Source organism: Vanellus vanellus (assembly GCF_965231255.1).
Source record: "Vanellus vanellus genome assembly, chromosome: 2".
Classification (NCBI taxonomy): Eukaryota; Metazoa; Chordata; class Aves; order Charadriiformes; family Charadriidae; genus Vanellus; species Vanellus vanellus.
Genome location: NC_138906.1, coordinates 166,814,597 through 166,886,685, shown reverse-complemented (window position 1 = coordinate 166,886,685; position 72,089 = coordinate 166,814,597).

Below are 72,089 nucleotides of genomic sequence, written 5' to 3'. Positions count from 1 at the left end.
AGCCACACATACATTAATTTTTAATGTGCTTAGGTAGTGCATGTACCTGTGCAGCATACATATGCATCCACTTCTACATACACATAAGCATGTGTTACAAATTTTGTTTTCTAGCACCGAGTAAAGCATGTCCAAAAATAAATCCATTGGACTCCCTCTTGACATTGCAGACCACACCTGCACGTGTCAGTGGAGAACCTGAGAGATTACGCTGAGGAAACAATGCTGCTGTTGCTATTAGTTTCCCTTCTGATCATTGCCTCGGTGTCTTCCTCTGCTCCCAGATCCAGAGGACTCTGGGGAGCTATTGCAGTATTTCACTACATGTGCACAGCGGGTCCCGAGCCCAGAGCTGTCAGCCCCAGCATGCAAACTGAAAAAGAAATCCCAGTGGCCAACAACACTAGTAGACTGTTACCATCCTGCTGAATCAGATACCGGAGGATGCTGTGGCATGTAGTACCTTGTCACACGATAGCCAAAACACACAAAAAAATAAATAGAGGAGCGTAGTTTTGCATTTTGCCAACTCGAGCCACAATAGCTCAGAGCAGGGAGCTACTTATTGCTCTGCTACTTAGTAAAAATCTTCATTTTATGTATGATGCTGAGTAAATTATAAATAGTAATAATCTACTCCAAGTCCCTTCAGTCTTTTCCTTTCCAGGCGGCCTCCTCTCGCATCACTGTGCTGTAGCACAGTCAGTCAAGAGCTGAAAACTTAGCACGGCAATGGCCAATTAGAGAAACAAAACAAATAATTTTTGCCTACTTCTGGTCTCCACGGGGTAGGAGGCTCCAGCCTGGCTTTGTAAAATTGTGCTACCTAGACTGGGACAGGTTCTTTTCACCTTGTAAATGAGAGTGATAACCTTCACAGCATTCGAGATAATAAGCAGCACCTTACTCTGACTAAACACCTTAGAATCAATGGGGGAAAACATGAATTATTGTGAGTGGACTTCAATATTTATTTTTTAAAATTTGTGATTTGGTAAAGCAGGGAGCTAAATTTCCCTGTACAGTTTCACTACTGTTTTAGTCCTGGGACCTTCAGGCGTTTTGCAGCTCAGCTGCTTTACTTGTTATCTGGTCTGGTGTTATTCCGTCCCAAGTTTTACATCAGGGCTGTATCTTGGTACCTCGAGTCTATCTTGTGAGAATATCTTGACTCACCTAGCCCTAGACATTAGCCAGCTTTCAAATTACTCATGTCACGTTTTGTCAGGGCTCTGAGTGTTGGAGTCAGTCCATCTGCAGCTGTAGCAAGCCCTTGGGGATGCAGGGGATGCAGACTGAGGATGAGAGAGAGGTTACCAGGCTCTGCAATATTTCAGGGAGATCAGCAGTGAAATGCGGGACAAAAATCCTGGGGAAGAAATAAATGTACCAGAAGTAGAAGATGATTGCAGGAAAAAATGATTAAGCCCTGGAGAAGGGCTGGAAAAGCTTTGTTATTAGCTCTCTTCTGTTTTGCCATGCCAGAGATGAATTTTCATAGGTTATGGATGCTATCAGGAGGAAAAAAAAAAATCTTAACTTAGGCTAAAATAACCACAGAGAGCAGGTAACTAGGGGTTTAATTCTGTCAAGCAGCTAAAATTCAGCTTGATGCTTCCCACAGGCAACAGCTAGAACTGTTAAATTGAATTCAGGTTTACTAGATTGGTGCCGGGATCACAGGTCTTTTTTGCCTTCCACAAAGACTTATACCATATTACTTTTCCCTATTCATCCCTCCTCACAAATCACTGTCCAAAGGGGAAAGAAGTACAGTAACTTCTTCACTCAGAACATGACATGATATGGAATTTCCTCTTAAGAAATAAACTTACCATTGTGAAGAAAATGATGCACTTTAATAAGGCTCTTTCAGTAATCACATTTGTAGGCAAGAAAAGGTCAGAGGTGGAGAAGGAAAATAGGAAGGGTATGAAGAGATGAAGACACCTGGTTTGTTTATTTACACATCTAAAATTTTGAACATATGGACTGGAGACTTAATGAAAGAACATATTCTGATTTGTAAAAAAATGTTTGGTTTTTTTTTTTTTTTGCAAGAGGACTGCTAAATGAAGCTATGGATAGAAATCTTCTTCCCAGGTGGATTATATTCTGTATTTGTGCTCCCAGAAAGGGAACAGAACAAACCAATCTCAACAAGCACACTTCAAATAAATGGATTTCAACCTGGTTTTAAATACTTGCTCCTGAGGTAAATCTGTCTTAAATCAAAAAATGGGGACATTCCGAAAGAAATATAAGTTCTACTCTTTACTGTAGTAATGGGTTTGATACAATAATGTAAATGAAAGGCCAAGAAAGAGAAGTTTGAATATAGTCCCTGGGTTTGTATCTAGTGTAAGAGTCTGAAGTGTCCATTATGTAAACATGAAGGCTATTCCTTATAGCTTCAGTCTGCAATGCAAGGTCCATGTGGCTGAAATGGCTAAATTTTACTTTCAAAAGTGACTTAGGACTAACCCTTCAAGGGAACAGAATAGGTTTTGGAATTAAATCCAGGCAGTTTTGATGAAAACACTATTTCTTAGCCAGTGGGGCATGAAATTCTCATTGGAATATGTTGGACTATTGACGTGCACATAGTAAGGATTCAGTGACAAGACAGACGGGAATAGCAGAAACGACTGCTGATCTGAATTATTTTATTATTATTATTATTTTCCACAGGGGATGCTCAGGTTGTCTTGCTAATACACAGAGGAAGAGTGTTTCTTGTACCAACTGCTTTAGCAGAAAGTGGCAGCTTTTCACCCCTAAAGCTCTCCCTGGGGGTAACACTTCAAGGAGCAGGGTCTTGCTGCTTTGCTCTCTCTTCTATTTTTCCCACCTATTTCCTTTGCAATTAATTCTCAGTAGTCTCCAAAGAAAATGCATTTGGGTTCTGATCCCCGTCCCATCCCAGTTGCAAGCGAAGAAGAGGAGCTTAATATGTCTTACCTTTACCATCAAACTCCAGAAGTGCTCCAGAAAGCAGATGTCTCATAGTTTCTTCCTTCAAGATCTGCTCCACTCCTTCATCGTGCAAGCTTCGTGCAGCAACAATACAGCTCCAGAATAGCTGCTTTGCCCCTTACAAGACCAGAAAAGGATTTTGTTGGGCTTGTCTGGATTGAACTTCAGTTGCCCACAGAGGCATTATCATAGAATCATAGAATGGTTTGGGTTGGAAGGGACCTTAAAGATCATCTAGTTCCAACCCCCCTGCCGTGGGCAGGGACACCTCCCACTGGACCCCATCTGATCTGGCCTTGAACACCTCCAGGGATGGGGCATGCACAACATCCCTGGGCAACCTGAGTCAGTGCCTCACCACCCTCAGAGTGAAAAATTTCTTCCTAATATCTATTCTAAATCTCCCCTCTTCCAATTTGAAGCCATTACCCCTCACCCTATCACTATGTGCCCTTGTAAGAAGTCCCTCTCCAGCTTTCTTGTAGTCCCCTTCAGATACTGGAAGGTCGCTATAAGGTCTCCCTGGAGACCTGAAGTGACCTTTTGATTACTTCAAGTATCATTTAATCCAGCTGAAGATGCTGCTGCAAGGCACTTTGCAACCAAAACATCTGTCACCATCTACGCAGCAACTGACTACCCACTTTGAGAGCATAGATTTCCAAAGTGCACGTTATTTTATGCCAAGATCTCGCAGATTTAGGGTTTTTTTAACAAACAATTCATACATGTCCGTGCAACAAATCTCTGGATAGCAAAGCTCCCTGTACTAACACCATCAAAGTTTTGACCAATGGAATAATGATAGATAATAAAGGGTTAAAAATTTCCCTAAGTAAGAAGCACATACCAGTGATGGTGGAATTTCCCTGTTGGATAGTTCCGGAAGAGGCCTTCAATTTGAAATTAAATCTAATTGGAGTTTGTTTGGGATTCAGCTCTCCTACTGACTTAACAAGCTGCTGGAAAGCCTAATAAATATTGACATGATCCTTTTCCCTTTGACAGGGCCTTGTAAGAACTCCACTTCACAGCTCAACGATGCCTCCCTGTGTTGCCTGTGTCACAATGTACAGTAGAGGAAAAACCCATGGTCAGAACCCACTTCTACGTGGAAATTTAATGGGTGTGTTTCTAAATTTTCTCCAACCAGTTCAGCTGAAACAGTCATGCATTGCTTTCAGGCAAAGAGAGATTCAAGCCCTTTTTCACACTGGGCATCTGGTAACAGCTAGAGTTTCACCCTCCCAAAATGGGAGGACTTGGTGTAACCTACAGTTACGAATCGCAGTGGTTGCACTTCAGTATGTGCCTACTTGCTCAATATGCTTCCTATTTCGACAGAGACTGTCAGAATTAGAGGTTAAATTAACCCTGTTTATAGCATATGAGAATACTTATTGCCCCTGGGCGGGTAGCACAGGGTGGAAAGAGAGAGCTGAGCAAGGGGGGAGGCATGGGAGGGAGACAGCAGAGTTTGTTTTGAAGCTTAATTGAGTTTTATTTGCTGATGTTTTGGGAGGTATAAAATACAGCAACAAATAAATCCATGGATAAGAGTAACTTTATACTTTCAGATAAAGACTATTCAGTGTTGGTTTAAAGGGGTGATAAAAAATCACAGTATAATAAGAAAGAATAAGTTGAATGAATCTGGGGGGAGGGACAGCTTGGAAGAAAAGGGGATGCTCTATGATCTTAGGTTATGGTTTAGGGGGAGCAAAAAGAATAATCATATACCATTTTACAAGGTCTTGATAATTCTCCTCTGCTGCTTTCATATGTGTCCTGAGCTAAACTCTCATGCTGTTTATTTCTTCACTTCTGTATCTGCCAAGGTCTCACCCAGCCCCCTGCCACTGGGCCATGTAGTAGTGTCTTTGGGGTTGCAGCTGTGGGGCAAAAACATAACTGATTCCTTGGATATGGCTAGAGAAGGATGGGGATGCGATTTGCATTTTAAAAAAATAAGTTTCACCCTCATGTATTGCCTTTCAGCTGATTGCAAGTGGCTTTTGAAGGAATTAGCATCTTCATATTTAGTTCGTAGATGGGGGGTAACTGCATTAGTGGAATGGAGGATGCCTGGCCCACCACATCTAGGGTAGAAAAGGGGTTAGACCTCAAGACTTAAAGCCTGTACTCTGAGATGACTTTCCTGTTCTCTCATGTGCCAAAGAGCCCAGCTTTGCAATCAGTAGCACATGTCTAAATTTCCACCTACCAGAATAGGACCAAACGGCACTGAACAAAGTGATGCTGCTGCACTTTCACAGTTTTTAGGTGAAATGTGAGCCCATGACACGATTAAGCATTGCTGCTTCTCCACAGCATGTGCGAGGATGGTACAAACTCTGGTGGCCTGGAGAATGGACATAAAACTCTTCCCCATATCATGCCTTCCCCCTCTCCAAAAAGAGCTGCACAGTTCCCATGTGAGCGTTGCTCGCATTGTGCCCAGAGCAGCATGAAGCTCTTTGGGAGTAACAAACCAGCAATGGAGAACAATCATATCCATGTTTATCTCTAGGCTTACGCAGCTAAGCTGCTCACAGCACAGTACTGAGCCTCTCTGAGGAGGGCTGGAGTTGTCCAAGGAGCACCTGCAACTCAGGCACAACCTCAGCCAGACGGTGCTTTGCTGCTGACTCAGCCATGGTCGTGTTCTACAGTGACGTGATCTACAGAGAAATAACTGCTACAGTGTACAGCAGTGGCATTTCACCCCCTTAACGAGTTGATGGTTTCAGTGAGTGTGCTTTAGCTTGAGTAAGTGTGCCTGTAACAAACAACAGATACAAACCACAATAAATAAAATTATATCTATAAAATGTGTATATATAATAAAAGTTACACGTAGAAAAATCATATATACATTATATTAAAAAAATCACTATTAAAAAATTATGTTATGCTGCATATTTGTCTGTGTTTAAGAGGCATTTGGACAATGCCCTCAATAATGTGCTTTAACTTTTAGTCAGCCCTGACGTAGATCATTATAGGTCCCTCCTAACTGGAACTATTCTATTCTATTCTATTCTATTCTATTCTATTCTATTCTATTCTATTCTACTCTATTCCATTTCATTCCATTCCACTCCATTCTATCTTTCAGAAAACACATCCAGTGGAAATAGTAGGAGGCCAATTACTGGAGTCATTTAAGCTGGGACTCAAGAAAATAATTTTGAAAGTACTCAAGCACTAGCAGGAGAATAGTTTAGATGAAGCTAATATTTCTTTTTCATCTTTTTATCACTCTTACTTTTTTTTTTTTCCTGTCCCTCTGTGTTTATGATGCATCATCAAGACACTTAGCACGTTGCAGACGCAAGAATGCAAATTTGCTCTTCAACTGGGCACGTGCAAGCAAAACTCAACCCAAAAGAAATCCACACAGCTGCCTTAGAGGGGCCTGACTATTCAGGGATAAACCCAAGCTCTTCTGCCTGTATTTCTTACCAGCCAGCTGCACAACAGCTCTAATCTCACAGCAATAAATCCAACAGAGACGCTACGTTTCTAAGTTGATAGATTCAGCATTTACCTTGACTACATGGATTCAGCAGAATCACTGACTTGTGCCCAGTCAGACCGGGGTGTGAAGGAGAGAACAATACAAGTTCACCCTTTTAACAGAAGTTATCTTTTTGGAAGATGCTTGTAGGTTATTCCCAAACCAGTAGACGGAACGCTGGGTACGGCACTGAAAATCAGCTTGTTTTTAAGCTGTAAGAACAGTCACTGGCATGGTGTTGGTCTGGGCACCACACAGTGTGGCAAGGGGCATCAATGTGATTTTCAGCCCTCCTTACCCCCTTCTTGCCAAGCACACCAGCAACGGGAGTCATCACCTTAGCTCCCAACAGCTCCTGCAGTGTTTCTTGACAGCCCCACTCTTACCTAGCGAGCAGCATTAAAAACAAAACAAAACAAAAAAATGCCATTTAGGTCCTTCTGGGATGTCTGGCTTGGAAATTTTATTTTTAAAATAAAATGTTCCTGCATCCAGTTTTAGTGTTTATAGGTGTTTTTTGATAAAAGCAATGTAAATTCTTTTGACAGAAGGAACATTGAATTCACTGTCAAATCTCCTGGTTGATATTCAAATAGTACTTAGGTAACAGAGGTAGGTACCAGTCACAGAGGTTATCAAATCTCTCCAGTTCTTCTGTAGGTAAAATGAGGAGAAAAATTCAATCTAGAGACTTTTTATTGCATAAGGGTAGAAACCCATGTCTTCAAAGAGTTCAGAGACTGGAGGGACAATAAAGAGAAGCAATTCAACGCTCAAAAGCTCCTGCAAGCAGTACACCTTACCAAGTTACTTTGTAGTGTCATTGATTTGCAACCATTTGGCCCTTTTATAACGAACTGTCAAGTTTTTTTCTGGTTTGATCTCGTAAGTATTGACCCTTGGTCTTGAGTTTCCAGCTGACCGGGTGGTTGTGAGAATCCAACCACCCAGCCCAACGCTACTTGCACACACTCAGAAGCCGAATAGCCTCTGCTGCCCATCGATGGGGTAGGATACGGTGGATAGTTTCCCATCCTCCCTTGAAATACTTAGTCTTGATCACCCTTGAACATTTCCAGAATGTGCAGGTGGCCCAGCAGAAGGGGTTCTACGATCAGCTGACTGCTGAACCAGTAGTGCTAAATGAAACAAAAGCGGGCAAGCTCAGCACTTCACTCTCTTATCCCCACTTAAAGAGGGGACAAGTTGAAGTTGCCACTCCTGACCACACTCCCACTCTTCCCTGCCTCACCCCCTAGCCTAGCTACAGCCAGCAGGACTCACCACGCTTCTCCTCAGTATAATACTTCCCAGTCCAGCAGGTCTGGGTGTCTCTGTTCCCTGGTGACGAGTGCTCAGAAAACTGATGGTGAAAGCTGGAGTCAGAGGGTACTTTCCGCTCTGCCCCATATGCCAGAGAAAGCTGAGATCCTTGTGATGGCCCGCTTGGTTTAATGTGAGAGAGTGAGGCATTTTGTTTTGCAAGTCGATGAAGTTAAGAGCTATTAAAAGGCAGCTGCTTATTGACAAGCTATGAAATAAATTTGGAACGCATCCTGCTGCGTAGCCATCTGATGAAGCTGAATGGGAAAGCTAATGACCCTAGCGATATACTTGCTATAAAATACGGCCTTTATTTCAGCACTTGAGGTTTATTCCCTAGTGGGGTAAGGAAGGCAAATGTAACGCATCCCATTTTCTTCCAGTGCAGAATTGCACGTGTACATGTTGGTTACAAACCAACCAGACAACTTGCTCTTTATAGCCTGCCATGCACTCCTCCTGCAAGCTTGATAGCAAAACCGAGCTAGCAGTCTGTAGCAAGCAAAACGGCTTACGGTTTCCCTGAATTTCTCTTATTTGGGGTTATTCCTCAAATATGGAGTGGAACTTCAGTTGGGGTATATCAGTTAATTAGCTCTGCCAGTTTTCTCCCACTGAGAAGCTGACCCAGTTGTTATAAATAATTCAGAGCCTTTTCATGCTCCGTGTGCTGCAGTGGTGTAACTATCTGTAGAGCTTGGCTGATAGTGACATCTCTAATAGTCATGTGACCCACTGGGATAAAATCAGAGATTTATTTTGATTAGTGTCGCAGTTTACATGGCATTGCTTGTGTCCTCTAATTGGATGAAAATAACTGAGAACATGATTTCCAATAGAGAAAATGCATTTGGAAATAATCTTTCCGGCAGAGACTATTTTTTTTTCTCCTTCTTTGTCTGTATAGCACCCAACACAATAGCAGCCTAGTCCCTGACCATGCCTTTAGTGTTAGCAAAATTCGAATAATAATTTTGAACTGAAATGCACCCAAGTGCAGAGGGTAATCTGCTGTTTAAACTCTCAAAGTGAAGGATGTAACCCATTTGTTCTTGCAATGGGATACATTACACGTACTGCAAACCTTCTCCGCTATTTGCTGGGGTATCGACTGCTTTCTTTAACGCTGCTACACAAGGTAAGAAGCAAATACAATGAAGGCATTAGGCACATTTTACTCATAGACACCTAACTTAATCTGACAGCAAGAACAAGCACTCCTGTACGCGTGACCGTACATCTGTCTCCGATCCCATATACACAGTCAATAATACCGGCACTTAAGGCCATACGTTTCTCATTTCAGAAGCCAGCTCAATGCAAGACCAGCGAATCACACTGGCCGTGTAAATTGACTTATTTTTATTTTATATAAATAACTGAGCAGCTGATGAGAAGGCCCCAGTGGGAATGGAAGAGATGTCAGATGTGGAAGTGAGATTTTGGGGAAAGGTCATTTCTGGGGAGCAGAAAGAAAGATAGGGGAGAGAGAAAGTCCAAAATCTTTATCTGTCCAAAATCCCACCCATCCTTCTTAGCCACCAGCCCTCATAATGTCACTAAACCACCCCAGCTTCCCTCGTTCGCATGAACTTCTCCTTAAACCTACTCGTTGCTGTGCCAGCATTCAGTGTTTCTACCCCACGAATGAGGACACAACACGTTACTGTGCATCTTTGGGATGACAATGATTAGTTCACATCCATGCCTGGATGCAAAAGAGCAAGCATGGTGAAGGGCAAGCCCATTAGACTCTATTAAACACCATGGTCTGAAGGAAATCAGTATCTCAAAAAATCTCCATTTGCATGCAGGAGCTGGGCCACTTTATACCAGGGAAGGAATATTATACTCAAAACATGCCTTGCTTCCTACGCATTTTTCCCTAAGTATCTATTACCAGCCACAGTCAGGGACAGGCTAACGGAGTACTGCACCCATATGGCCACCCTGATGTCTTACATTCTCACATTATGCAAAGTCAAGTTGGTGCTGAATTAAGTGGTATTTCAGCCTCTGTAAAATTCATCTCAGCGAGCTACGGCCATCTAAGCAGACTTTTAGGACCCTGAATGTTTCTCACATGACTACAGGTGGTGTCTACGGCATAGGCATCGACAACCACAAGCCACCTTAGGATCCTGCTACAGCCAGCTGGAGACTACTCCCTATATCAGCAGAGACCAGGCAGAAATTCCCGATTTCCCTAAGCAGTTCTATATGTTTGAATGAAATGCAAAAGCATACTGACTGTGACATATTTCTTTGGTATACTACTGTCCTGGTTTGAGGGAAAACAGAACCAATTTTGTCCAGTAACTTCACTTCTTAGCTGGGCCTCTTCTAACTACTGAAATTAACTGCATATTGTGCAGACAGTGTTCACTCTCTCAGAGTGATAAGACTAATTGTTTACAGCTGATGTCCAGGCATGGTATGCAGAGAGGCTCCTGCTTATACTTATTGCTATAACCCCCAAGGCCAACCAACTTTGTTATTTGCCCCTTTGGAGGGTCGGAAGCGGAAAAGCATAGTGGGGTCCCACCTGCGGGGAGGAGCGGACAGGACAGGTGACCCAAAACTGACCAACAGGGTATTCCATCCCATCTGCCTCATGCTCAGTATAAAAGCTGAGGGATCAAAGGGTCACGGGTTCTTCCTTCAATGGCTGACGTCTGAGGAGGACTCTGTTCGTCTGCCTTTGATCCCGATCCTGAATCCAGATCTGGAATCCATTTCCTGTCTGTCACTGAGTCCAGTCTGGGACTGCCCCAGTGCCAGCCGGTGACGTGATTGTCATCTCGGGAGCTTGATATGGTATAATTTTCATTATTTATTTTTATTTTATTATTAATATTTCATTAAAGTAGTTGAGTTCCTTCTAAACTCTTAAGTCTCTTTTTCCTCCTCTGCCTCTCTCTTTGAAGCGGGGTAGATGGGAGCATCTGTCGGTCCCGTCTGGGGTCCCTCAGGTCCCCAGTAGTGGATTTTGGCCTAAACCACGACATCTAGACTGTTTTTTAATGATTATTAAATCTTTTTTAATGATCAGTTGTATTACCTTTGTTTAAAAGAAACAAGTTTATGAGTCTTCTGGTCAGATATAGCATTGTAGAAGTGGAAAACAAAGGGGGTAAGAACAAAAGGGCTATTTAAAACCTGGTCTTTTGGGTAATACAACGAACTGATGAGCTCCCTCCCTGCATATTGAACCTTCTGCACCACATCTAAAATGAAATGCATAAGCTTTTCTGTAAAAGTCCTGCTTTGGGCTAATTTAGGATTCTACTTCTTGGGAATAGAGCATCTATTTTGACTTCATTGTGGGCTGGTCAAACACGAGTCATCTGGTTTTTTTGGATTCCCTCCATGTTACCATTGCTGAGCCCAAGTTAACAAGCCTGACTGAGAGGATCATTTCTCTTGGGTAACACCTAATGGCTATGAGGGCAGGTGTAGGCTCCTACTGGTGTCTGCACCGAGCAACTGGCCAGATCATCCCTGGAGGCAACATGGGCTGAAAAAGGCTCTGTTGTTCCCTATTTAAAAGCTGAGTTCCAGGTTGCACTGCTTGGTGTCCCAGCAGTATACCTCCACGCTGTAAATACCTCCGACCACACACTTAGCTTTTACCTACCGGCAGACAGCTGCAGAACATCAGCCCCTGAAGGAAGAGCGCTTTCAAACATCCATTGCTGGAGGTTGACTTTTGCCGCAAAGCAGGCACTTTACAGCCCCTCCCGGTCACTGGGGGAGTGCTTTGTGTCTCTGCTTTGTGCCAGTTGCAGCTGTAACGACTTTGCTTAGCCTAATGCTAAGGGCTGTAGCTAAAACGGTGTCCTGCATCCATCTAAATTAGCAACCACATTTTTTCTGATGAGGCAAAATCTCCACAAGTAAATTAAGGCAGCCTGAGAGCATTTTCCAGCACTGAGGCCAGCAATGACCTGTGTTTATACAATTAAACTCTTATAGTCTGTAAAGCGAAGTTGCTGCGTCCAGGCTGGCGACTGGGAATTGTTTGGGGGCTGTGCCAGCTATCAGACGGTATCCAGGAATTGTAAGGACAGTGCCCAGGCTAAAACTAGACCAGACATCATTGTAAAAATGTTTATCAGCAAATTCCAGTGCCCAGCAACCTTTCCAGACAGTTTTATTTCCTAGTGTGGCAATAGTCCACTATTGTCCTCACTGTACGAGGACCTGGATTCTGGACACCCTGGTAGCAGGTGACCTGTAACACTCGAGATTTGTTTGAAAATAGATGTTATAGCAGCTACAACTACAAGCTGAGCTGGTGTGCACAAGGGCTGGTGCCTACCTGGGAATCTTGGCAAAACCCTGGGCTTCAGGAGCGCCCGGTGACTGTAAACTCTGCTGGGCAAAAGGAGATTTTCTGAGGAGCGAGGGAGATTATTTTCTTTCATAGATCATTCATATAATCGGTGTTGCCTTCATAAAACAGTCATTTTCCCATGTAGAATATTAAGTGATCAAAGAATCTCAAAGCAAATGGATTTACAAGTACACACGGTATGTTCCTATGCTATTAACATGCTGAAAGCCCTTTCTGTCATCAGTTTTGTTATAGCTGATTGGAATTAAAACTCTACAGAGTCAAACTTTGAAAGAAGGTGACTGTTTATTTCATTTCAATTTCTTCCATAAACTTTTGTTCTAGAAACTCTCACAGTGATAATTCTTAAATAATGAAAATATATAATAATTCTGCTCTCTCCTGTGTCTTAATATAGCACAATATTATGAATATTGTATGTGATTTTTTTTTTTTTTGAAGGTGATGGAAATGTGAGGTTATTTTAACAAAGCACAAAGAGTCACGCATTGTTATTTTTAACCTTTATGGGGAGACGGAGCAAATAGCCCACCCGCTCAGAAGGAAATAACAATAAGTCTTATTAAACATAATTGTTTCCATGGGATTGTAGGGCTGAAAGTATAGAGACAATAAAGTTCCTAGCCAAAACGTCACTTCATCTTCTTGCTTTATAATCACCCATTGTACAGCTGTTTCGCTCACAATGCGGGTGGCAAATCTCTATAATAGGGCTTTAGAATCTGTAAATTTGCTAATGAAAAGTATTTAATCCCTGCTCGCCAAGACAAATCTTTAATTGGTAAGTCTGGTGGTGCTGCCGTGCTGCAAGCATTATGCAAGAAGCCAGGCTCCCTTCGCACGCACTCGGACACCATGGTTACCAGCGATGCTATGCATGAGGGTGGGGAACACAAATCCTGAGCTTTCATCCCCCCCAGAGCTGGCGGGATAATCAATGATTTGTATCCTTGCTCCAGAAGTAGGCCTCCATCTCCTCGGTGAGGCAATTAATAAAGTACCGGCAGAGCCCTAAGAAATAGAGCTGGTTCACTCCTAATTTAGAGGTTCATCATTACACACGCTGAGGCCCAGCCCCTCTTCTGCTGCCTTAGTCACACCACTGAAAGGAGTTGGGATGTTTAGAACATGCTGGAAGTTAAAAATCCTGCCTGTGAAACAGCAGTTTCCATGTGTCAGATTAGAAGGATCATGGCTTTCCAGCAGCAGGATGAATTGGAAGGTGTAAGTTTTCCACTGAACATTTCATGGAGGAAAACTGAGGAAACAGAGGCTCTGTAGACATGAACCTAGTGTGGTTTCTTTCTGAGGCTGATATCAGAGACAGCAGGGAAAAGACTCTCTGGAAATAAAAAAAGTTATGTGGTCATCACTCAGGTTAAGGAGAAAATATAGATCAGAATTAAAAGAATTATCTTTATAAATGCACAAATGGAGCTTGTGGAGAGGTGGTGTGCATCTTACACCATCCATCCAGGGCTTGCTTTGGTTCATGTAATGACACAAGCTGTCCAGAGGAGAGGGAAGAAATCTTTAACTTATACCTCCGTGAGGTGTTGTTTCCTTCTGACCGCTCAAAGAGGTCAACTGACTGGTGGTAACTGGATGCTGCCAGGACTCACGGCTGAAAGTCAACAGACCCTTGTGAACTCTGCGTAGGAGACTGCTGCTAACCTGCCAACCCTGATGCTCCCAAAGACAACGTCTTGCTGCCAGGACTGGTAGCGCAGCCAAGCATACGCTGAACTCAGATCTCAATGGGCTTGTGCGTTACTTCTCACCAAATTTAGGATCTCACCTCAGAACACTGTAAGAAGCAGTCTCTTTGGGCTGCCTTCTCTACCGAGTTCAGTAACAGCGCAGCACCAAAGCCCAGAGACACATCTCCAGCCTTAATTTTTCTTCATTTTAATCACCACATATAACGTAAATATCTCTTGGCATTGTGTTTCAGGATTAAAAGCATCAGTGAGGCGTAGAAGCTCAAAATGAGTCGTGGAGAATGGCAGAGGTGTGTCTCTGTTCTAAATGCAAGTCTACTTTAGCATGAGATGACTTGCAGCCCCTCAAGTCTGTGGAATGGATTTCTGTTGATTATAATGGGACAAATTAATCCAGATGGAGACATTTACTTTACAGACACCTAAAAACAGGGGAGATGAATCCCACCCCTCGTGTCTTCACTGCCAAAGAAATTTATTCATTCTTTACAAGTCACTCCCTCTCTCTTTTTCTTTTAGACTCAGTACCTATTTGAATATCCTAAACAATGCGAAGCAGCTCTGCCAGGAAGGACTATGAGAGCAGCAGCATAGACTATTCAACAGCTTTGTGATGAGAGGTCTCTCCTCAGAGCTAGATATGAATTCAAGTCTCCACGGGTAGAAAACAGTCTGAACCAGCACCTACTGCACCCTCCATGAACTGCCATTAGTAAATTAGCAGACACAGGAATCGCCAGATTTTACAGTTATCAAATAAAATCTGCCACTGTTGCAATAATTGATTCATTTAACTTATTTATTTAACTCTTATTTATTTATACCTTTTATTTAACATTTACAGGTATTTACCCAAATACAGATGATGAGACAGTTAAACCCAGCTTTACATAATCTTGAAGAAATATAAAAACAGAGTGATAAAAATACAATGGATGCAGAAAAACTATACTGGACTGACTACCTATGAATAATCAGTGTGCTCTGTATAGAGATGCATAGATATAGATGCAGCTACGTTCATTCCCTGACCAAAAATGATCAAGAGGAAGATAAGGCACACTTACTCTTCTATCACACATAGTATTTTCTTTTTTCTCCTAAAGAGCTCAAGAGGGTATTTCTGTGAATAAACTGGGAATGATAAAAAGTCCCTTTCACTCTCTGATTACTCTTTACTGACACTGCATCTAACATAAAAATAGCCCATAGCCTTTATAAAATTCAACAAAGTGAGGATTTTTGACAGCAATCGTTTCTGAATTTAGTAATATTTTCTTTTATTTACAGTAAGGAGTGAAACAAAGCAGAACCACCACCCCCCAGTCCCTTTTATAAAACCCACAACTTTCACTGCAGCAAAATGAAATTATACAGATTTGACAGAGTAGCAAAAGACATGATAACAATATATGTGCATTTTGGGGGATGGGGGGATATGAAAGAATGAGCTAATTGCATTTTTATCTTAAAAAGAAGTTAATAAATTACCATTTCAAAGTGGGATTTACATATTCCATCACTTTGCAAAGATTAGCTTTTTCTTTGATAGTTTTTATTTCTCATTTTATTATTCTGCCTTTTGGATGAGATACTCAAACAAAATAAAACAAAAAAAAAAAAAACCCACCCCCAAAATTCTGAAGCCCATTCCTTTACAGTCATTTAAAGATCCTGTAGCACTTTTCACAAGAGCTGAAAGTGCTTTAAACGTCAGTGTCCTGGCAAAAGTCCAACTTGGGTAATTACATTCCATCCTGCCTCAAAGAAATCCTTTCCTCAAGCTATAATTTCATTTGGAGACATTGTTCCACACTTCTCTGCCTGGAAACGATTGCTCCGTGATCTCAGCTGCCACATTGCCGAGAGGAAATAGCTGCATTTTAGTGCGAGTAAGTGTTTTCTATAGACTCACTGTCATTCAGACTTCCACACTGTGCACCTGAGTCCAATACACACTGCACAAGATGCCTGCTCACAGTATGCACCTGGGTGAAGCCCTCAATATGCTAGATACAGTTGACTTCTATAGGAAGTATACAGAATATTGCGCTATAGTCCATAAAACAGCAACTGGAGTCATTTGTCATTTGCTGTATATGGGCGCCTTATGTTTGCCACCGTTCGTAGCAAAAAAGTTAGAAGTAGATGGAGTTGACGGATTATATCACTAATCTCCTTTCTGATAAACATCATAATGAACAACTCAGAAATTCAAAATGGCCATAGCAGACTTCAGAGGAAAATGTTTACCTGTAAACACAAGGTGCATCATAATACTATTATTGATTCCTATGACAAGGTCTGAGTTCTCTTCACATTGAGCATGATGAGAGGAGATATCCCAGCGTCTTTTCAGATTGTTTCCATGGAATTGAAGGTGGAGGTTATGTTCCTCATCTGCGTAATTTATCCTTTCATGGAGTAATCTAATTTTAAACAATTGAAAGATCTATATGTAATCTAAAGTAGGTTTCAAGATCCACTGTTGCCGTCAATGACCAGCGACTCCCATAGGTAAACCGTCCCTTCTTAAGATAGGTGTCTAAGAATACAAACATACTGTCCAGTCCTTGAAGTTACTATAGATCATTTATGCAAGATGCTGGACTCCTCATTGCTGACGTTGGGTGAGTTGAGTTGTACCCGGAATGCAGAAAATGTGAATGTGAATCAAAACACAGGGTGTTAAAATGAAAAAAAAAAAAAAAAAAAAGGCCCTGCTGTGGCACAGCATGAGCAAATGGTGAAAGCTGTCTCCCACCCTGAAGACAGAAAACTACACAGGAGCCCAGTCCTGCCCTCTCCAGGTGGCTGAATCCCAGAGCATCGTCATGAATCCACTTCAGGGAAAGGGTCTACTGATTCAGCAACAAAGGTTGTGCCCTCTGATGCTGAGGTCCTACAGACAACTCAGCAGAACACGTCTGGCTATGTCAGTCCTCAGCTTCCAGAGGTTTCAATAGGGCACTTATGTGCTCACAGGCGAAGGGATTCAGCATCCAAAGCAACAAATATAACTAGAAAGAAAGGTTTTCGCAGTCTTCAACAGGTGCTACATCAAAACCTAACTCTTAGCTTCCTATCTTAGGAGGGAATATTCCTTTTTCTGGACGGGACTATGCCAGGAGGATTAAACTCCAATTTTGCCAGCTTGGAAAAAGATTATGTCCTTGACTTGATGTCACTATTTTCTTTCCCCCTAATTAAACAGAAAACTCAGCACAGAGGTAAGAATGAGAGAGAGCAAGAGGGAGAGAGAAAAGAATTAAGGAGAAGCTGACCAGAAAAGCCAAGCAGTTCAAGTCTTTTAATTTAGTATTTAAAAGCTTTTCTCTGAGTCTGCTTCTCAGAGATATGACTGTTAAAGAAAATGGATTTTCCTACTTCCAGCCAACCACAATATACGTACGTATTTATACACACCCACAAGCGCGCACACACAAATGTACAGAGAGGAGGAGGAGAAAAGTTTATACTGAAAAAGATGTTGAAGTTGTATCAAAAGAACAAGACGCAGAAAGAATATTTTTCTGAGAAAATCCATTTTGTGAATCCATGACTAATCCCTGCAGAACACACACACACACACACACACACACAGAAAAGTAAAGAATGAAACAACATAGCTATACTTAAAACCATATTCAGCTCTTGGCATATATACTCAGGGTTGCAGCTAACCCCTCCAGTTTGTAAGCTGCCCATCCTTTTTTAAGCATGTTTTTAAATAATCTATTTTACCACTCTGTTAGGAAAATAATGAATATCCAAACCCCACCAAAATCCAACATAGGCATCTTGTGGAGGGGAGGGTGATCTAGAAGACGAGACCAAGCTAGAGCAGGGAAAGAGGGGCCACTGTAGAAGGTGATCAGACATTCATGGTGCCATTTGCAGCTTGGATCTAAACACAGCCTTAGGACGTTCGTCTCTCTCTCTTTAGAGGACATCCTTGAAGGGTGGAGAGATGTGCTCAAGGGGCAAAGAGTGGGGAGGTGTCAGAAGAAAACAAATTTGTGGGTAATTAGTTGGTGGAGATTGAGATCACAGAATCACAGAATCACAGAATCATCAGAGTTGGAAGGGACCTCTAGAGATCATCTAGTCCAACTCCCCTGCTAAAGCAGGATTGCCTAGAGCACATTACTCAGGACTGCATCCAGGCGGGTCAGGCCATAAATGTGGCTGTTGTCCAAGGGACCCCAGGGTTATTTGGCAGTCCCTCCAGCCCACGCAGTCTCATGAAGGTCCCCCTTGTCATTAATACAAATTTAATTGATGAAAAACCAGCCAGAGAATCAAATAGCTTGGCTCGTGAGGGATTTCTGGAGGCCCACCCTGTCACATGAAGTAGGGCCAGCCTCAAAGTTGTAGGCAGCTCACATCCTTCCTTGGTGCAGCTTGGTTCCATGAGGACCTAAATACATGCAGGAGGGAACAATCTCTCCCTTTGCCCTAAAGCGCTGGGCTATTTAATGCAGCTGGTTGGCCGTGACTTCTCCAGCAGAGTTTTTAAACAAACACATACTTTCACACATCAATGTACATACACACAGACATAACTTCTTACGTCTTCTGAGGACAGACGGACACGTGCGCACAAATGAATGAATAAATAACGGTGATGCGTGTTCACTTGTCCTTATACACATCAACAGAATAATGAACTTTTCCACAGCTTGGTTTTCTGTACAAAAGCACAGATCAAAGAGACACTGTGGGACCGGCTGCGGTCCAGAGTCACCAACAGACCCAAACCTCATGGGCTGATCAGTTGGGGAAGGCAGCGCCGAGCGTGATGGGACCATACGGGACAGTCACGACAATTTCTCACACATGTGGCAAAAGGTCTCTGCCTAGTTTTTCCATCATTTGCAAAAGCCCGGAGGTGTTCAAGACCAGGTTGGATGGGGTTTGGGGCAACCTGGTGTAGTGGAAGGTGTCCCTGCCCATGGCAGGGGGGTTGGAATTAGATTATTTTCTAGGTCCTTTCCAACTTTAACTATTCTATGATTCTATGATTCTGTTAAAATTCACTCAGCTGTGGACGTGTTTCTTCTCGTCTGGTAGGAGTCATCCCTAAATCTATATTTTGTCACCTTATCTAAAGCAGCACAATTTCCCAAAGAACTGAAAAGCAGAGAATGAAAAAAAAAAAAAAAAAAAAAAGAAAAAGAAAAGAAATACAGCTCCTTCAGGGAAGAGGGACACCAAGATCTGGAAAATCTGTTTTTTTCAAACAGGTCTGAAAATGTAGGTCACCTATTGCTGGGCTTGGATGGCTTCCATCCCCAGCCCCTTTTCTGCTAACATTTTAGCTAGCCCCTTTCTTTCTCCTTTTAGATCTTGCTTTTTCAAGCTCCAGCCCGCCTCTTCCCAGCCAGCTGTGTATATGAAATGACTTTGGGACACGCTGGCAGGGAGTAGGTTTAAAAATAAACGTGGTGATATTCACCAGGAAGGCACTGCGGGCTGCAGACTCCTTTGTGAGTGATAAAGATTTAATTATTGCATGCTGGCCCTCCTCACCGTCTTCCCAGCTGTAACAGGTGCCTGAGTTTCATCTTTCTTCCAGCTTTTTCTCAAGGTAATTAAATCTTTATCCTGGAGATAGGTACATGCAGGTATGTGAGTCTCTTCCTGCTTTAAAGGGAGACATTTTTATTTTTTATTAACTCTACTAATCAGCAGAGGAATTATACATAAACTAAGCTAGGGAGGCCATAGGGAATTCAAGTTTTTATCTGGTACTGTGCTTGCCTGTAAAATAATCCCATTCTCGGGAAACCTGCTATGGTTTTGATTTTAAGCATGGGTTGTGTTCATTTTGTGATCCCGATAGCTTTATTCCACCCAACCCTGGGATTTATTTCTAATCCTCAGCGAAAGGATTTTTCATGGGAGAGAAAGGGGCTGCAGCATCGAGGACAAAGCGCCGGCCTGCAGCAGGATTTTTCCTCAGGCTTATTAAGTGACGTGGGGCATGACCCTCCGTGGTACATTTTATAATGGGTCTCAAGTCACTTTGATCACAGTGTGATCATACGCTCCTCAACTCTCTCTGTACTTCCTATCACCAGACGGTGCGCTGCATGGTTTGTGAAGAAATACGGGATGGAAAACAGTGCCATTAAGACATCTGGACTCCAGAAATGTGGGTTTCACACTTAACATTTCAAAGATAATAAATGTGAATCTTTATAGACTCTCTAATGGTGAATGGCTGGAAAAAAACGTTTGTTTGGGTACAGTGTTACCTTAACCACCCACTGCCCTATTTACGTATGTGCGTTGTTCATCCAAGGAATGGCTTGATATAGGATGTCATCGCAAAAAATATACGAGCTTAAGGGGAGACAGGGTATATGTATGAAACAAAAAATCAATTTTGTAGTAGTAAATACATAACAGAAATCACACTCAATCCAGAAAGTCCATGAGACACTAATGACTGTTCCCTCAGAGGAAAGAGCATATGAGCTTGTGCTCTTCTGATGCTGCCAGAGACGAAAGAACGAGCTGAACTGAGCTTTGATCCTTCTCAATATGCCCATTATCGTGTACCTATGCAAACTCCACTGTTAATGGAAATAAGGCAACCACCCTTACGTCATTTCCCCTGTGTAAGAACACAGAGGTGGGCTGATTTTGGACAGGTCTTGAGGTGTACCTTCAACCCTAGTATTTTATATCTACGCTTTAAAAATATGCGTTCAAATCTTTAAGGCAGGTGACGCTTACTTCTCCCTTACTGTCCCATGCTTGGGAAAAGAAGTCATTGGTAAAAAAAAAAAAAAAGCATTGGCTTCAGAGGCAACCAGCCTGGGTAAGTAAATTACAGGATTCAAATGTTTCATACATAGAGCTTAGAAAGTTAATTTTTTTTCTGTACCAAGCCACCTTTAGCTTCTTTCGTGCCTGTCAGTGAAGTGCCATTCATACTGGCTACTGAATTAAGACAAGGCTGCAGATCAATAAAGCTTCAAGGAAATATGTTCCATATTTTTCTTCTTCAATGTAGTTGTTACTGGGTCTGTAAACTCTAAGTTATAGAATCGGATCCCCAGCTGTTGTAAACTGGCTTATGTGGATTGTTACCTCTTACAGCTTCACAGAAATTTAGTTCAGTGGATGCACATTCAATATCAAGGCACCGTATTGTACCACCTTGATTTGCTTCAAGAGATGTTTCTGGGTGAAGTTTCTGGCAATTTTCTGAGACCCTCCGGGTAACAGAATCCAGTTCTGTTATTGCAAGCCTATATCACCTCACTCTTTGCAGACATTTATCAAGCTCCTTGAAGCCCCATTTTGGCTTCTTTTTGCCCCTTTGTTCCTACTGATAATCTGTTCCAGGAACACGAGTGTGTTAATGATTAGGAACGTTCTTCTAATTGGCAGCCTAAATTTATTCATGGGCAGTTTATTCCTCCTTCGCTCTTCTACAAACATTCTCTGTATTTTTTTTTTCTTACTATTACCCCTTCTTGACTTTGTATGTAGTTCAGACCTTGTAATGAACGCTCCCTCTGTTACATGCATCAATTATGGAAACCTTCTCTGAGCAGGAGCTCCACTTCGAGTGTGCAACTGGGACTTCAGTTGGTGCTTAGGCACTTTCCGAATTGGAGCTTTAAATGGTGGAATTGTACCAATAAAAGTAAGAAATGTTCTCGACTAACCGTTTCACCCCGAAAAGGGGGAAGAACGTGAACTAAAGCAATTGGAACCTGGGGAAAGGAAGGAGATAGTGAGATTCTTGCTACTCTTTCTTTCCACTTTCTCTTAGTTTATCTGTGGTGCAAGTCACTGATTGTTAGAAAGGTGAATAACTTGAGATCATCTGTCCTTATCCTGTCTTCTGAAGCAGCTACTACTGGCCCATGTCAGGGAAAAGATACAGACTAGATGAACCTTTGATCTGACCTAAGCACGGCCATTTTTGTGTTATGCATTTGTATCGGCTCACACAGTTAAGATAAACACAGGGAAATTATAATTCAATTCACAGCAGAGAAGGGATTTTTTTTAAAAAAGCAATACTAATAAAAATCAGTTGGAAGTAAGTTGTCCACTTTTAAGGAAAAAAAGAGACCTTTTTTTTGTTGGATGTTATTTATGCTTCCCAAAAGTACCATAGTTTGTAGGCTTGGTCATAAATAGCACCCAGTTGAGACAATGTTTTATTACAGTGCAGGGAAAGTTGTCATTTTCACACGAGTTTTCCTCCAGAGGTGGCTGGGAAATAGAATTTCTGTCCTCTGGGAAATTTCAGCCTCTCAGAAAACAGTTTTCATTTGTCAAGGAAAATTTCAGAATTTACCGCACAGTGTAAATTGCCCATCAAAACTGATTCAACCATCAAACCTTTTTAGTTTGTGAAGTAGAATATTAGAGCTAATCCAGAAAAAGAAATGATGTTAAACATAATTTTGAGACAAAATTAGAATGATTAAAATCATTTAGAAATATGAGACAGCCATTATGAAAATAAATAGAAATGGGTTTTGAACTGTTTTTACAGTTTGAAATTGCAGTATTTAAACAGAAGTGCCTTTTTCTGTAAGAAAAACTGCTTGATCACAAACTTTTTCAGCAAGCTCTGGCTAAGCGCATGGTGACCAAGAGACAAATATACATATGCCAAAATGGGATAGCACTAGGGGAAGCCATTTATAGAGATCTGCAGAATATTGTTGGCTTCAACTGGGTCCTTACCTACAGTGTAACTTCAGCCACACCAGGGCTGGTTGGTGACCTGGTTGAGTATGGCAGCATCCCGCAGGGCCAGCTTTTTGCAGGGCACACTGGCTACTCCACAGTACATGATGCTTGACTTCAGGTCTCCTCTGAGTCCTTTGTTGGACCTCTTTGGTCTTAGGATCTATTAGCACCTTTGGTGTGTTTTTACTTTCAGTCCAGAGAGTGTAAAATAATTTAAGGGCTGTGTCATAGCACACCACAGTCACGTATGATTAAGGGACTGGAGGATCTCCCTTATGAGGAAAGGCTGAGAGAGCTGGGACTCTTTAGCCTGGAGAAGAGAAGGCTGAGGGGAGACCTTATTATGGCGTACAAGTATCTAAAGGGTGGGCTGAAGGAGGATGGAGCCAGGCTCTTTTCAATGGTTCCCAGTGACAGGACGACGGTTAATGGGCACAAGTTAGAACACAGGAAGTTCCATTCAAATACACGGAAAAACTTCTTTACGGTTCAGGTGACAGAGCACTGGCACAGGCTGCCCAGGGAGGTTGTGGAGTCCACTTCTCTGGAGGTTTTCAAGACGCGCCTGGATGCAGTCCTGAGTAATGTGCTCTGGGCAATCCTGCTTTAGCAGGGGAGTTGGACTAGATGATCTCTAGAGGTCCCTTCCAACTCTGAAAATTCTGTGACTCCATGATTTCTAGGGTGAAATATGCCAGTCAGTGTGGCATGAACTGGTCACAGGACAGTGCTGGGTGCATCTGACTGTCTCCTACACGTCCTCTCCCTGGCATAACCTCCAGACGTTGCCTGCATCCCTGCAAGCTTTTACTTGGCAAATGTGTTTCATCTTCCAGTGGTACCATTGTGTAATAGAACATTCTATGAGGAGTCCTTCCCAGAAAAACCTTGGTAACATTTTTTTCTGCTTTTTTTTTTCTTTTTTCTTTCACAAAGCCTACACTGTAATTCTTTGCTCTTGAATCCAGCAAATTCCTGTGAGACAATATTTAGCCCTGAATGCTTTTACACTTTTTTTTTTTTTTTAACGTTTGGGGAGTTCACCTTTCTCCATGGTCTGCTGCTTAAACAGAGGATGGGCTGCTCAAGGCAAAAATGATTACTGGCCTGAGGAGTAATTTTGCTGAATGGCAGAATAACAGAAGGATAGCAGTAGCCCTCCAGCACTGGCAGATGCTGATGGAAGAACGGAGGCTTGCACACAGCTTCCTCCCAAATTAACACCTCCCTGACACATACCTGTAATGTCCCGTTGTAAATAATAAAATCTACCATAATAAAACCTGGCAGACATTTAAGAAAGACATCAGCATTGTGATATTAAATCCCATCTCTAAATCAAACCCTGAGCAGGCATTTTACATCCAGCAAATGTCACGTGAAAATCTTTAGGGAAGGTGACTTCTAGGTAACATTTGTCTAATTTTTATCCTCATTTCTGAAAGATCTTAAAGCTATGGACAAAAGCACGAGTTTCTGAGCTCACAGAAACCTGAAGTTTTGAGAGAGAAAGAAGAAAAGATCTCTCATTTCCTATTGCTCAGTTCACTGTGCAACACAACTGACAGTTCTGACATAGGGAACAGCAGGAATACCACCATTTTTGCCAATGTCTGCAGAAAACATGCGGTCAAGCAGGTGACAAGACTTCCTCAAGGTCTTTGAACATGACCGTGTCTTGCTTTTCCAGGTTGCCGCTCATCTCCTTTGAGCCCATCCATCACCCATTTTTCCTTTTGCGTCTCCACTCAACTCTTCTCTTAAAGCCATAGCTCCAGACCTCAGTGCGCATCTTGTCTTCTCCTGGTTTGATTTCAGATATTCCTGATCGTACTGGTGGCATTTCACTGACTCTGAGACAGTCCAACACTTAATTTTTCTAAAATATCTACTTTCTTCTTTCATCCAGGAGATAACCTGGGGTTTCGTCACATCCCCTGTGGCTGCTGCTTTAACTGGTAGGCAGTTTTGATGACAACTTGGAAAAGGGCATTTTTTTTCACCCTCTTTTTCATCCTGGGCTTCTAAATATTATGCTTAGTTACCTTTACCATCACTTGGATCTGTATTATTCACCCTCACACCAATCTGTGTTCCGTAGTGCCTCCTGCCATAAACTGCCAGCACAGAAAATGAGCTGTGGCATTTAATTTGGCCAGAATCCTGTTTGAAACTCACAAAATCTGCTGAAACCCTGCTCTGAGCACCACCCACTAGGGAAAAAGCCTATTGTCCGGTGCTTGTCAGGACCTAACCTAGATATTTTGCCCAGAGCTTTACTTCATAATTACTTTAATAACCCTTATGTCTGGGAAAGCAACTAAAAGCTAAAAAGCAAACTTTAAATCACGGAAGAAAAAAAAAAAAAAACAAAAACACCAAAACCACAACAGTCCTATTAAGTCTCAGTCAAGGCAGACTGTGGTGGAGTGACAGTGATGCTGCAAGGTAACGATCCCTGCCTCCAAAACTAGAGCAGACAGCAGTGGCATTTCCTCAGGTGGAGTCAAGCATGGAGATTTCATTAGACGGCTTTTGCCACACTCCTCCTTCGAGGAGAAGGTCTTCAGCTGTCAGTTTGATGCCTCTGTCACAGAGTTTTTTCTTTTACAAGGCCTTTTCTTCTCTTGCACAGAAACATCTTGTTCGTACAGGTGGTTCAGGCTTCCTCAGCAGAAAGAGGAGGGGATGCAGCTCATTACCCTGTGGTGCAAACGCTGGAAGCATCTGGATGTTGTTAGGTGAAAGGAAGTGCAGGATTGCTGCTCATCACCTCCAAATGTATCTTTGGGTAGCAGCTCCTGAGGATGAGGACTTCTTACAGCACAGTCTGCAGAAGGCTTGCTGGTAGTTCATGGCATTTCTGCCTATTTTCCACCTATTGCATTGCACTGTTTCAGTCTGGTGGAACAATTTCCAGCCATAGCGTGGATGTGGGTCCCAAAAGTCAGTGTGAAACTGCTGTTGCATGGGGGTTGCTCAGTGATTCTCAGTGCCTGAGAAGGAGGATTCTTTCTGTTAAGTACTGTCAAAGTACCTGGTAAGAAAAAGTAACCCTGTTTGGGACATAGCAATTTAAGACCTTTTAAAAAGAACAAGAAGAAAGAAAATAGCCTTGTTGGTACTCATTCAAAGTGAGGTATAACTCAAGGTATGAATTGACTTGGGCGAGGTTACACAAGCTTCTACAGCAGAACAAATCACACTCAAATATCCTTGGTTTCCAGCAGAACCGTTCAGTCACCAGACCATCACTTCCCACCTCCATGACCTGCCTTGCCAGGTGACCTACCAAGTCTTTGAAAAGTTCTAATCGTTTGATAAGGATGAAAATGGATCCATCTTCTATGCCATCTGGATCCACCTATGTCCAACAATTGAGAGGCTGGTCTAAGATATACTAGCATTGTTTTGAGAAGTTTTGGGGATAATATAGTCATTAGCTCAGCTGTACCTTCACTGCAGGCTAGAATGGCATCTTCTACACTGTGCCTTGCAACAGCAAGACTTGTGAGTATCGGGGGGTGAGTCCAGGGGAAGAGACAACCATGTCCAGCACTGGGGAAATGAGGATGAGATGCCACAGATGGCCTGAGCCACCAGTCCTGGGAGGACTTATGGAGGAGTGGAGGTAGCCCAGCTCCCTCTTACTCTCCTGGCTGATTTGCACATGCAGTGTCAGCATCATACTTTCAACCAAGCTGGTTAGAGTTGAAGCTACAGTTTAAAAGTGCAATTCAGCAAGTGGAAGAGGCAGATGAAGTAACTTGAACCTTAGCCGTGCTGCACTGCAAGGACTAATTCTGCAGACTGCTGCTTTCGCGGGGAACTTGAGATGCTACATGTCATTTCATGCACATTTTAATATTGAAAGGGAAGCTTTCCTTTAAAAATATGTGTATCAGAGGCTTTTGCCTATGTGGAGAGTGTTGAAAGTACTTGTTGGACTCCTCAGTCAAAACCATTTCGGGTGAGCTTTCTGGGGAAAAAGATTTTTTCTGGCTCTAATTAACTTTCTGTCAACCACTAGCAACGCAAAAGGATAAGTACATTTTTTTTTTTCCACCAGAGATAAGGCTGAGAAACTGAGAACATAGCTTATGCTGACAGGCATTAGGCACTATTAGGCTGATATATCAGCCTGAGTGATGATGGCCCCATGGAAGCAGTGAACATATCACCACTTAAAGCATTTAAAACTGATTCGGACACAACACCAGGGAATATTCTGGCAGAAACAATCCTACGCTCGACTGAGGAATAAATTAGATGGTTTAGTGATGTTGTTGTGGGAGTGTTTTGCTTCACGGTGGTTTTGTTTCATTTTTGGGGGTGTTCTTTTGTATCACGGAATCACGGAGTTTTCAGAGTTGGAAGGGACCTCTAGAGATCATCTAGTCCAACTCCCCTGCTAAGGCAGGATTGCCCAGAGCACATTACTCAGGACTGCATCCAGGCGGGTCTTGAAAACCTCCAGGGAAGGGGACTCCACAACCTCCCTGGGCAGCCTGTGCCAGTGCTCTGTCACCTGAACCGTAAAAAAGTGTTTCCGTGTATTTGAACGGAACTTCCTGTGTTCTAACTTGTCTCTACACACCAGGAGCCACACCAAGAGAAGTACTGAGCTCCTGCACCTTTCACGGAAAGACAATGAGCACCATGAATTTGTAAGAGGTCCATGAGCCAAGGCAGCCTTCCAACACAGGGTTAACTTCAAGCATGTCAGACATCCCAGTGGAGGATATTTTGTTACAGGATTTAATTGAGGGTGTCACAGAGCATTTTCTGAAGAAACGGAGAAGAGCAGACAGATTAATCACTCGGATGATATTTAGGGCCAGTTTTTAAAACATACTTTAACACATAAAACGCCGAATGCACACTTTCTGAGCATTAACATCTGCACATCACGTCATTCCCAGGCACTAAACCCATCACCTGCAACACAACTGGGATGCAAATTTCGGATTTAGCCTATGTAAAAAAGATACAGATACAAAGCAGTAATTGACATTTGTACCTGGAAATACTGTGGACAAGAAGAGCTACCAGGATCACCCTGTTTCTCCAGAGTATTATGATTATTTTAAAAGGAGTCCTAGAAAAGCAATTACCCCAAATTTAGCTGTAACAGGATCAACATCCCAATCTCATTTTGTTGAGCCTGAAAGAAAGGGGAAATGAAGCAGGCAAAAGGGTTTATCTGGCGAGGAGTTTAGCTTATGAAGGCAGGCTGAGTTAGCCTGAGGGCACCTCAATAAAACCCCGTATAACATGATAGATGCTATTAAGGCAAGAGGATTTCCCCCCCTAATATTCATAGCTTTCTTTTGCTTATCAGGGCAGTGATAAGACTGGATAAATACTTCATACATTGTATATCCTCTGACTTTATGATGGTAGCATTGGAAGGGGCTTCCTAAACAGAAAACAATGATCCCTTTATTAAAGCCAGGACTGTCTTTCAGTCAGGTGAGAAGAAAAATCAAGTCATACACTGACGTTTAATTCAGTGCTCTTCAGGGCCGGAGGAGATACAACCTCTCTTTGTATTATTTATATAGAAATACCCGGAGAACCTAAGGGGAGTGTGTATCTTTCACCATCGGGGAAAGAACACTGAGAAAGTGGCATTGCTCTGCTGGGAGAGGCGGCAAAGTTTAATTACACCACTCAGTCAGGAAAATAATCTGACCAATCTATGATCTGCAGGAGAAACCCACGTTGAATAAAGCTTCTGACAGCAGAGAAGATAGTTTACATAACTGTTTCATGCTGATCATGCTTTTCCAATTTTTAGATTAATTTAATAGGCCCTAATTCAGGTCTGCCCTTCAGTAGCTGCACACCTTTAGGCATTTTAGCGTGGTTGTTGTCCCACGAGTATATAAATGCTTTCCTAAATCAGGATTATAATTTAATTTAGTATTGATGTATTGTACTCCTGTACTTTTTTTTTCCTTTTTGTTTTTTTAAAGCCTGTGGTCACTGCTAGTCATGAATCACAACCACAGCCTTAGGTTCTTCCTCTGCACAGGGCTGTAGGGCTGAACAAGAAAATTTTATCATTCCTAAGGCTGAAAACTTTTGTGCTATTTCCAGTAAAGACAGCACATAGGGTCCATCAGCCACATGATGGTACAGGTTTTGGATGCCAACAGCAAGCTTCAGGTCAAGTGCTTGAGACCTTTTAGCTATTTTAAAGCTGGTGGAAAGAACAAAATTCTAGTACCCTCATTTTGAAATGAATCCCACATATACAACATGGCACAAAATTACTTCTGTGCTAATTTTAGTCCCTTCTGGATATGATTCATATACCTGGACATAGCTGTGTGAAGCCATTGGAACTGCTCAAGGTTATCTTTCCCGACCCTCCTCCCCTTGGTGCTCCAGAAAGATTTTTCTCCTTTACATCCTCTGTTCTACCTGCCATCCCTGTAGAGATGTCTCAAACACCCTAAAGTGTCTCAAAATAATGCTGTTTTTCAGAAAGATGATTAAAGCTCCCCGGGGAAGGGTTTGTAGGTCCTGACCTGATGAGGGTCTTGTGAGTAGGAGGCACTGAGATTCTATACGGGAACCATAAAAACATCCAGCAGAGAGAAATTCCCACTTCCTTCTCAGGGCCACAAGCCAATAGCAACAGCTGGAAGGATCACAACTCGGATGTGATGCACAGCAGTAAGGGTAAATGCTTGCCTACATCTATTACCCAGCTCACTAAGTGACACTGTGCTTTTTGCATGCTCAGCAATTAAAGGAATTTGAGGTTTCCACCTCCTGTGTTAGCAGTGAGATATTGAACGCAAAGGGTAAATTCCTTTTACACGACACTGGGGGAAACTCCGTTCACTCCAGCGGTGCTTCTGGCACTGGTGCCGAGACCCGAGCTCACAGACTGAGGCTGCCCCGTCTGTCAGAGAGAGGAGGCCATGTATCCGTAGCTTTCATTTATCCACTTTCTGTCCATGCTTTTGCCAGCACTAAAGCAAGGAAGGATGACTAAGCAGGGTGTCAGCAAAAAACAGATTTGATGACAAAGAAGAGATGCTTTTGGAAATGCCACAGACAAAAAAAAAAAAAAGAAAAAATAAAAAACAACTAACAAAACAAACACACACACCCCCAAAAAATAAAGCCAAACCCAAAGTCATAACCTCCTGCTGTAGTTGGAGGGTGCAGGGCACATTTACTTGTTAATTGAACCTTGTAACTGCAGTGGCCTCTCCTCCAAACTGGAAGGCAGAAGCCTTCCCCTAAGCCTTTCCGCAGTGGTGTTCCTAGGAAGTGATCTTTGCCAATATCCCCTTTTGCCCCTGCTCCTCCATATATTGACTTGAAAGCCCACATAACGTTTAGCAAGCTGAGTATCCATAACTACTCACAAGGTCCTTAGAGTACCGGAATGTCTCCTTTTTACAAAAAAGTCCGAGGCTTTTTCATACCCTCCAAGGGGGTCTAACTTTTCATCCTGTCCTTTGCGATCTCCTGAGAGCAACATATCACATCAGCTTGAAGGAAATTAAGGTGGTGGAAAGCAACATCTGAAATAGCCTTTCCTTTTACTTGCTCTGACACGTTGTGTGAGATTGTCTGGTTCTGGCCAGTTAGCATATGATTTACCTTTATCACTGAAAGAAGCTGAGAGTGTAGATCCACACCTGACTAACTCTCATATTAAAAGACCTGTGTCAGCTCCAGTCAAAGTCATGCAGCATCTGTAGTTAAAGACAGGGAATAACAAGATTATAAATCTACAGAAAAGAAATACCATCAATTTAATGTGAGTTTATAATGCAAAAAAAAAACCTAATAGCGCTTAATCTACATTATGTCTGTAAATAGCATCTGCCTCTTAAAGTTAAAGACAGACTCCTGGGCTAAATGGAGCAGTTATCACCCCATAGGATTTTTTTCACATCTCATACCTAACTCCTACAAGGCATTTCATTGTAACATCTGAATAAGAAAGTGGAAAATTCAGAAAGCAACATGGCACAGATCAGATGGTGCAATTGTTGGCCAGCAGGTAGTTCATATATTGCAGTTGTAATGCAGAACTATTTTTAGCATTGTGTGCTTCTAGTGGAGTCTTAAAGACTGTCTTCCGTGCTCATTGTGCAGTGACCTGCAAGAAATCCTTACTGGTAAGACTGTCAGAGGACCCATGAAGAGGAAGGAATGAATAATGTGGACTCTCCCCAGGGAAGGTGCGTCCCTGAAAAAAGATTTTTCCCTACCTCAGTCAGGCTGAGGAAATAGTAACAGGGTCTAACCCTTGCCTGGGTTTTCCTTCAAAGAGGGAACAGGCCACAGTTTATTCCACCAAACAGCTAGGACATGTTTAGAGTTTCTACCCCTCTGCAAATGCAAGCACGGTGGCTAAAAGGGCAAAGGGTTCCTTGAGTGCTCAAAGGGGTTTTTCTTAGGGTTAGAAAAGGTCTATAACCTATGATTTTTTACCTACTGTGGCTGCAACTGGAAAACATTTTCCGTTTACTAATATTTATGCTTCAAGGATGTTGCTCAGTTGAAGTAACTTCAATTAGTCTATGATTCTGCATTTGAAACAAAAAAAATATTCAATGAGGATCTTGATCTTTGTATTTCATGAAGACAAGGTCAAGGAATGGCATAACAGGACCATGCAAAAATTCAAATGGGGGCAAAAGTTATAATTGTAATACTGTCTTCTACAGAAAGGATAATACAGCAGAATCCAGTGCCTGAAAATGTAGACAAGGCCAGTTTGACCTTAAAATAATTGGCCACTGGAACAATGTACCAAATGCTGTCATTGTTAGATATTTGGCTCTCTAAATCTGTTTATTGCTGTGTTGTAGGGTGGGTTTTTTGGGGGGGTTCAGTTCAGTTTTTGTTTTTTGTTTTTTGTTGTTTTTTTTTTTTCCCTAAAGAATGTATTCCTCTACAGAAAAATTAATATATTTGAATCAAGATTAAGTCCAGGGAAGTCATGCATCATAGAGGTGGCCAGAAAAGATAGCCACAGAAATTCCTCCTGGCTTCTAAATAAACTTCTCTTCTAATTCTCTTCTCAGCAGCTGCACATCAAAGCACTCTGTGAAGGAGGCTGGTTGCGTTAGAAATGGGGACATGCAGAGGACGGGAATTTGTTTCTCAACAGTCAGTCCAGCAACAAAACCCATCTCGTGCATCTCACGCAGAGCTTTACTCCATTCTGTCTCCAGACTCTGGGCTGCTCATCGGAAGACCTAGTTATGAGATCTCAAGTCTTGTCCATTATTAACAAAGGAAAAAGTGTCTGCTCCAGATGCTGAGAGCTGAACTGTAAGGGGTTGGGAGGGAAATTACACCCGAAATATCAACCTGCTTTGACAGATCCTTGTACCTGTAGGGAAAGCACATCTTCATATGCGTTTCTGGATTGCAACAGCTTTGCGTTTATTTTCTTGAAAGCCAAAATTACCATCAAACAGGTTCAGGAGTTCAGTTTGGATGCTCAGAAAGCTGAATCACATCCCAGAGGAAAAATGAGAGGTTGGTTGTGTAGCCCCGCAAGAGATTTATTTGCACAGCACTAACACAACTTCATAGCACTAAAAGCTAAAATTTTGCAGAACAGAGTCAAGTATAGAAATAACAAAACTCAGATTCTTAAGAATTGGACAAATCAGGAGATGCAGATATTTTTTTTTTTCTTCCTAGGACTGGAAATAGCCCTTACTGTTATGCAGTGCTCAGACCAAAAATAAGATGTGACATTTTGAAGTGCATACAATCGGGTAAAATATAAAATATTTAATAAATATGTAAATTGGTCAAGCTGCTTCCCCAAGGAGAAAAGCTTCAGTCGTGCTTTACAGCCCTCATTCACTTACGCAAATACTTTAAGAGGATCAAGGATGGATTTTAAATGAAGTTAAAGTTTAACGAGAAATATATAATCCTTCAAGGAAGAGATTTTGTCATCTTCATTTGTAATTTCTTGCAAGTTGCAAAAGTAAGAAGTTGAAGTAGCTTTCTGAAGCTTTGTGTGTGCAAACTACGGGAACTGAAGCAGTCCACCTGAATCTTTCAGTCAGGGATGCAGCAAAACATAGAAATTAATGATCTTTTCTATTGCTTAGGGAGTTCTTGATTTTCCTGAGGATATATGTAAGTTCACTGCTCAGATCATGGCCATAGGATCCAGACACAGTCTTCTGACATTTCCTCTTTAGACACACCAGCAAATAGAAGGGAGATCCTAAGCCACCAACACCTAATTCACATGTCATATATCTTCTTTTGAAATCACTTCAAGTTCCATCTTCAAGTATTTAAGCGTTTTGCTTTGCAAAGAAGCAGAATCTCGTTCCTGTAAAACCTCATTTCTTTAGCAGTTAGGAACAGTCTTTTAATTTCCAGGTCAAAGTGATTCATATCTAAAATACTCCCATACATACATATATCTTCTTTAAAAATCAACAGTTCTATGATAGACAGAACATAGGAGAGTTTTGAGAAGGTTTTCCACACTCTTAAACCAGCCCTGAGATCAGTCCTCCTTTTACGTTGCATTTAGTTTCTGGAAACTGCTGATGAGTTAAAGATTGTTTCATATGACACGTACAGTGGCATGTTCTCATGATGCAGGTTTTTTAAAAGCCAGTTACAGTCCTGAAAAAGCTATGAATACTTAGGAAGCTATTGAAGGAAAATAATACGGAGAATAAGAAAGAAAATAAACCAGAAAATGCCTTTTTCACTGGGGCAGATCCCAGCAAAGGGACAGGCTGCGTTCCTATTTGGTAACCTAGTTCTGGGTTAAAAGGCAGGATGAAAAAAAATAAATACAGTTTGAGATTTGTTGAAGCTGGAGAGTGTTTACAACTAATGAAAGGGTTGTTTGGGGGCCAGTATCAGAAGGCAGATATTTCCCCTGACACATGCCCAGTCTCTCCCCACTTGTGCATTGCTCTGTTAATTGTCACCCTGTTTCTCTGAGTAATTTCACACTGGAAGTAATTGTTCATCTTTCTTCATGCGCTCACACTTTGGATACTGGTAAGTTTGAAGGAAGTTGACAAAGCACTAAAGAGACTGTGGGGTTCAATTTTTACTTTGCTCCCTCCCAGGAAAACCATTATCTCATACTCCAGTTATGTCTTCTCTGAGACCAGCATTCTGCTACAGGCACCCATCAACTTGATAAAGACCCAAAGAGATGCTGTGGTGATGAGGGAAGTGGAATGGAGTGAGAATAGTTTCTTTTATTCGAAAACCAAAGTAAATCAGCATTGACACCACATCATTCACGCAGCACAGTAGCCAGATTTTCTTATCTTCTCTGACTTCACCTTTGCTGTCCATGTGAAGAGAAGGATGAAGAGAAAGACTGTGAGAGAGGAAGGTCTGAGAGATCACAAGCCCACGAGGGTCTTTATTTTCCACCTCAAAAGCAATATTTTCATAGAATCCGTTTCACTCTTGTATTTGTCAGTTTACTGTCATATTGTGTAAGGTTTTCTGGAGTGTGGCATATGTCCCATTGGCTATTCACTGAATACCAGTTTCTTGACATATCTACCTCAGTCAGAATCACTGCTTCATCACCATGTAGATGTGTTGCTCATCTCTCACTCTGAAGTCGGTGGGCAGACACAATTTCTAAAGCCCAGTGGTAAAGATGAAGCTTGGCGCTCCTACAGGTGTAGACGAGGCTATTACTGCCAAATTCACTCTCCCTACAAAGGTGTGATATAGATACTTATGGAAAGTTTCATGTCTTTTCACTTTAGCAGTTCAAAAATAATTTATACAATGTGTTTGGGAAGCTGAACCCCCACAAGTGTCAGTGGAGAGAGACAGTCACTTCTGGAGCAGGGTCAGCAGTAGGTAAATCATTTGCCTTGTGGGCAACCTTCTCAACCTTCAGGGAGCTGTTGATGAGGACTAAATTAACGTCTAGGTTAGACCAGATGCCTGTCTTCTACCCGGCCAAAGTTCAATGCAATGCACCTAAATTCAAGAGGTTTGCGTGAAATTCAAAGCACTTGCTGTTTAGAACTGACATTGCCCTTCCCCCAGCTCTCTCGGTCAATGGGGATGTGTGAGCAATTAAGACAAAGTACTACAGATTCTTGTTTTGCTTGGTTCTTTTTATAATTATTATTTTATTCAAATTCCCATCTTTTCACACTTTTTTTTTTTTTTCTTTTCTGATGGGGAGTGCAGAAACCTTCATCTCTGTACTCACTTACCATCTTCCTGCATCTCATCTGTGCCTGTGCAGAGCAGTACACAAGACTGTTCCTTTGGTGTACTTCTATCCCGATAGCAACGGGAAACTAGAGAGCGCTGTGTATGTAAGTAAATGCCTACTGAAAATTAGTTACACAGGCTGGCAGTCAAGCAGTTAAACCAGGCATGGAAATGGTTTGCAATCTGTTCCACCAGTCTCTCAAGTTCCCATTGTCAAAGTGGGATTATTTTTCAGCAAAACGGCCGCCCTCCAGTACCAGCCTCGGGAATCAGTGTAATTAAAAACAACAAAAAAAAAAGTTTTATTGTTTTTAAATATATGTCTAAGCTACTGAGGAAAGGGAAGGAGAAATCTATTACAAATTAGAATATTTCTCCTTACTGTTCACACTTTTCAGCCTGTTATCCAGTCATGAGCTGAAGAAGCTGGGTTTGATCTCTTGTACTTGAGATGGTCTTTGCTGTTTAAAAAAGGAATACGTCCTCAGTGTTTATTCATGTTGACAACAAAATGCTCCTCATCACTGGGAGCTGCTGGGCCACTGGGAAGAACAGAAAGGGTGCAGCTTTCCTCGGCTGCAGGAGCAGCCTGCACTTGGTGCTACTTGAGCACGAATGTCACTGCTTTTAACGAGTGTCTCCCATGACCTTCCTCAAGGACTCCTCCTTGCAGAAGGGAGCAGGGATGCTGTTTTCCCAGTTTGCCGTGTGTTGGGTGCCTCTTAATGGGATTTCATGTCAGACCTTAAAGTCTGGGGGAAGTTTAATAAGCATAAAAGGCTAACCTTCTCCCCACTTTACCCTGAAATCCACTTTCTCGGGAGAAGGGCAAACCGCCGCTGCTCTAGGTTGGCCTGAACACTCAGAGCAGTCAGGATTATATCTTTGTGACAGTTAAGCCCTGTCTTTGAAAGGGAATTGACTGTTCCCTAAACAAGCAAATGACTTGTAGCAAGGATAGAGAAAAACTCAGAAAAAAAAAAGTTTCAAATATTACTTCTGTCACCTTCCATCATGACCATGAGACAACAATGTGCCCTTGTGGCCAAGAGGGCCAATGGTCTCCTGGGGTGCATTAAAAAAAATGTGGTCAGTAGGTCGAGGGAGGTCATCCTCCCCCTCTATTCTGCCCTGGTGAAGCCACATCTGGAGTACTGTGTCCAGTTCTGAGTTCCACAGTTCAAGAAAGATGAGGAGCTACTGGAGACAGTCCAGCGGAGAGCTACGAAGATAATTGAGGGACTGGAGCATCTCTCTGATGAGGAAAGGCTGTGAGACCTGGGTCTGTTTAGCCTGGAGAAGAGAAGACTGAGAGGGGATCTCATCAACGCTTATCAATATCTAAAGGGCGGGTGGTAAGAGGATGGGGCCAGACTCTTTTCAGTGGTGCCCAGAGACAGGGCAAGGGGCAAGGGGCAAACTGGAACATGGGAAATTCTGTCTGAACACGAGGAAAAGCTTCTTTCCTTTCAGGGTGGCAGAGCACTGGCCCAGGCTGCCCAGAGAGGTGGTAGAGACTCCTTCTCTGGAGATATTCAAAACACACCTGGATATGCTCCTCTCCAACCTGCTGTAGGTGAACCTGCTTTGGCAGGGAGTTGGACTAGATAATCTCCAGAGGTACCTTCCAACACTGACCGTTCTGTGAATTTGTGATTCTGTGATTTGAAAGCTTCTGCTGTGTACACAGTTGAATGTACATCCTACCCTCTTTAATGTCCAGCCTCAGAAAACAGGACAAATTAAGGAAAAGAGAAATCCATCAAAACCCACAGGAGGCCTCTGCTCAGACAGTCTAAGAGCCAGAAGTCACTAGAGACTGGGAGGCTGTTATGGGGCAACAGCACTTGACTGACCTTTCCTTATATTCCTGCCTAACCATCTGCAACTGGTCAACATCAGGGACACGATGCGGAAGGACAAGATCCAATGGTGTCACTCAGTCTTTCTTGTGCTATTTTTCAACACCAACAGCTTCAGTGTGATGTTGATTTCCCTATTACTTTCTGTAGAAATACAGCTACTTCCAGGGGGGATGTTTTAGGGCAGTCAGTAATTCCACTGCACAGCTTGAATAGGAACTGAGGAATACTTTTATGCTGTTGCAACAAGAGATGGAAAATCAGATAGAGATAATAATCAAATCAAGCAAAGTGGATTTAGTGAGGATATGAAGGCTGCAGCTCCTGATTCCAACAAGAACAGACCATGACTTCTGAATTCGAATGGCCAAGGTTATTGGGGTAAATCTTCCTGCTGCTGGGACTAAACTGTGACTTTGGTCCAAAGGGAAAAGCAAAGAGCAGAAAGAAGATGTGAACAATGTCTGAAAAACACCCACCTGTGTCCCTACACAAGAGAGCAGGGCAATATAATTCAGCTGGTGGGGCCAGAAACGTTCTGTAATGGGAGCTGGCAGTTATTAGGCATGCTTTAAAGGTCATTGTCATCAGTTCGTGCCCAGTTAGCCATCCTTGCCTGTCTGCCAACCAATGCCTGCACGTGTATGTACGGGGAGGTAAGGCTCCCAACCACTATTCATGGGCAAGCAGATGTTTCCAGTACCACGTGCCTGCAGGGCTGAGAGCACTGTCCGCATGAGCACGTTTGGCAGCACAATCAGTGTCAAAAACTCTCATCTCCCTTCAGACAGCACGCAGCAGTTTAATTCCCATCTCTTCATGGAACCACGTTGCAAACTGAATTAACTAAACATCTGCAAGGGAGGAAAAATAAACAAAAAAACACCCCCAAATACCCTAAAATGCATCAATGCCTTATTTTTAGAGCCAGCTTATTTCATTGGCCTGTTTTATAGCTACATTGACATAGATAAGGAGTTAAAGTGTGGTCCTGGAAAGGAACAAATGATTAGGAGTGGGAAAAGATGGAAACCACTTAAATCCACTTTGCCACAGAGAACTTACAGGCGTGGAAGAAAACCTGAGGAAATGTGCATGCCTTGATAATTAAGTCCTCAAATTTATACGCTATTACCTATAGCAAAGTGCTATTCTGGCTTTATTCCTGACAAAATAAATTTTCCAGACAAGTATTTTCTAAGAAACAAAGGGGGCAATAGCCACCAACACCACCATTGCCAACTTCTTCATGTAGGCATGTTTTGGTTATGTGCGTACAACCCTGCTTTTGTGTAATTAGAAAGATATATGGCTTACTACAGTGTCCTCCAGCCTCCTAGCCTGCATCATCCTGCCCAATTTAGCCAAAAAAACAGTGTGTAGATCCTTCTGGATAATTCCCCCCCAACAGATTCCAGCCCCCATTTGGATACCGGCTCCAGTTTTGCCAATAGCTGTGGATCTGTTACCTTTAGTCCAAGAGCAGGAATTGTTAACTGAGACTATTCCTGAAGTAGCCTCTGGTGTTGGTGTTATAGAATGGTTGGGAGACAGATGATGTTATTCTTGTGTAAGACCTGAGCAGCCCAGGCAATAAATATTGAGATAGATATAGATAGATATATATACACACACCACAAGATAATAGAGATATATATGCTACATATATAATTATATATAATATTACATCATATATAACTTATATAGTGTCCCTGTGTATGTGTATATATTTATGTATTGTAGATCAATACATAAAACTTCAAGAAAATAGGGAATTGTCTGGGACAATCACCAGTATTTTCCCATCACAGCAGCTTTTGATCAATAGTATTTTATAGTCTCTACTTTTGATCTGTTTTAATGTTTCTTTCTTGGAGAAACTGAAGAACACTCCCGCTCTGAAAGCTGACTAATGCATTAGTGACAACCTACATATCAGGAATTTACATATGGTTGCCCTAGGGTTTAATTCTGAAAAAAATTGGATGTATTACTTAAAATTCTCAGCATTTCTGGTTTCTGCTATCTGACCTGGGTCTTTAGCTCAATACAAAGGTAGAGGGTGGCATGCTGCCAGTCTGGCTCATGTCAGAGGACCACAGCCCAGGTTCAGTTGTCTAAAAAGAAGTGACATAGCTGCAAGTATTATTTTAGCAAGACAATGCCTACTGCCAGTCATCCAGAAGGTGTAAATCACCAGCTGGGAATTTGGCCCTGCATGTGCAAGTCAATATGTAGTGCCAAAACATAAAAGTATTTCATGGCTGCATCCACTAATTGCTAAATGAAATTCAAGTGAAAAATCGAAAACAAAAGAAATACCACTATAAAGCTTTTTTTTTCTTTTTTTTTTTTTCTTTTTTTTTTCTGAGTTGCTGTGCAGGTGCTCCACTCTCCAGAGGAGAAAAATGTTTGACAGCAAAGGATATTTGTGTTGGCAGTATCACTTGATCCATGTTTCAGGAGCCAAATTGAAAACATATTTTCACAAGGTACAGCCGTAGATCATTAGAAGGAGCCAACTTCTGTGGGCTGCACAAGTATGTCTGAGAGAGAGCAGATGTGTAAATTAAAATATACCCCAAAATCTGACAGAAATATATGTGGGGATGGAAAAACTCAGTAAGGACAGCAGATTTTTGTGTTGCCATGTCTGCTAACAGTCCAGGATTGGCTCTGTGAGCTGCAGTAGATTATTTTATGACTGAGCTTCGCTATTCCTTCTGCAATGAAAGCTCTACCCCACCTTTCTTCCCACTGCTTGGTTTCCTGCTGTTAGTAAAGGATAATCTTATTTCTCAGCACTTGTTCTCAAGAGTACATCATATGGTCCTCCCTGGGGACCCACATCAGCGTAGACACAAAATGACCTTAAGAGAAGGACTTGGGGATACTGGTAAATGAAAAAGTGGGCATGAGCCAGCAACATGTGCTTTCAAGCCAGCAATGTGTGCTTGCAACCCAGAAAGCCAACTGCATCCTGGGCTGTATCCCCAGCAGTGTGGCCGGCAGGGCCAGGGAGGTGATTCTGCCCCTCTACTGCACTCGCAAGAGACCCCACCTGGACCTGGAGTACTTTGTCCAGCTTTGGAGCCCCGAACACAAGAATGACATGGACTGGTTTAAGCAGATCCAGAAGAAGCCATGAAAATGGTCATAGGGCTGGAGCACCTCTCTTATGAAGACAGGCTGAGAGAGCTGGGGTTATTCAGCCTGGAGAAGAGAAGACTCAGGGAGACCTTATTGCAGCCTTTCAACGTATAAAGTGGGCTTATAAGAAAGACGTAAAGAGACTTTTTGTCAAGGCCTGTAGTGAGAGGACAAGGGGGCAATGGTTTTATACTGAAAGAGGGTAGATCTAGATTGGACGGAGGGAAGAAATTTTTCACTGTGAGGGTACTGAGACACTGGCACAGGTTTGCCCACAGAAGCTGTGGGTGTCCCATCGTGGGAAGTGTCCAAGGTCAGGCTGGATGGGGCTTTGAGCAACCTGATCTTGTGGAAGATGTCTCTGCTCATGTCAAGGTGGTTGGATTAGATGACCTTTACAGGTCTGTCCCAAAAATCACTAAGTAGCTGAAGAAATGAATAGGCTCCTAACCTTGTCCCCTGGGACTGAACTAGAGGAAACAGCCTCAAGTTGCACCAGGGAGCTTTAGATTGGATATTAGGAAAAATTTCTTCACTGAAATGGTTATCAAACATTGGAAAAGGTTGAGTCACCATCTCTGGAGGTTGTTAAAACGTGTAGATGTGGTGCTGAGGGACATTGTTTAGTGATGGACTTGGCAGTGCAAGGTTAGCAGTTGGAGTCAATGATCTTAAAGGCCTTTTCTAACCTGAAAGATTCTATGATTTGATGATTCTATGGTTCTATTCCTGGGCAGTGTGAAAAAGAGGTGCTATCTCCTCTATGTGGATGTGATCAGTGGTTCTTCCTCTTAAGGTCTTCCTCCTTGCAATAAGATCAACATAAGGACATGGGCCAGTTGGAGCGTGTCCGGAGGAGTGGCGCGAGGATGATCTGAGGGCTGGAGCACCTCTGCTATGAGGAGAGGCTGAGTGAGTTGGGGTTGTTCAGCCTGGAGAAGAGAATGCTCCGGGGAGATCTTATTGCGGCCTTCCAGTACTTAAAGGGGGCCTACAGGAGAGCTGGGGAAGGACTTTTTACTCAGGCATGTAGTGATAGGATGAGCCTCTCCAGGCTTTAAACTGGAAGAGGGCAGGTTTAGATTAAACATTAGGAAGAAGTTTTTCACTTTGAGGGTGGTAAGGCACAGGCCCAGGCTGCCCAGAGAGGTTCTTGAGGCCCCATCCCTGGAGGTGTTTAAGGCCAGGCTGGAGGTGGCCTTGGGCAACCTGGTGTAGTGGGAGGTGTCCCTGTCTATGGCAAGGGTGTTGGAACTCAATGATCTTCAAGGTCCCTTCCAACCTAAACCATTCCATGATTCTATGATTGAGCAAACAAGATACTAATCAGTGCAAGGTGAAGACTTTGCCAAAACTTCCGTAAAAAGCATGATTCATTCTCAGTCTCAGAAGGCAAAGGCACAACATCCCACTCTTATAGATGTGAGAAATTGTAGGGGTCACTACCCCAGGCTGTCCCCTTTACAGAGAGAACTACTCCTTTTTCTTCTTTCTCGAGATATATGAAAAGAGGTACCACTACCAATCTTATCTATAGGCAGAGGAAACACGCCTTATGTATAAAGATAAGAATTTTTTGTTAGTATAATTGAAATCTTAACAGTCTAATCCAAGAATCATTACTTGTCTAGATCTAAAGATTGCAGAAACAAAGAAAAAAAAAGAAAGAATACTTCAGGAAAAGCCTCAATACTAATAATAATGCAGTTGAAACTGCAATACATCTTCTTAGTTTCTATAACTCTTTTCTGATGTTGTGCTCATCCTTCCACTGCTCCTCTGGGTCTTAAAATTGTTAGCTTCAGACTGCTGAGGGGGGTCGTTGTTATGTTGAGTCTGTAGGGCTTCTGGGGTCTTTCTCTGGGAGGAGAAGGATATTGATGGTTTCTTCTCTCTCACTCTAGGATTCACCCTGGGGTCATTTTACACATTTGCTATTCTCTTTCTTCATTGCCTTATAGCTCCATGTTACAGCCAAATTTGCTATATATTGTGTCTCTGACGTAGGTTAGATACTACTCTCTGTACTCTTTGTTACCCCTAAACACAATTCCCTATCACTCCAGGTCCTCTTTTCTTTAAGTTTAGGTGACAACAGGAAAGCCTTCTCTAGGTATATCAGTGCCAAAGGAAGACTAGGGACAATGCGAGCCTACTCAGGAAGAAAACAGGACACCTGGTCACCTGGGACATGGAGAAGGCTGAGGTACTCAACAACTTCTTTGCCTCAGTCTTCACCAGGAAGGGCTCTAACCACACCACCAAAGTTGCAGAAAGCAAAGGAAGGGACTAGGAGAATGAGGTACCACCCACTGTAGGACAATACCAGGTTCAAGACCAGCTGAGGAACCTGAAGGTGCCCAAGTCATAGAATCACAGAATCACAGAATTTTCAGAATTGGAAGGGACCTCTAGAGATCATCTAGTCCAACTCCCCTGCTAAAGCAGGATTGCCTAGAGCACATTACTCAGGACTGCATCCAGGCGGGTCTTGAAAATCTCCAGAGAAGAGGACTCCACAACCTCCCTGGGCAGCCTGTTCCAGTGCTCTGTCATGTCCATGAGACCTGAAGAGTATCATCTTTGTGTCCTAAGGGAACTGGCAGATTAAGTTGCCAAGCCACTATCCATCATATTTGAGAAGTTGTGGCAGTGTGGTGAAGTTCCCACTGACTGGAAAAGGGGAAACATAACCCCCATTTTTAAAAAGGGTAAAAAAGAAGACCCAGAGAACTACAGGCTGGTCAGTCTCACCTCTGTGCCTGGCAAGATCATGGAGCAGATCCTCCTGGAAACTCTGCTAAGACACATGGAAAATAAGGAGGTGGTTGGTGACAGCCAACAAGGCTTCACTAAGGGCAAACCATGCCTGACAAATTGGGTGGCCTTCTACAACAGCATTACAGCGTTAGTGGATAAGGGGAGAGCAACACAAATCCAGGCTGGGTGGAGAATGGATCAAGAGCAGCCCTGCCAAGAAGTACTTGGAGGTATTGTTTGATGTGAAGCTCAACATGAGCCACCAATGTGCACTTGTGGCCCAGAAAGCCAACCACATCCTGGGCTGCATGCCCAGCACCGTGGCCAGCAGGGCGAGGCAGGGGATTCTGCTCCTTTGCTCTGCTCTGGTGAGACCCCACTGGGAATACTGCGTCCAGCTCTGGAGCCCCCACCATAAAAAGGGCATGGACCTGCTGGAGCTGGTCCAGAGGAGGGCCACGAAGATAATCAGAGGGTTACAGCACCTCTGCTGAGAGGACAGGCTGAGAGAGTTGGGGTTGTTCAGCCTGGAGAAGAGAATGCTCCGGGGAGATCTTATTGCGGCCTTCCAGTACCTAAAGGGGCCTACAGGAGAGCTGGGGAAGGACTTTTTACTCGGGCATGTAGCAATAGGATGAGGGGGAATGGCTTTAAACTGGAAGAGGGCAGGTTCAGATTGAATATTAGGAAAAAGTTTTTCACTTTGAGGGTGATAAGGCACTGGAACAGGTTGCCCAGAGAGGGAGAGGTTGTTGAGGCCCCATCCCTGGAGGTGTTGAAGGCCAGGCTGGACGTGGCCTTGGGCAACCTGGTCTAGTGGGAGGTGCCCCTGCCTATGGCAGGGGGTTTGGAACTTGATGATGTTCAAAGTCCTTTCCAACCTAAACCATTCTATGATTCTATGATTCTATGTATTCACTTCTCAAGGCCTCTACTGCCATGGTAAGCCTGTATTTCTCTATACTACATTACTGTGTTAGAGTCATAGATATCTCATTCTACATGGAATAATTCCTTGTTACTGCTGTTTATGCAAAACTGTGGTTGCACCACACAAAGACAAACACAAGCAGAACAGATTAGCCATAGACACTTGGTCAGTTAGAAAAATTGCTGTTATAGCTAAACCATGTAAAAAAAAAGCTGTAGGCAGGTCAGGAAAATTTCAGACAGAGCAAACCTGACAAGGTCTTGCAATCTCAGTACAAAGCTTATGGCCCATGACTACCAATACCTTATTGCAGGGCTACTTACTAGCACACATGCTTGCTTCTGTCCCACATGGCCTATCGTGAGCATCATGCTGACACATGGTAGTCCAGAAGGTGCTTCAGGTACCACCATGTCAGAGCCACACCTGGCAGCAGGCACCGATTTTGTTACACAAAAAGAACATTCTCATTGGGGGAATTCAGACTTATTCATTTTCTAGCACTCTGTAGAGAGACACCTTGTTTCACTTTTTAACCCTATTATACTTTAAGTAATTCTCAAGGATTTCATTATATATGTCAGGAATAAATCTCTGAAGACAAAGATATTAAAATACAGCAAATGAAGGATTCTTGTCATATCAAGAAAATAGAAAAGTAACTCAAGCATTACTAACATTGTAGAGTTCAAGCCACTCTTGACATGAGAAAATGAAATTACTTAAATTTGGTTTGGAGGCTGGACATTTACATTTGCTTTGAAAAAATATTGTGGTCTTTTTTTCCTACAAAACAACGAGTAGTCTGTACTTCTTTAATAAGTTTCCCTACCTCTCTTTTTCTTACAGTAGTATTTTCTTGATTATATTTCTTAATATATCTATGTGTTCACCTGTCACGCACCTAATACAATATTTAGAATCCAATCCATCTTGCCACAACTTTTAAAGTGCTTATAATAAGCCTTTAATACTGTCAAGTGTTTTAAAGAGTCTGATCAGAACAAAAATCCAAAATACTCTGATTAAACACATACTTGACAGTATTTTGAGTTCCAGACCACCTTTGTTTGCTTTTAAAAAGTAGATGGATTTTTCATAGTATTTCCAAATGCAGAAAAAAATCTATTATATATAAAAGTGTTTCTTGTTAATCATAATTGTTAGCATTAATGATGGTACAGTTATTAGATGCTGGACATAGCTAGAAAAGAAACATCAGTCCATCCAGTTTGTATCTTCTGAATCAGAGAACTGCATTGATGAAAAGTGCCATGCATTTTGAATTCTCTATGAAAACATTTCACTGTGTTTTAATAAAGTATGTAACATTGAAATCCAAATATTATGACAGTTTTAACATTGCTTTTCCAGCTGAGTTTTTTCTTCTTAGCCATTTACCTCTCTGGAACTTTCCGCATTTCTCAGTTGCTTTCTAAAGCTCTTGTTAACAGTGGTCCCATAAGCGGTGGAGATCCCCAGCAGCGTAGGCAGGCTGATAAATCTGCACGGTGTCACACTGAGCCTTTTCAACTCATTGGTGGTGTTGCCTCAGAAAGATTCTTTCCTCAACAGATTAATGAGGCCCGGATTTAAAGGAAATTTGGACATCTGAAATTTCAGCAAAATAAAAATTGCCATGACAGTTCAAGCAGTCCTAGTTATAGCTGTCAAGAAACTGCATGAGTATGGAGAGAAATGTAACTTTATGATTGCTGTGTTTATATATTTCTCCACAAGCATCTACTATTACACATCACTAGAAACGGAATACTGGACTCAATAGCACCTTAGTCTGACCCAGACAGAGACTTTCAGAGAATCACAGGATGGTTGATGTTGGAAGGAACCTCTGGAGGTCATCGTGTCCCATCCCTCTGCTCAAGCAGGGCCACCTAGAGCCAGTTGACCAGGAACATGTCTAGACTTTTTTTTAATATCTCCAAGGATCTCTACAACCTCCCTGGGCAACCTGTGCCAGTGCTCACACTCTCACGGTAAAGGAGGGTTTCAAAGAATCATAGAATTGTCTAGGTTGGAAGAGACCCTTGGGATCATCGAGTCCAACCATCTACCCTACTCTACAAAGTTCTCCCCTACACCACATCCCCCAACACCACATCTAAACATCTCTTAAACACATCCAGGCATGGTGACTCAACCACCTCCCTGGGCAGTCTATTCCAATGCCCGACCACCCTTTCTGTGAAAAATTCTTTCCTAATGTTCAGTCTAAACCTACCCTGTTGGAGCTTGAAACCATTCCCTCTTGTTCTGTCATTAATTACCTGTGAGAAGAGACCAGCACCAACCTCTCTACAGTGTCCTTTCAAATAGTTGTAGAGATCGGAGTGATGTCAGCCTTCCTCCAGTCCTCAGGCACCTCTCCTGTTCCCCATGACCTTTCAAAGACGATGGAGAATGGTCTAGCAATAACATCTGCCAGCTCTCTCAGCACTCGCGGGTGCATCCCGTCAGGGCCCATGGACTTATGAATGTCCAGCTTGGCCAAGTGGTCTCTGACCCGGTCCTCCTCAACTGAGGGAAAATCTTCCTCTCTCCAGACCTTCCCCCTTGTCTCCAGGGTATGAGGTTCGTGAGGGACAGCTTTAGCAGTGTCATCTGGTCTCCAACGAGACTTTGCACCACCAAACACCACCCTCTGGGCTGTGTCCATTCAGCCAGTTTTCAGTGCACCTTACTGTCTGTTCATACAGCCCATGCATCAACAGCTTTACTATGAGGATCTAATGTGAGACAGTGTCAATGGCCTTCCTAAAATGCAGATAGGCAATATCCACTCTTCTCCCTTCATCTATCCACTGTTTTCCCCTTATCTACCAGAACAGTCACTTCATCATAGAAGTTTATCAAGTTGGTCAAGCATGACTTCTCCTTGGTGAAGCCATGCTGACTACTCCTCATGATTTTCTTGTCCTTGATGTGCCTGAAAATGGTTTCCAGGATTAGCTGCTCCACCACCTTCCCAGGAGTCGAGGCGACGCTGACCAGCCTGTAGTTCCCTGGGTCCTCCTTCTTGCCCTTCTTGAATACAGGTATGATATTTTCTTTCCTCCAGTCTTTAGGCACTTCTTCCAGTCACCATGATCAAAGATGCCCCCTTCTTTATATCCTTCTGCACAAACTCCTGCACAGACAGCTGCATCTGTTGGCTGCTTCTTTTAAATGGCATAGTGGATCAAATCCTTAAATTCTCTATCTCAGTTTCTTTTTTGACCTTGTTTTTCTTTGTTGTGGAGGCGTCTGTTCTTTGGGAAACAGTCTCTGTCTTGCTACGCCACCTATACCGACACTAAACTAGGGGGGCGTGTTGATCTGCTTGAGGGTAGATTGGCTCTGCAGAGGGATCTGGACAGGCTGGACAGATGGGCTGAGGCCAATGGTATGAGGTTCAACAAGGCCAAGTGTCGGGTCCTGCACTTGGGTCACAACAACCCCATGCAGCGCTACAGACTGGGGGCGGAGTGGCTCGAAAGCTGCCTGGCAGAAAAGGACCTGGGGGTGTTGGTGGACAGCCGGCTGATCATGAGCCAGCAGTGTGCCCAGGCAGCCAAGAAGGCCAACACCATCCTGGCCTGCATCAGGAATAGTGTGGTGAGCCGGACTAGGGAAGTAATCATCCCCCTGTACTCGGCACTGGTGAGGCCTCACCTCGAGTACTGTGTTCAGTTTTGGGCCCCTCACTACAAGAAGGACATTGAGGTGTTGGAGCGTGTCCAGAGAAGGGCTACAAAGCTGGTGAAGGGTCTGGAGGACAAACCGTATGAGGAATGACTGAGGGATCTGGGGTTGTTTAGTCTGGAGAAGAGGAGGCTGAGGGGAGACCTTATCACCCTCTACAACTACCTGAAAGGAGGTTTTAGAGAGATGGGAGCTGACCTCTTCTCCCTGGTGACAAGTGATAGGACAAGAGGAAACGGGTTCAAGTTATGTCAGGGCAGGTTTAGATTGGATATTAGGAAGCATTTTTTCACTGAAAGGGTTATTAAACATTGGAATAAGCTGCCCAGAGAGGTGGTGGATTCACCATCCCTGGAGGTGTTTAAGAAAAGGGTAGATGAGGTGCTTAGGGACATGGTTTAGAAGTGGTGGTGTTTTTGTCAGGGTAGGTTAATGGTTGGACTTGATGATCTTAAAGGTCCCTTCCAACCTCACTGATTCTATGATTCTATGATTCTATGATATTATAACCATGATTTGATATACATAATGTGCACCTCAAATAACCTGTACCCAAATTATCTCAAAGACAAACCAGGAATCACCATGAGAGAGGCTAAAGGAGATCGCAAGAAGCAGGACCTTTGGCAGAGAAGAAGGAGGTTAGGAGGAACAAGGATTCTAAGACAAATTTCCATGGCTTCCAACCATGTCTATAAGCCACATTGCTGTTTGTATCAGGCACTTGTTTTTTCTTTCTACATGCAAATATAATGATATTGATCAATATTGTAAAAGCGGTGTAAAGCTTGTAAAGTGGAGATGGCTCAGAAACTCATCTCTGGGTTAGGAAGTTGCCTCTTCTAACACAGAACAAAGGGTTCTGCCACCAAATTACTTTCACATAAGAGACAACAGATGTCAGGAAAGCAAAGAAACAATGGCACAAGAAAAGGATTCACAGTGCATAGCCTGGAGTCCTGAGTTGCTATTGTAATTTAAAGGACTAATTAATTTAAACTGCTGTCCTCCCTTTCTCTTTTCAAAAATGTCAAAGTCCAAAGCAGCCTGAAGTAAAATCTGTCCATCATTTTGCAATACTCTGTTTTCAATTCTTTAGTTATATAGCACTGGTTTTCAAACCTCTGTTCTCTGTCTTGCTTTCCTTCTCTGCTGGAACTCCAGTGTGAATGTGCATTTATTTCCATTTTTGGAACCTAATCTCCCTGCCTGGCTGTGATTTATCACTACAGCTGGTCCGACAATAATTGTTCTGTTTCTTTTAAGCATACTTTTATCTCCAGTAGCATTCACTTAATGAAAGCAGAGACTTTGGGTTTTAAATATGTATGGGGGAAGGATACATAATGAATATTTATAGATATTTAAAATATTTAGAATGTTCAAAAATATGTTTATATTTTTTTCCTCCTTAGCATAATTGCATTTTTATAGTGTTTTCAATACTAAAGCATTTTTGCTCTACTTCGGCATTTATCTTGCTCTGTTGTCCTTTTTCCATGTATCTGTTTGACTAGACCTTTCAATAGTTCAAATCTAAGACTCCTAAACAAAGCAGAAATGCTTCTCAGCGCACAAATACTCCAGGAGGTAATAAGGTCAGATGAATATTGAGGTTTCTTTTTTCTTTTTCTTACAAAAAGCATTTATTTATTCTTGAGAAAAATCTCCACCTATTTCCATAAATGGCCATGGAAACTTGTAGTTCTGTAAACTGTAGCAGATACATAGTAAATACAGATTAAGTTCAGTACTGAGAGAACTGAACTCCAGACACCTAAATTCAACCAGGTTATTAACAGCAAATGGTGATTATTTTAAATAAATTGTTTTTTTTAGAGAGAAGTTAAAATGTGTGGGGCTTGTGTTGTGTTTTTTTTCCTCATTTGTGGCAGGATTTTTCAGACCTCAGTTTAGCTCCTTGAAAATGACATACCTCATCTAGTGTAGCCCTATAAGCTAATTTTTACATTTCCAGCACAAAAAGATGCAGCAGAATGTGCTCTGGAGATGTCTGTGTCTGTGCCTCTGTTCCGAAGGTGTGTGGACAAGTAGCTGCGAGGAGACACCTGACTTTTCAATAGCCACAGTGAGGTAACCTGAGTCCTGGTGAGAGCTCTGATCCAGAATTAACATTCTCAGGGATTTTAAACTTTCTACTGATTTTTAATGAATAGTCTAATTTCTAAACATTATGCTGACTTGGTTTTAACTAACTTTTTTTTTTTTTTTTAATGAGTTACAATACCACAAATGTAATAAACTGTTATAACTATACTTTGTACTTTATGATAAACAGTCTTTGATTCAATATTAGTAGAACTGCTTTTTAGACTGAAAAATGCATTACACTCTAGTCAAACTTAAGCAAAATACATTGTGGGTGCAGGATCTCAAGAATAAGGAAATTCTTTATATATTAAGATATTTATTGATATTAATTTTGACAGCTGCATTAGCTATATATAGTTTGTACTCTATATAGTGTATTATACATAATTATATCACTTATAAATATCCAGTGTAATTATCAATATACACATTAGTGTGCATATATCTGATGAAAGCATATACATCACTGGTTACTGTAAGATTAGGTGCTGAGCTATTACTTCAATGTCACTGTGTGGCCCTCAGTCCTCAAAGGACAAGTCCATCCTGTCACTCCTTCCATGCTCTTTATAAAATTTTATTGTCCCAGCTTTGAAAAAATGTGACTTTTACAGACTAAAAATCCAGTTTTAAACAATTCTAACCATCAGTGAAATGTTTGATCAGGTTTAAATACAACACTTGAGTCTTACTGTTGGAGTAGATGATTAGGGGATTAGAACATCTCTCTTATGAGGAAAGAATGAGGGACCTGGGTCATTTTAGTCTAGAGAAAAGAAGATTGAGGGGGGATCTTATTAATGCCTATCAATCCTTAAAGGGAGGGTGCCAGGGGGATGGGAATAGTCTTTTTTCAGTGGTGCCCAGTGATAGGACAAGAGGTAATGGACACAAACTTGACCATAGGAAGTTCCATCTTAACATGAGGAGGGACTTCTTTCTTTTGAGGGTGGCAGAGCACTGGCACAGGCTGCCCAGAGAGGTGGGGGAGTCTCCCACTCTGGAGACATTCAAAACCCACCTGGACGCCGTCCTGTGCAACCTGCTGTAGGTGACCCTGCTCTGCTGGGTGGGTTGGACTAGATGATCTCCAGAGGTCCCTTCCAATCCTGGCCATTCTGTGATTCTGTGAGTAAAGCCAGGACTTGGGGTCTTCATGGTTTCAATTTGTTCTCTCAAGGGTCACGTTTTTGGTTTCCCATCTGTAGGCTGCCCAGCACTGTTTAGCAGAGATTTCTTTCAAAAGTAATTCTTTTTCCTTGGATGAAAAAGGAAGTGAAGTGCATTGCTGTTCATCCACTATCACCAAGAAAAGTATATTGAAGAAAAGTGTAAACAGATTAATATCATATTGCAGAGCCAGCTTGCACGTGGCTCTCATCATCCTTAATGACATTTCCCTGCCCATTCAACAAAACAGACATTCACCAAAAGGATTTTTCACTTCCATGTATCCATGGAAAAGTGCACATGAGGACTTAGTGTGCCTGAGCTGAAAAGACATACTGCAGAAGCAAACAGCAGAATTCCACAGCCCTGCATGCAACTGTCATGCTCATCGAGGCAGAAGACTTCAGATTAAGGAAGGTGTGGAAGAAACTCACCCTTATAGCCAGAGCAGACTGTGCAAGACAAGGAAGCAGAGACCTTTCCACCTTGCAGCTGGCTGAGGAGCTGGAGACATCCAGTTGCTATAAACTTTTTTTCAAGCAAATTTTCTTCTTTTGGCCATGCCACCGCATCCTAATCATGAAAATAAGCCAAAATCACAGTGCAGCAGAAAAGGATTTGGACTAGAGGGACACTGGAAACTCCTATTTGATATTTCATATCTATGACTATGTCTGCCCTCTTCCACCACTCCTTTGGACACAGTGGTGGTTGTGCTTTGGGGAGGAAAAGAGTTACCCACCAGAGCTGTTGCTGAATGAATGTTGCCATCTCACGTCTGCCCACAACTGCTCGACACTTAAACAGAAAAAGGAGGCAAACAGCGACCAGGCAGAAGTAGTGACATCTCTGCACTGTGCAGCAGAGGAACAGTGAAATGCACAGAGGAGAGGATTTAGCCTGTAAGCTGTTTGTCTCTGTTGTCATTGCCATTAATCAATCCGTGCTTAATGCCATTTCTTTTGATTCACTAACGCTCTGCTGCCAAGTCAGTATAACCCTGTTCTCTTCACTGTCTGTCTCCTGACTTCACCTCCTTCCTGATGTGTATTCTTCCCTTCTTCCCCCACCTCTCACCTGTCTCCAAAAATCCACGTGGCATGAGCTAATGGAAAGGCAAATATTGTAGATAAGATTTTAAGGCATTGGTCTGGGCATCATACTGGAGCCTCCTTCAGGCAGGGAGCACATCTTCTTTTGTGATCATCACCACAAAATCACTTTTGACCTTATACTGTTCTGAACCTCCGGCACTGGCCATTACTGTAGTGGTCACTACAGCCTGTTGGAAAGTGCCAGAAATTTCCCACTGAAAAAATTGTTCTATTGAAATAGAAATGCTCTAGAAGGAATGAGTGATTTTTTGCCAAAATTTTCAGTTGTGGAAGTTGTAATGTCTCCTTCAGATGTGCCACAAAGGTTTTAAGGGAGCCTAGCCTGTTGCAATAGGACAAGAGGTAATGGCTTTAAACTCAAAGAAGGTAGATTTAGACTGGATGAAAGGAAAAAAAGATTTTACACTGAGGGTGGTGAAACACTGGCCAGATTTGCCCAGAGAGGTGGGAGATGCCCCATTGCTGGAAACATTCAAGGCCAGGTTGGCCAGGGTTCTGAGCAACCTGATCTAGTGGAAGGTGTCCCTGCTCATGGCAGGGGGGTTGGACTAGATGACCTTTAAAGGTCCCTTGCAACCCAAATCATTCTATGATTCTATAACACTTCACAGAGTTCTTGTCCGGCCAGGATATAAGGCTTGAAAGGAGAATGACTGACCAGGAATACAGCTTCCATGAAGATCATAGCAGAGAGCAAATGGCTCTGAGGTAGAAAATTTATTTCTCAATCAATTTTGTCACAACTTTTCATTCCATTGAAACCTTCAACATGTTGAATTTTTATTCTACTTTGTGGTAAACATTATACGTGTCAATACAATGGTTTTCCTTAAAGATAGAGATTACATTTTTTAAAAACAGTTCTAATTTAAAACCAAAAATTACACCCTCCCAATTTTGCATCATATGCAGATTACATAATCTATATACTGTAGAGTACGACCTCTATCCGTTGATGATATTCACAAATATTTGCTTTGTATTGTAATGTTCGGCTTACCGTAAAACTGAGCTGTGCTCAAGCTGCAGAGACATAATAACGTTATCTGGGGATGTACCAGAATGTGCTATATCTGTTTGTAATGTCACTTCAATAATTGCTTGTCATATTTAATCAAGGAGTCTGAACTGGTGATGTGACTGTTACTGTGGGTAGAAAGAAGGAACATTTATTTACAGAAGAGTAGAGAACGACTGACCATAATAGACCAGACACATGTGCAGTCCTTGAGTACGCTGCGTGCTCTTGTAAAGTAAATGACCCATTAGCAGGGCCTGTTGCGATAGGACAAGGGGTAATGGTTTTAAACTAAGAGAGGGGAAATTTAGACTAGATATAAAGATGAAATTTTTTACAGTAAGGGTGGTGAAACCCTAGCTCAGGTTGCCCAGAGAGGTGGTAGATGTCCCATCCCTAGAAACATTCAAGGTCAGGTTGGACGGGGCTCTGAGCAACCTGATGTGGTGAAACATGTCCCTGTTCATTGCAGGGCGTTGGACGAGATGGCCTTTAAAGGTCCCTTCCAACCCAAACTGTTATACGATTCTATGATAAAGTACGTTACAAAACTGCTTAACCTATACACACTGAAGACCAAAACTTTCCTGAGTGAGCAAGTACTGACAAAAGTGAATGGTTTGTTGTACAGAAAAAATAACTATGTCTGACCTTGAGGTATTCCACTTGTATTTATTTATCTGTCTCACAGATTATTTTTCTTTTACCCTAAAGCTGTCTGAAACACTGAGGGTTTGGGTTTTTTTTTTTTTCAGTTTTGCTTTCAACAGAGATTTCAAAAGAAATTTGTGATAATTTCCTTCCAGCTTGTGGAAAATGTCATCTTTGTTTTCAAATCTAATTTACTAGTTTTGATTCTTTTCTTTCCTTAGAGAGTCCAAAATGCAATGTATTGGAATTAAATTTACAGCTAATGAGAGAAGCTCTAAAAAGAACTTTAGAAAATCAGTCAGTCATTATAGAGGGTTCTTGTTTCACGTAAAGAAGTCCATTGTTTTTAATTATATCAATATCTTCCTTCAAAAAATTAAATGGAATAAAATTTCCCTGGTATCATTACAGGATGTCATAAGGACACAAAACACCAACAATGCTAAAGTAATTAAACAAAAAGCACAAAAAAAGAAAAGCAAAACTTCTCTGCATCTACACATTCACTAGAAAAAGAAAATGATAGTACAGTAGTGAGATACAAGGAATAAACGATTTTCAGGTTAATCACTGGTCCTCTGTTCACTCACCTGCTACAACACAGAGTGGAGGAATTTAAAATTACAATAGAAATAGATTTTAAAAGAACACTGAAACTCACAGAAATTTGCATGTCCTTGAAGGCGCAGTGTCAAAAAATATACTGTGAAGATAAGAAAATATAGAAACCTCCGAAGTAGAAGATTTACTCTAAAAGAAGAGGAAAGCTAATTTTTACAAATAAGTAATGGCAGCGCCTGGAAGAAAATTCTTTCAGAAGTTCATATGGAGGTGAGAGGACAGGTGACCTTCACACAGGTGAAGAACCTTGGTCTGAAATTATAACATCAGCAAATTTTGCAAAAATATACAGAGAAATTGCAGCAGAGCTTCAGATCACTTTCCATTTTTTCCATTACATATCTGTAATAATATAAATTTTTGACAAACAAGCTGCTTTTACAATATTTCTGAGAACTGCATTGGGTTCCTACTACCTAATTTTCTCCGAGATATTAACTCTTCCAAAATGTTTCACTTAATAGAATGTGGCTTTTGTGCCCTATGCAGCTTAGTTTGTTGGTTTTACACCACCTAGTTCTTGATACCCTGTGGCCAGACCATGAGTAGCTGTCCACATATAGTTCACTGCTCAGCAGAAGGAGAAGGGGAGGGGTCTTTTCTCCAAAGCAATGTCACCCCATCAGGATGGAGATGAGAAGAAAACCCAGCAGGAAGAGGCAAAACATAAAAAGTCATTGCCTGGTTTGTTTTGTTTTGTTTGTTTGTTTCTTTCTTTCCATTTCTCTCCTGTGTCTACCTCTATGATGGGCTCTGATTGAGTTTTGGACCCCAGTGTCTTATCTCTGTCTGCTTGGCATGCATCAGTCACAGGCTTGCAACCCCCAGGGCACCATAAGTCTGGAGATTGCTCAGCGGACCAGAAGCTGCCTTCTGCAGCAATGAAAGCTCTGCAGAAGCACGTGTCTACAGAGGAGGGGGTTGAGGGCAAACACCTCAGTTCCCCCACTGAGGCTTGTGGTGATACTGACTTGTGTCTTATTTTCTTCACCTGTAAATTGGAAAAGAGAATTTGGTGTGTGGGGTTAATAATAAACGTTTAATTAATCCTGTTCATTAATCCCCTGTCAAAAGGTGTTATGTCTAGTTACTGCTTTTTCTTTTTTCATCTTCTTTTTTGCCTTTCTTGTTTGCATGTGTTTATTGACTGTTGACAGCATCCAACTCGCCTGCTTTTAGGAACGCGTCGCTTCAAGTCAGCATCTGCTCAGAGTTTCATTTTTAGCTCAAGAACATATCGCTCTTCAGACACAAACAAGTGATACCCCAACATCTGAATCTATTTGTGGAAGAGCATGCTGAGAAACGAAGCTCCAAGAACATCTTTCACAGGGCTTATTAAAAAACAAGTTAGTATTTTCTTTTTCTCTCTTTCCCTTAAAATCACTCCAGATTAGAGAGTATTGTTGTTCCTCCAGGCCAGTAGGATGCTTGGTATGTATCTCAGTTCACATCCACCCTGATTAAACAATATCCACTTCCGCACACTCATGCATTAGTACTCCTTCCTCCCACGTTGTTTTGATTTTATGTCTTTGTCAGATTTCTGAAGACTAATTTCTCTAAATGTTGAAAGTTATCCCTTGACCAATGCCTAAATGAATTACAGCCTGATAACATGTGTCAAGTTCGACTAAGCACGCTGTACATGAACAGGAGAGAGTGAAGCTGCTTCTGATGGTCTCATTAGAGTTCGGCACGTCGGCTTTGAAAGGTTTCTCTGTTGACCTTAGCACCCAGGCTGCTGGCACATGCATGGTTGCTTAAAATAGACTGAAGCAAAGTTCATGTGCAGCTTTTAAAAGAAGTAAAAATGCAAAAAGAAGAAAGAGAGGCATGAGGATAAAGCCAATAAAAATGTTACTTCAATTCTAATTTCTCTGTTTCAGTCACACACTAACCTTTTCTGGCCTGGTATTTTTTAGGTTAAGACCGGTGTCTTGATTTAACAGGTTAACAGGGATATAAAAGATCCAGTTTCCACTACACTGGTTGTGCTCCATCTTCTTGGGTAACTTTAGTCAAGTCGTGTCACTGCTGAGTCTTGGAACTTCCACATGCAAAATGAGGACAACAACTATGTCCCCAAGTGAGAGAGTATAAACATATCAATGAGCAGGTGGTGCCCAGATACTGAGGAACATGCAGGGACCACGGCAGCATTGTCTTCCTAATGATCAAGACCTATATTTATTCATGTCAGCAGGTGATGACAAAGTGCCTCTGTTGCATTGATTTGGCAAAAGACACATTAAATGTCTCAATTCAAGACAGGGACTTTCCAAACGCAGGAGCAAAGTCCAGACTGTGTCTTGTCATGTTGACTAAGAAAAGACCTCACAATATCTGCTGCATGTTGCTGTGCTCTACTGCCCATCAATCACTCTTTCTGTCCCCCACCCTGCTAATCAAATGTGTCACAGGTAATGTGACATAAACAGTCTCCAATGCTCAGCACCACAGAGGACAGTCAGCATGACATAATTCATGGGCTCCGCTACCACGTCTGTTTTTGTATGTTCTCCAGACTCCTGGTTATGCCTGGTCACTTAGGCTTTAAGGAAATATGTGAGGGGAAGGAGACAGTGGTGGTAAAGAAATCTTATACCTTTTAGGTAGAACTTCCCACATGGGATTATAGAACTGCTTCTGAGAGCAAAGGGAAGGATACAATGACCTTTCCAGTTCTTTGTGCCTGAAATGTTTGACAAGGGAACTGATTCAGTTCTAGCAACAGGAGTTTAAGATAAAAATAGAAAGTAACTATGAAGTGCTGAGGCATTTTCCAAGCACTGAAAACAGGATTTCTGCCAATGACATATGACTTGCTCCTCCTTCCTTTAGAGATGATTTTGAAAAAAAACAAAAAAAAAAACAAAAAAAAAAAAACAAACCCAAACAATAAATGTCAGACAGGTGAAATTTTCAGAAGAGATTCAAGCCACAAAATACTCAATGGTGAAATTGGTATATTCTGCTCCTGCATCCATCTTCCTGTCTGTTGGAAGTCACCCATTGATCTTTCCTGGATATTTATCTGTATGTAGGTGAATGGATAGGTATTACAGTCAGCTCCTTGGGGATTCTGCATGGAAGGAACCAACCCAATTCTTGCACATTTTGTCCATGTTTCTCTCTATATCCTACTAAATCAAGTGAAAAAAAAAATCTTCCTGGCTTTTAATTCTCTTGGATCGTTTCATGTATGTGCAGATGCGTGTTTTGTTCCCTAACATGGGGTGAAGTCTATGAGTGCATGAATCCATCATATCTCTTAAAAATTTCTCTCAGCTTTTGTTCTCCTCACTGTGCGGCTGATTAATTTCAATTAACTTAATCTAAGATGGCGACACCTTTAGCAGATACAGGTGGCACGTCATTGTTATTAATGCTGTCACGGCTAATTGGAGTGCTGTTGAATTCTAATATTGCCTTGAATTTGTCGGCTTCTTTCAAATCCAGATAAATAAGTACATGGATTGGATTGCAGTGCAGGTAATGAAATAGCTTTTCAAACCGTGTCTCCAAGCACTTTTTTATCCCACCAACATTAATAATCTAAAAGGAGGTCTTTATTTTCCTTTTTCTTTCTTTGTTCTTCTGTTGTTTTTGCCTTTTTAGATTCTTAGAAGCATAGAAGGTTGAAATGCCTTAGAGTCCAATGTTTTAAAGCAATGTTATTTCTTATATACTGATAATTTATAACAGATCCCCTGTCCGACCCCTTACCTTTCTCCCAATTGCGAATCATTTTGCAGTCTGTAAAAAATGACATCTTTACACCTCTGTATGGATAGTCAAAGATCCAATTCAACACAACATATGAACACAAGGTTATTTCCCCTCCTTTGAGCACAATTACGTTGAAGACACACTTAACTTTAAGAACACACTTAACTCTCACAAAGTACTTTGTACGTATCAGTTTCTTTTTAACAAAAGAAGGGTGAAAAACAGGGGGGAAAATTCTCGTTAGAAATTATTTAGCTAAGGCTCGGGCTATTTGAACTCTTATCTTTCTGTTTTCCAATGGGAATGGTACACAGTTATCAGATGGGAAGGTTTAATTTTCCTTGTTTACTTGCTATTATTGTAACAGTTATTTATTTTGCTCCTGTGAAGTTTTCTCAAAGAACACAAAAGCATGAAGGTTTTTTGCTACTTACATAGGCAGTGCTGGAAGGGAAAGACTGGAATCCAATTTCCATCCCTGAGCCGTAACAATCACACATGTTACAAACATCAGTCTCTCTTTAAATCACCTAACCTATTATACATAATTTCTAAGTAGAGTGCATCTTTCACAATTTGAGTAAAGAGAAACATGAAAAAAAAAAAAAAAAAAAAGAAGAGAGAAATCAAGGAATACCAGCTTTGCCAAAGAAGAAACCAAGTAGGTGCAAGATGTGGATGTCAGAAAAGAACCCAACTCACCTGGACTCCAAATAAGCACTCATCCCAAAACCCCTTTTGTTGCAACACACTGCACATTGATTTGCCATTCAGTTATGTATTTTGGTGGGATAAAAAATAAGGTGAGAACATATTAATTTTTTTTTTCACTGTAGGAATTAACTTCTTAAATGTGTATGTTTCAGTTGAGGTAGAAAATGGAGTGCTACGTGCTTCCTTTGGTGGAAGGGCTCCTGGCTCTTGAAGATTTTATCAAAATTTGTCCCAAGTATATTATGTCTGCCCCAATGAACCCATTTGCAATGGCTGATATTTTACAGTAGTATGCCATAGGAATGGAAATATAATTACTTTTGTCCTCTTTGCTTATCTTTCTTAAGAAGCCTGAGAAAGCAAACCACTTGAATGTCCTTTGTCAGGTGGATGTACTTCTTGCATTGTTAGTTTGATTCCAGACTTCCAAAGAAATCATTGTTCTTCTGAGGGCAGCAGGAGAAACACATTACCAGGGAATAACTCACAAATCTGGAGTGTAGGAGCTTTGCTTCTATCATTTACATCTATCACAGCAATACTTGGAACAGGAAAAGATTCCCCAGTACACCAGATTAGTACAAATAGCTACTGCCACAGTGACAAACAATGTTAGTTACTATTTATTTATTCATTTCTGTGCTTCCTCTTTCCTTCAGGTTGCAGCTTGCATCCCCCCCCTACTCCACGTTATGAAAACCAGAGCCAATGTCCTGCTGTACGTGGGCAGATTTTAAATGCAAAAAAGCAAGATTATATCTGTAGTATCTTCTCGAGGCATCCAAGAAAGGTAGCCACTCATAACTCCTGCCCTTGACTAAGTTTTTAACTCAAGAGAACCTTTTGCACACTCAGGGACAAGATGTCATTGATTAGCTGTTTGGAAAAGTCCTGTATTTTAGAGGGTCACCGTCTCCTTTTTCCCACCAAGCACCTAATTCATGAAAAAGGAACATCCTGTGATGAAGAAACCTTGAGAGTTTTCCAGCACTGATTGATTAAAAGTCTTACATACAGCTTTCTGAGGGGTGTCACAAAGACATAAATTCTTGATTCATAAAAATATGGGAGTTTATACCGTGACAGTTTATACAACAATTTTTTCATCTGATCTTTTTCAAATTCTAATTAAAAGATGGGTTGCCTGCTTTGACAAACAAGGCCGTGTGACACGAAGATCTGGGCCCGTGTTTGATTTCAGCATCCAAGAACGTGACCATCCCCAGGTCTGGCTTATTTGGCACACTAACAGAAATCACAAGCATGAATCAATTAAGGTGCTGCCATTAACGCCTCTGCAAGCTGCCTGCTTTCTTACCATCACTGCCTCAGCGCTGTTCTGCCAGCCCATCTAAACCCTTCTGAAGAAGTGTCATTTGCAGCATATGCAGAAACTGGTTAAATCTGAACCTGTATTGCTACTTTAATTTCCACATACCATTAATTTATTTAATTTCCAAATTACCTATTTTTTTTTTTTTGCAAGGGAGTGGATTATGTTCTTTGACCAGTATCTCTAACAAAACTAATTTTCCCCTTTTCAGGTCTTTGAGTTTTGCTCATGCCAGCAGTTCTGAAGGAAAAGAGCTCGTTAAAGACATTAGTTGATCTCAAGATGCCTGAAATCCCAAAGGACTTTTACCTAATATATTTATTTTAAAGGCACAAAAGGAGCAAATGAGTCTGAGATAATTGAAACATAAAATCAATGATAATCGCTTTGCACTTAAGAGCATATCCCAGGCATTTTGCTTGTGCCTTCAGTGAATTCTAGGCAATGCTCATTCTACTGCATCTTTTCTATAGCTCTTTGCAACGTGCTTGTAAAAATTATTTGATTAGGGGGTTGACTTTATTCCTTTCTGTGGCACCAGATCCCTCTCCTTAACCACCTTCCTTAACTTTATCTATTCAAAAAAACCCAGTAATTATATCCAGAACAATTTTCCTCCTCCAACAACCAGAAAAATTAAAAATGCTTTATAACTGCAGGCGCTTCCTCTCTTTTTGTCTGTGGTGGAGTTAATCCCTCCACTTGCTTCTTAGTTCTGAAATTGCTGTGATTTTTTTTTTTGCCCCTTAATTTGGCTTAAGGTTTCCTTATACCCACTGTTCTTCAGCAAAACATACAGGGGTATGCGAACATGAGTTTTGACAGCTGGGATAATTGCAGTGGAACATGATCCAGGGCTCAAAGGGGTGGTTATTCAGCACTAGCCAAGAGCCCCTTCCACCACTCATCTACAGCAGAGATCATCTCCTGTGCCATCACAATTTACTTAAGAAGACAAATCATTGCCAATCGTGGTTCATGATAAATCCACCTGGCTGCTAAACCAGAGTAGTGCCCAGGTACCTTCACAACAGTTCAGCTTCTCTTGTTGTAGGAGTAGTAACTACTCGAAGCAACCAAATGCAGCCTGCTCTGGCAGTCAATTTCCAGCACCCATTTTTGTCCCCTGTCGTTCTGGCTCATTAGCAGCATGTTTCTTTGCTGCTGACCTCAAACAAGAATCTGAAGTCATTGTCGTCTTCCTCCTCAAATCTTTCTTCTTGTGTTTTCTTTCAGTAGTACTGATAGTTTACTGATACTGATAGTTTACTGATAGTTTATAGTAATACTGAAAGTTTAAACCCAGCTTTTAGTGATGTTGGAATATTGAGCAACTGTGGCTGTGACAGGAAATTTACCCCAGGTGAAATATGCACCAGAAATTACTCACTACAAGCCTACCTCTACTCACAGTGACACAGCCGGTTGACAACAATAAATTGAAGCCCAGCCCTTCAAACCCAGGGATGCCCCCATGAGACTCTAGCCCAGGTGAAAAAAACAGCTTTTTTTTTTTGTTTTTGCTGCTTGGCTACAGATCTGTCTCTTCTCAGGTCTTCCAGCACTCATAACCCAGGGAAAAGTGGGAAATCAGTGCCTATTGGGGGAAATAAAAAAGCAATGGAAATGATTATACATAGAGTCATAGAAGAATCATAGATGGTGAAGATGCTAGCTTTGCTCTCCTGGGGTAATACAGCTGTGCGGCATCTTTTGTATGAAGTAGGATGAAAGTACATGGGGTGTTAATGGTGGTTACAGTAAACAATTATCATGGTTTAACCCCAACTAGCAACTAGGACCACGCAGCCGCTCACTGCTCCCCCCAACTCCCCAATAGGGCAAGGAAAAGAGGGAGGAAAGGAGGGGTAAAAAAACCTCATGGGTTGAGATAAAGACAGTTTAATAGAACAGTAATGGAAGAGGAAAATAATAATAATAACAACAATAATAGTAGTAAAAGAATATACAAAATGAAGTGATACAACACAAGTTGCTGTCACCACCCAATGATGGGTTGCCCAGCCCAACCTGAGCAGCCGTCGCAGATTCCTGCCCCCCAGCCAACCCCCATTCATATACTGCGCATGAAGTCTATGGTATGGAATATTCCTTTGGCCAGCTTCTCCTGTCTATGATCCCTCTCAGCTTCTGTGGGAAGCTGAAAAACTCCTTGACTAATGTAAATATCACTTCACAACAACTAAAACAGTATGTTGTCAGCATTATTCTCATACTAAATCCAAAACACAGCAGCTACGAGAAAGAAAATTAACTCTATCCATGAGAAAGAAAATTAACTCTATCCCAGCTGAAACCAACAACAATTACAACAATGTAATTTTGAAACTGTGCTTGTGTTCATTGACTTCTGCAAACTGGCAGGCTGGATAATCCCTGGTTCTGGGCACTCTGCTCCTTCTGGGTAAGGTTTGCAATGTTACGAACAGGGTCCTCCTCACATGGAAACAGGCAATTTCCATGATATTCCCTAGCTGTGCTTGTCACCTCTGCTGAACCAATTCCTAAAGGAGAATTTACTCTTCAGAACAATGATACTTAAATATTGGAGTTATTGGAAACTTGTCCATCATCTCTGTTTTACCAAATATGATGTTTCAGAAGGCAAGAGGATTTTGTCATGCTCGATAAAGCATTTATGTGGTTCCTCTTTCTACAAATGGGGATGGACACAGTAACAATAAAGCTGAGGCCTCAAGTTGATTGAGGATATCTGTATAAATCCACACAGTCATCTCAAGTACATGTGGTAGGAGTCTACCTAAAACTGATATTTAACACATCATCTGAATCCATTGCTCTATCTTAATTTATTTGTCTGGTACTTCAGTAGTTCCCTTGGAAAATTGCATGTTTAATGTCCCCTGCTTGATTCTACTTATATAGGAGAGAAAAATCTGACACAGACACCAGCTTCAGTTCATCAGCTCACACTAAGAAGACATGAGTTTTCCACCCTGGAGATTGTTTCTGCCACAGCTGCTCCATCTGTTCTTGTTTCTCACCCTAAAACCAGCTGTGGAGGAATTGTCATACGCAGCATTTCACTGGCACTGCCTTCCAGCAACTGAAAGATTTTGGGGACAGAGACAAGCTTCTGCTGGAAACCTTTCTAAACTGTAATCTTTGTAAAGTGAGGGCTGAGAACTACTGCCCTGGAGAAAATCCCCTGATAGTGTCTTGATTTGTGGAAAAAATGTCATCAGATTTTACATTTAGGAGAGAATTAATCCGCTGCCTGGGTTGAGTGATAAAGGGAACCTCAAGGGGGAAGCTGCAGCAGGCAATAATAACAACAATAAACCTTTTATAAAGAGTCTAGGCCTCCTTTTGGTTAGCTTTTGAAACACAGATGCACAAAACTGTTATTTTGAAGGTCGATACTATAGCCTGCCAGTGAGCACAGTGAGCTAAGGACTCACATTAGTGTGTGTAGTACTTTTTCTGCTACAAAACACCTTTGAGATACTGTTGGCTTCATCTACTCACCCCATTCACCAAATAGTAGTGCCTCTTCAGTTGATATGTGAAGAAACTTGTTTGAACAAATAGGTATAGCAAGAAATTCCTCTCCTCCTTTGTGCTGTACTTGGGGGTGGGTGGGTAAACGGTTGCTTTCAGTAGTGGAAGAGAGTTATTTAAACAAAAGAAAAACACTGTGGTGAGGCTGAAGGAGAATACAATTGCTGAGGTGGCCAATGTCTCATCAAAAAACCAAATGAATAAATTAATTCATAAGCAGAAAAATAAGATAAGAATATAGAGATAGATAAAAATAGAGAGTTAGTCTGAGGACACTACACAGGACACCTTTTTTGATTATTAAAACAAGGCTTCCCCATAGATTTCCAGCCCCAAACTCTCAGTTTTCTGCTCACTCAGTTTTGAACGGATTTCTGTGTTGTAAGTGTCTACCGTAGAAAGGACTGAACACAGCGAGGCAGGATTCACAACTTCTTTTCATCCTGTGGATCCTGAGTTTAAAAAACTCTCAGAGCTACCTCTGCAAGGTTCATCTCCATTAGCACCATGGAGCTTTACCCCCAAAGCCATCACTTCCAGAGCTTCTGTGTCTGCCTTTGTACATGAAGGTCCCAAAACCAGAAGATGAGCGCTCAGATCACAGGGTGCCAAGTGCTTTAGAAATGCGATAGAGAGAGATACATGTATCAATAAGAAGGCAAATAAGAAGATAAATTTCAGCAGGTAAATAATGACAGGAATATAGCTCTGCCTAAGTGCACAGATTGAGATGGATTGAATTGTTTATCCTGTTAACCATTGCCTCCACAGTAATGGATAGTCAAGCCTCTGAAAAGGCTATTTTATTAAATATCATCTGTCTGTATTTTCCGTATGGTTTTCTGTGTTTATCTTTCAACATCAGTGAAAGAGTTATCTCGTAAATCTAGCAGAAGTTCTGCCTTCTGTTTCCACCAAGCATCTGCAGCAATAAGCTCCGGTAATTAACCAGTTCCACTATTGGCACCACGTTGAAGTCAAAGTGCTACCAAAAAGTTGTAGAACAAACTAAAAAGCTTTCATCAGTATTACTTTGATTAGCCTTTAATTGGATGGCTCTTGGGACTGGTCAGAATGCAATCTTTCCCAGTATTATGCAAGGTCAGACACTGGACCTTGGCATGGTCTCAATTAAAGAAATGACCTAATTACTTAATGGATTAAAGTTCTCCAAAACTGTCAGGGTTTGGATGTTGGCATCTGATTTGAAGCTTATTTGCAGTTATAATTAGGTAGGTGACCTCACGGCTGGGTTTTATTTGAATTCTTCCTCAGAGAGGCTGGGAAAATAAAACTGATGAGGATTTCTCAGTCCATTTGATTTCATGTTCAGAATATGGTAATTCCCATTTTCACAAGATTTTGTTCTTTACATTTCCTGTTCAGATGAAATCTGAAAGCCGATAGCCAGTGTACCAGGTGAGTCCTTTTGAAACAAGCCCACAAAACACACACTCTCAGACCCCAGGTTTCTCTAGTACCCAGCTCCTAGACCTATCCTCTCTCCATTGCGTGGCTTCCACATATGCACGTTCACACAGGAAAATAAGCAGAAATAAACTTTGATAGACAATAGGACAGATGACATTGGTCAGGTCGTGGGCTTGGCCAGGCAAGAGTATTGAACTGCTTCCATGCAACCAGCCTTTCACCATCATCTCCTCACCATTCTCCCATGCTTTCTTTTCCCCATCCATCCTGTCCCTTCCTCTCTGCTTTTGTGCCCTTCCAGATAAACAACTCACCCCTAACTGTTTTTTTCTCCTTTTGTCTCAGTTTTGCTATAACCATACGCAAATTTGATATTTCTGATACCATCACCTATGAAATCCCAGCCTTATTTAGTATTACTGATATGATTATATAGGCACTTATCCTTGTAAAGACCCCAAAGGTCCCCAGTATTCCTCTCCAACTGGTGGTGAAGTCTGGTTGTCTTTTACGTAAATCCACCTGTGAAAACTTGCCACTCCTCATGGTGCTACCTGTAACTTTTATCAGCTTCTCACTCTGCTATAAGTTATGTTTTCCAATTTCTCGTGTCATGTCCAAACTTTTGCGTAACTTATTCAGCTAGATTAACCTCAGACCGGAGACTAGTCATGGGCTGACATACCTTAATGCCTGCCATCCTTACAGCTGTATCCAACAATGAAATAAATTATAAAAAAAAAAAAAAAGGAAAAAGAAAAAAAAAAAAAAGGAAGATATAAATGAAAAAGTGAGTAAACCCTGGCTAATAAAACTCCACGATCTCCTGCCAAGGTGAAGACAAGGGGACAATAGGTATTGCTTTACACAAGATTAGCTTCTGGGGATGTTTCCTTCTGCTGCATGGGACATAGAGTCTGTAGCCCTGGATCAGACAATGGGTTTTAGATGTAGAGATTTTAATGCCAGAAGGAGTACACTGGCAACATAATCTGACCTCACATACCATACAGTGCACAGCTTTTTACCAAGATTCTCCTAAAGAAAAGCAACAGTGGGTGTTTGGCTAGAGCATTGCCTCGTGAGAAAGTTGTGCACTTTCTGAAAAGATATCAAGAAATGGAAATTTAATTACTTTCTGTGGTGGTTTAACCACTGGAACAAATCCTCCTCACATTTTAAAAGGAAGTATATCCCTCTGTTGAACTTGTCTGACATGAGAATTGTTGTGCATGTTTCCACTGGTTTAAGTAGCCCTGTAGAACCTGCTGTTTCCTCCCCAGTATCATCAAGTCAGTTCTCACCATCTTTGCAATAAGCTAACTGGTACTTAAAGACCTTCACTTTGAGAGAAACACCTTGTGACTCTTCCATGCACCTTATCCATAATTTGCACATCCTTTATAAATGGCTGGCACTCCAGAACTGTTGTGACATCCCAGTTTCTGCAGTTTCAGAGACTATAGGTAAAGTCCTCTGTTTGTCCCAGCTCAACCTTTTTGAACAAACCCATGGGTGATGTTATCTTGTTAACTTTTGGCCGTGATTGGGAACTCAATTTTGTTCCAGGTTTTTGTTTATAGGAGATCATCTTTTTTTTTTTTTTTTCCCCTCAGAAATATTGCTTTGGCCTTTCTAAGGGAATGGTACTGTCCCCTGTCCAGTCAGTAAGGGTTGCATTTGTTCTACCCACATATACAATTTTGCATTTGATGGCCTTAAATCACATGTTTATATGTACTCCACCTACCAATGGATTCAGACTACATAGCATATGTCCTATCCTAATCTTTACTTTCCTCTTATAAGTCTTTTGCTTAACCACACAGTTCATCAGCAACAGGTTTATAAGACCTTATTGAAGTCTACAGCCTTGTTGACACCAATGCTAAAATAATCTATACAAAGACAGTAAATAAATCCAAGGATTGGATTAAATGTTCAGCTGAAATACCATGCTGTAAGCTTTTCTTCTTTTTAACCTTTAGTGGCCCATAAATCTCTCTTGAGTCATGGTTTTCCTTTCTTGTTAAGATGGCCAACCATTTTATGTCCTGGGAATGCATATCCCTCTGCATTTGTCCATAAAAAGCCTGTCCTTGTCTAATGATAACTACATTAAGAGATCTCATATTCTATGAACAAATGACCTAGTATTTTGCACCCCATCAATCCATGCATTATGTCTACAATATTGTCGGGAACAAGGCTGTAGTTTATTAGCAGCACAAAAATTGCATGACATTGTGTCAATAGCACTGGGACCCCATTAGAAACTCACTGCTAGTTGTAGGGCCAGCTCCTGGCTTCTCAGCCAGAAGTCAAAATGGAAGTCCACTACCCAAAGCAGATTATGTCAGTTAAGTATTCCATTTCTTCACTAAGCAGTCTGTACACCTTTATCAAGAACAGGATAAAAAATACTCTTTGATCACAGAATCACAGAATCATAGAATGGTTTAGGTTGGAAGGGACCTTGAAGATCATCTAGTTCCAACCCCCCTGCCATGGGCAGGGACACCTCCCACCAGACCAGGTTGCTCAAAGCCCCATCCAACCTGGCCTTCAACACCTCCAGGGATGGGGCAGTGTCTGTTCTGTTTTACCTCAAACCAGGACAGGCAGCCACAACTTCTCTGGGCAACCTGGGCCAGTGTCTCACCACCCTCAGAGTGAAAGATTTCTTCCTAATATCTGCTCTAAATCTACCCTCTTCCAGTTTGAAGCCATTACCCCTCGTCCTATCGCTACATGCTCTTACTGCCTCTCTCTCTCAAAAAAAAACCCAAAAGGTTTCTGCTGCTGTTTATTTCTCACAACCAGAAAGTCAAACAACATACCAAAAATATATTTCTCTCTCACATTGGGCTCCACAGGCAAAGAGTCAAAGTGTTTGGAAACAGCATGATCTCACACTGATGGTGTCTGTGCACTGGAGAAGCTTCTCCAGCTTTTTCCTAAACAATTCTTACACTACCTGTGTCTGTTTTGTCTTTTTAAAGCGATGGCTAGGTCAGACTCATCAGCAATACACTGCAGAATTAGAAGAGGAAATAGAGACAGTTCATTAACAGAAGGCTATCGGGTGAGGCTGGCCCAGCTTTACTGCATGAAGAAAAATAGAGTTTAGGTTACCAGGTGTGTTGCTTCCTCTGAGAGCTTGAGTTTGGGCAGATAAAACCACTTCAGAGTAGGCATTAATCAGAATGATTTTGTGTGAAGCACAATAATGAGATGGATAGGCTGTTCCACGGACATTGCTAGGGGAGCTGTGAGCTCTGGCACATGGACCAGACCTGTCTCTTAGTCACCAAGACATCTCCGGAGCAAACACTGGTTTGCATGCTGAGTTCAGAGACCACTACATCGGAGGGTATCAAGGACTTTAAAAATTCCTTTTCCGCAGAATTTTGTTCCAGTTCTTCATTTTCTGAAGGCCATTGGCTCACCGTACCCCCAGGTCCACATGGAGAAGGGTAGAAGATTTGCATGGCTATGTTTTGAGGAGAGATCGAAGTCGCATTATGCAGAGGAAAGGGGAAAAGAGATGCAAGTCAGCTGCTAACTATCACTGGTGGAAAAGGCCCTATCCTATCCTCACCGTGGTGGTTTCTCCAACTCGATGGTGGCAGCAGAAGTGAGCTGTCGCGTAGGAAGTTTCTGCTGCTGCTGCTGCCACCACATTGGCCTTGCAGCACCTCTCAGGGAGATAAAGCACCATGACTTGCCCTCACGTTTCAGCAGGACAATTAGTGCACTAGCCTAAACGGACTCTAACAAGGCAAAAAGAGGAAAGGCAACATGAGACAGGCAAGGGTGTAGGAATCCCTGTGCCTCAGGGAGCTGCAGGCAGACAAATCCGAGCGACACCAGACCTTCGTATTCTCAGAAAAAAAATTTGCTGGAGCCAAACCATTTCCGTGCCACTCCTTTACCTCACCCCAGAAACCAATTTGTGGCATGATACATGGAAATCGATGCCATGTTGACATGCATCCCTCATTGCCCTGTTCCTACTCAGAAGACTGTCATTTCTGGGCCATAAATATTTCCAGTGAAGAGATAACGGTCTGGGTTTCTTCCCTTTTCAGCCGGTGAGGTCACTAAGAGCTACCCTATTTATAACCAATATTTCATCTGCCATCCCTTTTGTTTACTGACCTTGAAACTATTTCCCATGAATTCATCTGGAAGGCGTGTCCTTTGCTACTTTGGCATTTACTTACTGTTAATAGGGTAAATGTGTGATAAGTATTTTTAAAGAATCCATCCCCTTTCATACATTCCTGGATAATAATTTTATTACAGGGCTCCCTCTTTCATCTGGGTTATCTGTTTTCCATGGACAGAGACCCTTCATCAAACCAGATAATTTTATTTGCTGAGAGACACTTTTGTGCAAACCCTGATGCCTAATTTATGAGATAAGCTGGACTGACAACAAAATGACCTTCTCCCTCTATCTGGTTATTAAATTGTTTGTGATCTAATAAAATGCTGGTAATACACTCCGTTTCAGCAGGGCTTTAATTTCCTACCTGACATTTAGATTAAAAAGAGTATGGATTCAGGGAACAAATTTGTCACAGTCTGAAACAGACTTGAGCTCAAAAGCTGAGCTCTGCTAACCCCCGAACAGCCTCGGAGGGAAGAGCGGTTCACAGCCCGTGCATTTATTTGGCTCTGAGAAGGCAACAGCTGCTGGCGTAGAGTCAACAAGGCAGGACTTCCCTCCTCCTTCACTGGAGGGTTGCCCACACTCGGTTAGCTGCTGGACATCTAATGTGAAGACACATGTGGACACATGCCGTACAGAGGTCTGCCCTGGTCCTGGCTGTAATCTTGACCACAGCTATTCTTAAGACTGCATAAAAGCCAGTCATATTTCTTTCTGTCCTCCCCGCTAAAACCAAGCATTGCTGAATAATTGTGGAGTAGGGCTTCATTGGCCAATCAGAGTCAGGGATGTTCTTCTGTCGTTCTCTGGGCATTCTTGGAGATGGCATCATGGCTTCATCCAACCTTTTGGGTTCTGTCAATACAGTCACACAGGCAGATGCTCCAGCCTGTTCTCAAAGCCAGACTCAACTACCTCCCTTGCTCGCTGCTCTCCAGACAAGCATGGGCTCAGGTCGGAAATTAGCCAAGTTATCTCAGAGCGATATACATTTTCATGCAATAAGAGGAAAATGAGACATATCTTCATACCACAGTGCATTTCTGTATAATACCAAGTCTTGCAATATTTCAGTAAGTGCAAAAATCTGTTCAGTGCTCTTCCCAATGTATTGAATAGGCATTCCCTCTAGAAGATCCAGATTTTCCTACAGAACAAAAGTACAGAATGAACATAACCAATTTTCAAGGATCGTATTGTCATGAAATATTATTTGTAGCAAGCAGAGTTCTCCACCAGGAAACACCGTACCCTGAATCTACAACGTACACTGAATCACCAGTGAGGCACTCAAATAGTCTTAGCTTTTTAAGGAAGACTGAAAATACAGCCTTTTAGTAAATGAAGAGGAAAATTGAGTTGGAAAAACTGAGAGGGAAGAAGACTCACTAACACAAAAATACCATAATGTATCTCAATAACTGTGGAAACTTACCTCACTGAAACCTCAAATTTCTCTGACTTCCTCGGTCTTCATTCAGCCACCTATTTTATGTCACTCACTTTGGTATGCAGTGCTTTCTGGCAGAAAAAAAAAAGGGAAAAAAAAAGTTTAGGCACATGCAACAAAGGTACTACATAGGAGAAAAGGAAAACGAAAGGGCAGCTGAGTCCTACTTTAGAAAGTTTATAAAGTCCTAGTTACTGTGGGAACACACAATGGCGTAATTCAGTTGAGAGCTGTTTGAGGTTCACTTCTGATTATAAGATTCTTCCACTGGGAGATCAGGGAAGGAGAAGGAAAGCCTTTCTAAGGCACACCTTAGTGTTGGCTTTTATAAAGCTTTGATCACAGATCTTCTCCCTTCTAAGGCTCCGGCTCCCTTTTTCAGGTCTGTTTTGAGTGATTGCTGTACCTGAGTATTATGGTTTTGGTTTACATCAGACCTCCTTTCACTCCCTATTGTTGCAAGAATATCTAATTTGTCCAATCTTATTTGTTTATCTGTGTCCTGGTTTGACTGCTAGGTTCTCTTATAACGTAAGAGTTAATTTAATTAATAATTAAATAAGTATTAATTAATAAAATTAATAATTTTCTTCTTTCAAAATAAAAAAAAAAACTTAAAGGTTCTGTGCGTAGCAGAGAGCGGAAGGATTGCTTTTTATCGTGAAAGGAGAAGCAACACCATTCAAATCTAGTTTCTAATTGTAAATCCAGAATTACAACACTGATGAAAATAGGGGTGAATCATATGTGATAGAGATATGGGTTCATCAAAAAAAGTGAAAAAGAGGGTAAAAAGAGTCTCAGAAGGACTTTATGTCTGGTAGGCATGAGGGGCAGGAATCCTTTGGGTTACTCATTTCTTTCACGGCCACTCAGATGCACCCTACATCTGTGACCCTATAACACAGAAGAACCTTGATGAAGCAAACATTGCATTTTCTCTCTTTTTGTAGACACCCAAAAGGAGAGTTATATTATACACACCATACATCAGCAGAGGTAGTATTAGACTTATGAGTTGTATCTACACTTGTAAATAAAATGGTCTTGGAGCTGTTCTCTGGTCCTGTAACTATTCTCTGGTCACAAAGTCAGTGGTGCACTTGTGTCCAAAGATCTAAGAAACATTTGCCTTATTCAAAACTCTTCCCTGGTGGGAGCAGACCTGGCCAGTGCCAACCTCTGGGCTTTTCTCAGAAATTCTTGGAGATTGTCCTAGTCAGCTAGGGTTCCTGGCACAGATTGGGTTCACAATGCGGTTTGCTGTAACTCAGGGTCTGAGCAGTTATTCTGTCTGGTTTATCACTATACTCCAGTTGTGCTATTTGGTCATGGTATGAACCCTTGTGGTGAACACCCAGAACAAATCTTGATTTCTACGGAACTTTCAAAGGTACTAAAAGTGTCATGGACAAAAAACTGTCAGAAACTACAGATTAAGCTGCCTCACAGTGAAAGGGATGTATTCACTTATCTTCACTTGTTTCCAGTATTCACTGTTTTTTGCCTCCCTCACCTAACATCTAAAATTTTAAAGGCAAGGCAACTGAGGCATATAAAGTGACCATGTAACTCACACAACAGTCTTAAGTTTTGATTCATCTTCCAAAAGACATTACTTTCAATTGTTTGTGAGACCTAAGTCATTGCCTGTAGGCAACCTGTAAGAAGTTATGGGAGAAAACATGGAGATCTCCCTTGCACTTTGCACAGGTGGGAGCTGAGGACCAGTCGAACGAGCTCAATAGTGTGAAATGGAGTGGAT